This window comes from Coniosporium apollinis (genome assembly GCF_000281105.1).
Source record: "Coniosporium apollinis CBS 100218 chromosome Unknown supercont1.70, whole genome shotgun sequence".
Classification (NCBI taxonomy): domain Eukaryota; kingdom Fungi; phylum Ascomycota; class Dothideomycetes; genus Coniosporium; species Coniosporium apollinis.
In genome coordinates this window covers 5,409-75,396 of record NW_006913332.1, presented here as the reverse complement: position 1 = coordinate 75,396, position 69,988 = coordinate 5,409, and the positions used below count along the sequence as shown (strand labels likewise).

General features: G+C 48.6%; 12 protein-coding genes across 12 annotated transcripts; 7 read left to right on the top strand and 5 right to left on the bottom strand.

Annotated features, from left to right (window-relative positions):
- Positions 1–15,226: 15,226 nt before the first annotated feature.
- W97_08954 (uncharacterized protein) lies at positions 15,227–15,754 on the top strand (the record flags this gene model as incomplete). The annotated part of the gene is made up of 1 exon (XM_007786821.1): positions 15,227–15,754. One exon carries the CDS (start codon positions 15,227–15,229, stop codon positions 15,752–15,754), a length of 528 nt encoding a protein of 175 aa, XP_007785011.1.
- A 7,072-nt stretch (positions 15,755–22,826) lies between these two features.
- Positions 22,827–23,391, top strand: W97_08953 (uncharacterized protein; the record flags this gene model as incomplete). Its single annotated transcript, XM_007786820.1, has 2 exons — positions 22,827–22,883; positions 22,954–23,391. The coding sequence occupies 2 exons, from the start codon at positions 22,827–22,829 to the stop codon at positions 23,389–23,391; spliced, it is 495 nt and encodes a 164-aa protein (XP_007785010.1).
- A 1,782-nt stretch (positions 23,392–25,173) lies between these two features.
- W97_08952 (uncharacterized protein) lies at positions 25,174–26,558 on the top strand (the record flags this gene model as incomplete). Its single annotated transcript, XM_007786819.1, has 2 exons — positions 25,174–25,413; positions 25,488–26,558. The coding sequence occupies 2 exons, from the start codon at positions 25,174–25,176 to the stop codon at positions 26,556–26,558; spliced, it is 1,311 nt and encodes a 436-aa protein (XP_007785009.1).
- Positions 26,559–28,394: 1,836 nt separating this feature from the next.
- Positions 28,395–29,714, top strand: W97_08951 (uncharacterized protein; the record flags this gene model as incomplete). The annotated part of the gene is made up of 1 exon (XM_007786818.1): positions 28,395–29,714. One exon carries the CDS (start codon positions 28,395–28,397, stop codon positions 29,712–29,714), a length of 1,320 nt encoding a protein of 439 aa, XP_007785008.1.
- A 691-nt stretch (positions 29,715–30,405) lies between these two features.
- Positions 30,406–31,611, bottom strand: W97_08950 (uncharacterized protein; the record flags this gene model as incomplete). The annotated part of the gene is made up of 1 exon (XM_007786817.1): positions 30,406–31,611. One exon carries the CDS (start codon positions 31,609–31,611, stop codon positions 30,406–30,408), a length of 1,206 nt encoding a protein of 401 aa, XP_007785007.1.
- Positions 31,612–33,016: 1,405 nt separating this feature from the next.
- W97_08949 (uncharacterized protein) lies at positions 33,017–34,264 on the bottom strand (the record flags this gene model as incomplete). Its single annotated transcript, XM_007786816.1, has 1 exon — positions 33,017–34,264. The coding sequence occupies one exon, from the start codon at positions 34,262–34,264 to the stop codon at positions 33,017–33,019; it is 1,248 nt and encodes a 415-aa protein (XP_007785006.1).
- Positions 34,265–35,503: 1,239 nt separating this feature from the next.
- W97_08948 (uncharacterized protein) lies at positions 35,504–36,088 on the bottom strand (the record flags this gene model as incomplete). The annotated part of the gene is made up of 1 exon (XM_007786815.1): positions 35,504–36,088. One exon carries the CDS (start codon positions 36,086–36,088, stop codon positions 35,504–35,506), a length of 585 nt encoding a protein of 194 aa, XP_007785005.1.
- Positions 36,089–40,441: 4,353 nt separating this feature from the next.
- On the top strand, positions 40,442–42,057 carry W97_08947 (uncharacterized protein; the record flags this gene model as incomplete). The annotated part of the gene is made up of 2 exons (XM_007786814.1): positions 40,442–40,682; positions 40,733–42,057. The coding sequence occupies 2 exons, from the start codon at positions 40,442–40,444 to the stop codon at positions 42,055–42,057; spliced, it is 1,566 nt and encodes a 521-aa protein (XP_007785004.1).
- A 316-nt stretch (positions 42,058–42,373) lies between these two features.
- W97_08946 (uncharacterized protein) lies at positions 42,374–43,700 on the bottom strand (the record flags this gene model as incomplete). Its single annotated transcript, XM_007786813.1, has 7 exons — positions 42,374–42,425; positions 42,485–42,904; positions 42,983–43,117; positions 43,192–43,252; positions 43,307–43,429; positions 43,480–43,521; positions 43,583–43,700. The coding sequence occupies 7 exons, from the start codon at positions 43,698–43,700 to the stop codon at positions 42,374–42,376; spliced, it is 951 nt and encodes a 316-aa protein (XP_007785003.1).
- A 2,580-nt stretch (positions 43,701–46,280) lies between these two features.
- W97_08945 (uncharacterized protein) lies at positions 46,281–48,172 on the top strand (the record flags this gene model as incomplete). Its single annotated transcript, XM_007786812.1, has 3 exons — positions 46,281–46,699; positions 46,765–47,283; positions 47,380–48,172. 3 exons carry the CDS (start codon positions 46,281–46,283, stop codon positions 48,170–48,172), a joined length of 1,731 nt encoding a protein of 576 aa, XP_007785002.1.
- A 3,544-nt stretch (positions 48,173–51,716) lies between these two features.
- Positions 51,717–53,519, bottom strand: W97_08944 (uncharacterized protein; the record flags this gene model as incomplete). The annotated part of the gene is made up of 4 exons (XM_007786811.1): positions 51,717–51,898; positions 51,950–52,756; positions 52,806–53,335; positions 53,392–53,519. The coding sequence occupies 4 exons, from the start codon at positions 53,517–53,519 to the stop codon at positions 51,717–51,719; spliced, it is 1,647 nt and encodes a 548-aa protein (XP_007785001.1).
- Positions 53,520–54,641: 1,122 nt separating this feature from the next.
- On the top strand, positions 54,642–55,085 carry W97_08943 (uncharacterized protein; the record flags this gene model as incomplete). The annotated part of the gene is made up of 2 exons (XM_007786810.1): positions 54,642–54,683; positions 54,750–55,085. The coding sequence occupies 2 exons, from the start codon at positions 54,642–54,644 to the stop codon at positions 55,083–55,085; spliced, it is 378 nt and encodes a 125-aa protein (XP_007785000.1).
- Between the last annotated feature and the right edge of the window lie 14,903 nt (positions 55,086–69,988).

Genomic DNA, 69,988 nt, shown 5'->3' with positions numbered 1-69,988 from the left:
AATAAAGGTAAAGACGATCGCGGAAGCGTTAAGTTGCGACGCATTTTACTATAATGCGGTAGGTAAGGAGGCTATATTAGAGGACTTTAGAATGGGGAAGCGATAGGTAATTATAGTAATAAACGCGTTAGGTATAAGTATTAATATACTGGATATCCGGTGTATCGTGCACGCGGACCGGCTCCAGATGTTGTTGGATTACGCGTAGGAGAGTGGTAGGGCGGGAAGAGATAGGTGAAGGAGTGAGGCGATTATGGTAGAGGATAGGGCGGAAAGTAAGTAGTTAGAAAGGGAGTAGACGGAAGAAGAGAAGCGGTTAGTAAAGAAGTATGTCGGTAGTAGCGAGGAGGTGGTTAAGGGTTATAGGCGGGCGGTGTTAGACGAGTATTTAGACGGATGGATGGATAGGGTTGGATGCGAAGAAGGGGAGGAGAAGTGTGACGTTTGCAAGGGTGTTGAAGAAGAAGGGAAAGAAGGAGAAGAAGGAGAAGAAGAAGAGATAGAAAGAGATATAGGATAAGAAGAGGCAGCGAGAGTTGTAGAAGAAGAGGAGAGAAAGGAGTTTAGGCGGTAGGAGAAAGAGAGAATGTGGCTGAGAGAGGAGTTTGTTAGAAGAAGGTAGGAGGAGTTTAGCGAGTTTGAACGGTTAAGGTGGGGATTGTAAAGGTGGGTAGAACGTTGCGGAATATGCGAATAGAGGTAATTGGGACTAAGCAACTACGGGTTAATGGAATGTAAGAGGATGGAGAGCGTGAAGGCGAGAGAGGTAGCCGAAGAGATTAGACGGACGATATGGTACGAGAGGTATTTGGGTTGTTTCGATTGCGGGGTACCACAGGCGATTTGTAGTAAGTGGGAGGATAATGGGTAGAGTGGGTGGAGAAGGAGGGTTGACGGGAGTGAGTATTAGTATAGGAACGTTTTATTAGAAGGAATTTTAGGGATTATTTTTAGGGTTAATAGAGGGATTTGGTAGCAATAGCAGCGACGGTTAGAAGAGTTTAGAGTTAATTTAAAGGAGGAGTATAGTTTAAGTAGTTTAGTGGAATATTTAAGTAGAAAGAGACGGTTAGAGCAAGTGGAGAGTAATAATTTAGCAGGAGAGTTATATTAGTTAATAGGTTTAGTAGAGGAGTAGAACCGATAGATGGAAATAGAAGAGTAGGATTGGAATATAAATATATATAAGAAGTTATTGGAGTATAGTGTAGATAAAATGTATAAGAAAAAGTAAGTAAAGCAAAAGAGAGAAATGAAAAAGAAAAGAGAGACGGAACAAAGTAGAAGAGGAGATAGAGAGGGAAAGGAAGATAGAAAAGAAGAAATAGAGTAAAGAAGTAAAAGAAGAAATAAAGAAAGTAAAGGAAAAAAATAGGGGAAAAAAGCAGAAGGATAGAGAAAAAAGATGAGATAGAAGGGAAGAAGAAAGATAGATAGGAGAGAAAAAAGAGAGGGAATAAGAATAAAAGAAAGACAATAATAGAGAGTAGTAGTAGAGTTTAAGAAGAAAAGATTTTAAGAAGAAAAAAAGGAGGAAAGAAAAGAGAAGAAAGAAGAGAGGGAGGTATATATATTCCGAGTAGGTAAGCGGGAAGAGATGAATAGGGGGGAAAAAATTGAAATTAAGAAAGAGAAAAGAGAAAAGAGAAAAGAGAAAAGAGAAAAGAGATTAAAGAAAAAGTAGATATTAGAGCGATAGTAAGAGCATGTCTAGTGTAATAAAAGAGAGGTTAGGAGATTAAAATGAGATTTTAGGGTAAGGAATAAGGGTTAGGATAAGGGATAAAGGTTAGGGTAAGAGATAAGGATTAAGGATTAGAGTAAGAGATAAGGGATAAGAGTTAGGGTGAGAGAAAAGAATTAGGGTGAGAGAAAAGAATTAGAGTGAGAAATAAGAATTAGAATAAGAGATAAAGGTTAGAGTAAACGATAAGGAATAAGGATTAGAATAAGGGATAAGAGATAAAGAATAAGGGTTAGGGTGAGGGATAAAGGGTTAGGGTAAAGGATAAGAGTTAGGGTAAGAAATAGAAACTAGAGTGAGAAATAAGGGTTAGAGTGAGGGATAAGGATTAGAGTAAGGATTTAGGGTGAGGGTGAGGGTGAGAGTAAGGGTGAGAATAAGGATGAGAGTGAGAGTAAGAGTGAGAGTGAGAGTAAGGATAGAGATAAGTGTAGAATAGGAATAAGGAGTATAATAAAAATAAAGAATAGATAAAAGTATAAGTAAGAATTAGAATAGATTAGGGAATACATATAGGATAAGAATTATAGGATTTTTTTTAAAGGCAAAGGTTAGAGTGAGAATTATAGAAGAGAGAGAATAGAGTGAGAGTTAGAAATTTTTTAGGGTTAGTGAAGATAATAGATAGAATGTTAAGTGAATAATAGAGAGAATTTTTTTTTATAATAGTGTAGTCAAATATAGATATAGAAATGGGTAAGAAGAGAAAGAATTTTGGAGGTAAAAAAAAGGAAAACAAAGAAAAGGTTGGATTTAGAATATATTTATGGAAATATTAAGGTAAAGTAGAGATAGAGATTTAGAGTAAATAGAAAGAAAAGAAAGAAAAAAGAAGGAAATAATAAAAGAGAAAGAGAGAGAGAGAGAGGAAGAATTAGTAGTAAGAGATTATAATAGTAGAAGAGAATAGAAGTAGAATAATTAGATAGAACTAGTATAGAAAGAAGAAAGATAAGAGAGAAAGAGTATAGGAATATAAAGAAAAAGTATATATGAATTAAGAATTAGAGATTGGATAGAAGGAGTTTAGAGTTAATGAATATTATATAGAGAATTTAAGATAGTTAAAAAAGGAGAAAGAAGATGAGAAAAGAGAGAGAGTGAAAATAAGAAAGGAGATGGAAATAGAGATAAGAGAGAAAAATTTAGGAAAAAGAAAAAATAGTAGATATAAGTAGAGGAAAAAATGAAATAAAAAAGAGAGATAAGAATAGAAGAAGACGAAGAGAAAAGGATAGTAAAAATAGAATAAGCAGAGAATAATAAGAAAAATGAGAATAAAGGAAAAGAAACATTTAGATGGGTTAGAGAGAGGATAAGAATGAGAATAGGAGAGTAGGGTAGAATTAAGGGATTAGGATAAGAATAAGGATGATAGTTTAAGATAAGAGTAAGGATTTAGGATAGAGATGAGAATAAAAGTTATAGAAGAGCAAGAAATAGAGGAAGATTAAAGATAAGAAAGAATAAAGAATAGATAAGAGTATAAAGATAGGAAGTTAAGAAGCGAAGAAAAAGAGAGCAGAAATAGGATAAAAGATAGAAGAGAGAGGAAGGTTAATATTAGAATAAGGGTTAGTATAAGAGAGAGTTAGAGTTTAGGAATAGAATAAGAAATAAGGAATAGAATTAATAGGAAGATAAAGAAGATAATAGTAGGAAAAGGATAGGTTGAGAGTGATAAAAAGAAATAGAGTTAGAATGGTAGTAGAGGGTAGAAATAGGGATTAGGGATTAGGGATAGGGATTGGAGATTAGGGACAGGAATTAGGGATTAGGGATTAGGAATTAGGAATTAGAGATAGAGATTGGGGATTAGGGATAGGGATAGAGATTAGAAATAGAGATAGAAATAGGGGAGATAGATGGAGATAGAGAGAATAGAATAAGAAAGTTAGAGGTTAGAGTAGATATATACGGGAATAGTAAGGGAAAAAAAATCAGAGATTTAGAGTGGATAGAAGTGGCAAAGAAAAGAGGTAGGAATTAATAAAGGAGGGAGAGAAATAGTAGTAAGAGATTATAATGGTAGAAGAGAAGAGAAATAGATTAGTTAGATGGAATTAATATAGAGAGGAGAGGTAGAGAAGAGAGGGAGTATAAGAATATAAGGGAGAGAGTATAAGAATATAGAGGAAAGATGTATAGATTAAGAGTTAAGATTAAATAGAAAGAGAAGAGGGTTGTAGAATATAAAAATTAGAGAACCGGTTAGAATGCATCCGGGTTTAATAGGTAAGAGTTAGGGTTAGTGGACGGCGAGTAAAATAGGGAAGTATAGGCCGTCTGAGGCACACCGCCGCCGGAGGCAGTAGGGGATATAGGAAAAGGTTAAAGAGAGGGTAAAAGAGAGAGAGAGAGAGAGAGAAGAATAGAAAGAGAGTTAGAGATAGTAGTAGTAGTAGTAGTAGATAGAGATAGGAGAGGATAAGAGGAAAAGTAAAAGAGAGAGAAAGAAAGAGGGTGAGAGAGAGAGTGAGGGAGAGAGTAAGAAAGAAGATAAGAGAGAGGATAAGAAAGAAGATAAGAGAGAGAGGGTAAGAAAGAAGATAAGAGAGAGAGGATAAGGAATAGAGTAAGAGATAGAGGTAGAAATAGAGGTAGAGATAGGTATAGAGTATTAAAAATAATAAAAGAAGTAGAGAAATAGAATAGAGAAACGAAATAAGAGTAAAAGTAAGAATAGAGGAGAGGAAGAGGAAGGGTTTAAAGATTAGAGAATAAAAGTAGGTGTTACAAACTCAAGTCGAGAGGGCGGGTTAGGGAAAGGTGATTAGTGCTAAGCGTCAGGTGACTACTAATCACTCAACACCGCTAAGGCCAGAGGTGATTAGTGGAATTAGGGTGATTAGTACTAATTATACTGATTTAAGGGATCACGGTAGAAAGCTACTAGTATATAGGTAGCACTATTCTCATTTATTAGAGCGGTGTGCTTAACTTAAAATAGGAATCTATAATTCTTATAACATAATCCGATCTCACTTGTAATCTTAAGCCTCATCTTATTGAATATATCTTAGCACTACTTCCCATTCTCCTTGATCGGGATCCCAACCGCTATACTAGTGTGAGAAATCTATAAAGAATTATCCCACTAGCGTTGAAAATTTCCTACTAGCGTATTAATTAGTAATATACTAATTGTTGAGACGCTTATTAATTAGAAACTAATAAGAAGTAGCCAATTAGAAGAAATCTCTTGTATATAACTAGCTTCTATTCAAGTTTTGAAACAACAAGCAAGCAACCACCAGATCACTTAATCTACTATTTTATAACAGCTTCTACATAATCTACCAACAATAAAGTTATATTAAATTTAATATAAGTGTTGTTTGAATTTGGTGCCTTAGAATCAAATGAATGCCTTAGAAATCAAATTGGCTGAGAAGCTTGAATTCGATTTAATAGCTATCTAAACTGGCTATATACTCTAAATCTACTATCATATACTACTAAGATGAAGCTAACTAAATTCTACTTTTAATTAAATAGTGAGATTACTAGAATGCACTAAAGAAAGTACTAGCACCTAGTGAGATTATACTATACTTATAATAAAAACGCTAGTGCATACTAGATAAAATTGCGCTCTACATATGAAAAAACTCTCAGTAGAGCCTCACTTGGTGGTTTGGAGCCTATAGTGAAAATTTGGAGATTTATCTTCTAATACTTCTCTTCAAATTCCAAAGTTTTACGATTTCAAAACCATTAAGGTTTTAAAACTATAAACAAAGCAACTAATCAATCTTGCAAAATAGTGCTTCTTTCGAGTTCCAGCTTGTTAAGCAGGTGCCGAAATAAAACCCGTAACTAGCAATTAATTTACGATCGGCACTCCAGTCTGCATTACTAGTGCTTTTAATTCTTTTGAAGCGATCTAAGCTGAGTTGGTAATTTCAAATGCTCGGCTGAGTATCTTAAACCCAACGTTTTCTATAGAAGTATCTGAAATCTCGTTTGATTGCCTCAAAATGGGCTTGTCTAGGGTTACTAGCAAACTGAGATAGTTTACTAATATAAAATACTAGATCGAGCCTAGTGCCTTGTGTAAAGTATAACAGGCTAGCGATTTAGGCTTAGTATTTTCGGACTAACACTAAGTCTTAATAGCCATCGAATTTTGGTAATTCTAGACTAGGCTCCATTAGGGTGGCTATTAGATTAAGTGATTAGTAATCAAATAGTCCTAGTATTTTATCCACGAGTGCCTGCTAGAAGAGGTATATAATACACTCTTTTCAGTTGCGTATCATTCTAATGCCGAGGTAAAAATAGCATGATTCTAGATCGCTTATATTAGATCTAGCGTTGAGCTTAGATTTAATTGAATCGATATCTATATAGTTAGAGCCAAAAAGAAGAAGATCATCCACATAGAAAGTAATTACAACGGTAATTTTTATGTGAATAAAAACACTATTATCTGGATCTAGTCGTATAAAACTAGTCTGGATTAGATAAGCCTCAAGAGTCTTATTCCAGATACGTGCCGCTTGTTTCGGGCCGTATAGGGCTGAATATAGCTTGCAAACATGATTTAGTTGTTTTGAAACCTTGAATTTATGTGGTTATTCAACGTATAGTCCCTAGCTAAAAGTCTTTCCGGATCGCCGATTTCTTACTAAAACTCGTTGTTTTTAAGATCTAAAAACCCCACCCTAACACTATTACTAAGTAATAAGCTTTTATACTTAGTAAGAGCATAACTTTAGCTAACTATTAGTAGAGTTATATTAAGCTTTACTACTAATATACTTACGCTAGATATGTTTAAATTTAAGTAAAAATATAAGTAAAGTGTAACGGTTAGAGTTCTAATTAAGGAGAATAGGAAGTAGTACTAAGATATATTTAATAAGATGAGGATTGAGATTATAAGTGAGATCGGATTATATTATAAGAATCATGGATTTCTATTTTGAGTTGAGCACACTATTTTAAAGAATAAGAATAGTGCGGTCTATATACATATTAGTTCCTTCTCCTACTAGTAGTAGCTAGTAGTGCTAGCACTACTATCTCTTACTAGTTATACTATCCATCCCGGGTCACATTACGGGGACGGGCTAGCACTAGCTAGTAGTTATATAACTGCATCCTATACTAGCTATTATTTGGCCTTACACCAGCCCCGCTAATATTATCTAGTAAAGCCGTAACATAAAGCTATATTTTAAGATTTATATACTATACTATAGTATTATACTTAAGTAGTATATATATATTAGCTTATTAGCTTAAAGACTATATACTATATATAGTATCACTTAAATATAGTAGCTAGTTATCTAATAAATAGTACTTTTAATTTTACTTAGAAAACACTTAGAATTTAAATTTCTCTAGATACTTAGATACTTATAATAATTTAATAATCTCTTAAGCTTAAGATAGCTTAGGTCTCTAATAGACTATACTATAGCTTTTAGAGCTAAGCTATACTATCTAGCTAGAGATTTATTGCTTAGAAAACACCGAGTTTTAGTGAGAAAACGGCGATCCGGAAAGACTTTTGGCCAGGGACTATAGATTGTTTCAGATAATTGACCGTTCAAAAACGCTGTTTTGATGTCCATTTGGTCGATTTCCCAATCGAGGATAGCAGCTAAGCTAAACAATAGCTTATAGCTTATTGGTTTAATAATTGGGGCAAAACAATCGAAATAGTCAATGCCTCAAATCCGGTTATAACTTTTACTACCCAGCGTGCCTTATGCTTCAGGATTTCACCTTTAGAGCCACGTTTTAAAGCATATACCCAACGCCCTTTTAGAATATTTGCTGTTTCAGGGGGCTCCACTAGCGTCCAGATATTCATTTCTTGTAATGAATCAACCTCATTTAGTATAGCTTGATGCTACTCCGTTTTAAAACGTGATTTGATTGCCTGGTGAAACCGTTGAGGCTCGTCACTATTGCTATTTGGTGAAATAATGGCTTGGTAAACGCGTCGATTCAAATTGACTAGCCCAGCCAAATCATCATCGGAATCGGAGTCTAAATTCCATTTTACCCTAAATGGACTAGGAGATGGACTAGACTCGATTTGGCTAGACTGGTACCGTCCTGGTATGTCTAAAATTGTCGATTCCTGGTATCGGGCGGTACTTGGTTTTGAAACCATAGACTCGTCCTCTTCGAAAAGCATGCCATTATCAATTGAATTAATTGAACTGCGGCGTGAGCTATTACCTAATTCGGATAGGAAATTTTGTGAATGTATGCTCCGATTAGGGCTAGTCTGAGTAAAACTCGTAGTCTGATTTGACGATGTTTCGAATTTTGGTGAATTTTTCTTGGTTTTGACACGACTAAAATCTTTGATACGATATTGCTTCCAGGGTTATGTTCAAAGTTTCCTGAGCTGCCATTGGCTTCCGGCTGTAGCTCTGTGTTCAAAGTTTCCAGAGATTTCATTGGCTGGACTAGGCGAGGGCCGCCTGGAGCTGGAACACCACGATCGCTGCACCGTCGCATATGCAAAGGCTCTGCTGCAGTCTCGAGGAGCCTTGTGCGCGCCGCTTGCGGGCTACGCTGGTGTTGCAGCGCTGGCAGGCGCACGCGGCGGGCTAAAAGCCGGCACGTTCGGGACGCGCCCGAATACACACGGACGACCTTTGCTTCCACATAACTGTGTGACCACGGGCGCTACTCCAATTAAGTCGAGTGATGCGCTTTTAATACCAATTGCGGGCGAGCCGTCAGGCACTGCTGTCTGATCACGTGAATGGACTGTAAGCGGGCGTCGAGCCTCGAGGCCGGGAGTGAGGGTAGCGCCGGCCATGAAATCTACTTCTCGCAGCCTCGTCGTTATGCAAATGATATCATGGTTTGCGGTGCTCCAAGTTTGTACGAGAGTTACTATTCAGCCGCATTTTAGCCCCCTTACAAGCAGCCGGAGCTTGTCCGAGACGTGCCTCCATGTCTACCTTCACTAGTCTGTGGACGGTCAGGATTTACAGCGGGGACGGCGTGGACGATCTCAAGTTTCAAAGTAGTCAAGTCCGACAAGTTTAGTTTGCCTCAGCACCAAGCGTATGAGTTGCGGTAGGATCTTGTGGAATAGGACTGTAGTCAATCTAAAGGTTCTAATCCCCACCCTCTAACCCGTGTCAGCTCGAGCTACAACGCCTGATCCGATAGCAGCACGGGGAGCCTCCTTGCACAATGTCCCCAGCGTCGCAGATCATGAGCCGTCAATACCACCTGCGGAGCCTTCATGCTCTGTCTGTCCAAATACGCTCGAATAAATCGGTGACAGAATAAGAGTATTCGTGACCGTCACAGGTATAGCCGGGACGCTTGAACAGCCTGTGCTTTGGGCATCCGTAGAGGACCCGTCCGTCTTCCTCGACATGAGTGTTAAAGCTATGCTTCCCTACAGGAATCCGTATCCGACCGGCTTCTTCCTCGTAAGACACGACCGTAGGTGAGAAGGTTTCGCATCGAAGTCCAGGGCGCGTTGCGTGCCTTTCACTAGTCAGCATACAACAAGCACCAATCTCTGCGAGCAGAAAGCAATGGTACCCAATGCAGGAGCAGCGCCTTCGATCCAGCCTATATAGCTCCCCCAACCGCACACTCGCGTTCTGGCTGTCGACTGCAGGCAACTGAGCGTCGCTTGCAGAGTATTAATGAGACTGCGGCTTCGCCGCTAGCCTAATATCCATCGTTATACATTTCAGCATACTCATCGAACACCGTCTGGACGAGGTCGGATGACTAGCTCTTCTCCCTCTTCCGTGGAGCCGCTTTGCTTCGCCGTTCCGATCGATATGCCTTGACACTTTGCACAAGGCGATCGAAAGTCCGCGAAAAAAGTATCTTCAATGAGAATTCAGACTCGAATTGTTGTGGGCTTCGAGGTGCCATGGGGTTCAGAGCAAGGCGGTGGAGCTATGGTGACCGAAGAACTCTCCGAACGTCGCGAGACAAGACAGCCCACCCAGGGAGTGTCGAATGGAGCAAAGGAGTAAGCCTAAAGGTGTGGGAGATCGGAGAACGGTCGCGAAGTCCGCCGCACGGAACGGGGAGCCTACGTGCACTCCGTTCAATGACTCACTCGAAGATATTCTCGACCTTCCCGGCATAGACCGTGCAGGGCTTATGGCAGCCGCGGCCAAACAAGATAACAATCCAGCCGATGAGCCTAACTCCATCGTCCCCCACGAGACCCGAGGGCGGATTGATCTCACTGGAGAGGTATAGTCAACACTTCGAACTCTTTTCATGACAGCAGAACTGGCTCTAACGGATTCAGGTTACCACTGCCGTAGACGATGAAGAACCGGCGCCTGCCAACTCGGACGCTTCAGGCGTAGTGAATGAGCCGGCCAGCGATGATGGGGAGCTAGGTACTATTGGATTCCAAGGCTTTAACAGAGCGCTCATTCGCTGACGTTTTTATGCTAGACTTTAGTTAACTAAGCTGATAATGGCAGCCAAAACAACAGCAACCGCAGTAGTCGGGGCGGGATGCCCACCCGGACTTCACCAAGAGGCGGAGACGGAGAGCGGTTCAACACGGCCGACGTTTGGAAAAATGGGAGCCGACAGCGGTCAGCCGTGCTGCATGCAGTGTATGCCACTCAGGATGCAGAAAGGTATGGCCAGCCTGCAGGAACAGGTTCTGGATCTGGCTGATCAAATGGCATTTGTATAGGCATTTTTTGGAGGAGAACCGAGTCACTTTCATAAAAGATGCTCTCGTCATTTGACTAGCTGTATATTGCAAAGCATCAGCATCGAGTCTACATGGCAAACAGTGTCTTTAGGCAAGCCGTCTGTCCAACGGATCGAGACTGGGGACAGTCACGTGAAACCCGCTCGCCCTGGGCCAAATTGAAGCCGGCCGCGCATTCAACCGCGGGGTTATCGGAACGGAACCTGTTCCGGGCGCAGAACCAATGGCTGGCGGCCGTGAGCGGAGCATCGCGACTGAACACCTTGATGCGCCCAGGGGAGTGCTGCGCAGAGTCCGGCTCTCCGTCACATTATTGTCGGTACCCGATTTACTAGGCGTCGAGATCAGCTATAGACAGGATCCTCGTCTTCTCCGCCGTGACATCCATCTGTATCAGCCCGATGCGAATATATCGTTTGCAGTTGCACTCTCAGCGCACGGGCTTGCTCTAGCGAAAAAACCAGACGCCGCCGCGAAGTGCTGCCCTCTCTTTTCCGCTGGCGCACCACAAAACGGAATAGAAGGGTTTCCCAGGAAATTGTTCCCAGGAACCCATATCATTTCCCAGTATCTTTTTCCCAGGAATCCAGATTTCCCAGGAATCCAGATTTCCCAGGAACTCCAGGTTTCCCAGGAACTCCAGGTTTCCCAGGAACTCCAGATTTTCCTAGGAATAGTTTCCCAGGAATAGTTTCCCAGGAACTACAGATTTCCCAGGAACTCCAGATCTTCCTAGAAACAGTTTCCTGGGAAATCCCTTCAGATCAGCGGCTCGCACAATGAATTTGGAGGGGCATCAACAAACAGCCGTGCGACCCTTCTTTCGTGATAACGGCTTGGGGCCGAGCAAAAGCCGACGAGGCTGCTACAATAATTGCATTATCACAAGCCGACCTTTGGCCCAGTCTCGCAGCCTTGAGGCTGTTGAGGCTGTTGAGGCTGTCGAGACTGTTAAGGTTGTCAATATTGTCAATGTTGTCAAGGTCGTCAAGGTCGTCAAGGTCGTCAGGATCATACATTCAACAAAGACGTCAGAATTGCAAAAGCTGTTGGAGCTTTCGTCGCTGTCAACCTCGTTGAACTGAAACTACCAAAAAAGAATTGTCGACGTATTTATTGACCGGGAAGCAGAGAGCATGGACTGCGACGGCGGGAAGGCAGGACAACCCCATACGCTAACTAGCCCGGTGCAACGGCCACAGTTCCACCGGATGCTTCGCTCACCATCTGGCAACAAACGTACAAAATACGAAGTTTATAGGCACAGCTGCCGCATCCGGGTTCCACGCCCATCTCAAAAGGACTCCCACACACCATGCGTTGCCAAACGCAGCGGGGAATTCAGACATGTGTCGGAGGGATATTTTATCGGTTGAGGGCCAAGCAGCTATTAAACGTCTCGGCCCCTATGTTATTGGGCGGGCGTCATACGAAAGTGACCCGCCTCATATTCTAACTGAGGCGTCTTCTGTCATGAACGATAACCCGGACACGGCGATACACAGTCGAATCAGGAGCGCGTCGCCTGCACACTCAGACTGCTACGATGTCGACACAAAGGTCATGCAAGCTTGCGTCAATCAACGGACGACTCAATTTCGACACGGAATGCTGCTGGACCTCGGACTTGTTTCGTACATTCACCTCTCTATCCCCTCCGCATGGGATACCGGGCCCTGTCCCAGCACCTTACGAGCACCAGGTGAGTTGTCGTAGGCATCTGCTTTTACAAAGCCCGAGGCTTATTTCTCGTACGTGTTTGAAAAGAATACACGGCTAAGATACAGCAGAGCCAGGGAAGCTTACTCACGACGGGGATGCCGGTACAGTTGAATTCTGCCCGACCTCCATTGCTGGCTGCCATCTGTTTCTGGCTCCTCAATATTCTGGGCCCCCATTCCATCAGTACGAGTTCGTCCCTCTGCTCTTCCCACTCTCTTCGAACTAACCTCTTACGTTCAAAAGTCCTGTTATATTCATGCTTCCTCTCTCTCTGCTTGTTACACTTCCCTATGTAGTTCTCCGCTCAATCTCGTCATGGAGAGCACCCAGGTATACGCCATAACCGCAGGCGGTATCATTGCTATACTTGTTCTCATTAGCCTCCATCCCCACACAGCACGGGTCCTGGAGGCTGTCTCTCTTTTCACGTCCAAACACGTCGCTTATCCGCTGCTGCTTCGCCGCCACGCATTGCTAGGGCCATGGAGTCGAGCCGACGTCCTTCTACAGCTGATGTATATCACGGCGAACGTCTTTTGCGTCGGCTTTCAAGTGCCTTCTGCTTTGGTGGCTGGTCTTCGGGCTGGGAATCTCTTGCTAGTCAACCTGTTCCCCCTCTCTGCTGGCCCCCACCTCAGTTTCCTCGCAGACTTCCTTAGCATTCCCATAGGTACATACCGACGCGTCCATCGCTCAGCGGGGGCGATGTCATTCGCCCTTCTGGTCCTCCACGCCCTGACGGTTGTGGCTACTCGTACCCTTTTCCCCTTGAGTGTGCGCGAGCAGCGTTGATGAAACACTTGGCGTTGGCCTGAAAGGCAGAAGGTCTGCAAACCGTTGCAATCCGGAGGGGTACTGGAGAACTGAGAGGTGACCGAGGGCTGAGAACCAGACATCTGGGAGCTCGACTTGGCCGAGACCGCATGGACTGAGGGTGCAGAGTCATGTCCACCAAGCCATGAGTCAAAGCAGTGACAGTGGAACCTCCGCTTTGCATCGGTGCTCCGGTGGAGAGGAAGGGTTGGGCTCGGTGAGCCTGATCTGTAGTGCTGTATTGACCGATCATCGGACCCATTGGAGTGAAGCCATTGGCAAAGCTGCCCTGACGCTGGTCATGGAAGTTTGTCATTGCTGTAGCCTGTGACCGTGTCAGTCAGGGCCAAGCTCGGGCTGGACGAGCATGGGTGTCTGCAGACAACACCTGTCGGTATGCGGGACCGGACATGACCGTGTGTTGCTTGGGGTGTTTGAGGCAGTGCCTGAAAGGGACGTGAGGAGTGTTTTGGGAAGCTTCTGACGGAACGTACTCTGCCCGTTGATGGGTTAGGTCAAAAGACGACAAGCTATCGTAGAGGCAAGATCGACCTGTAAAAGGGAAGTCAGTCACATGCTGGTCAAGAGGTCGAAGCACAAGGAGCTCGGTCGAGGTGGGCCTCTACAAGCAAGCAGTGGCGTCTCCTCCAACGAGGACGACGCCGCTGGCTGCTGAGAGGGTGTGATATGATAGCGGAAGAGTAGCCTACCTAAAAGCAGCCTGAAGGATGCGAGTTTGTAGAGCGATTGGAGTAAAACGGAGGCAGTGAGCGTGGAGAGGACTCACTTGGCTTGGAGAGAGGTGATAGAAATGCAGAGACTGAAGAGACTTGAGCTGTTGGTCGATGGAAGGCACTGAAGCTGGCCGTGAGCGAGACGTTCATTCATGACCTGGGAACCCCTACTCGAGTTTGAGGTATGGATGTGATTCGATGCTGATGTTCCGTTGTCTCCCCAGCGGATCTAACGGTACTTTGAGCACTCTGGAACTGGGGTGTCCGCATACAGGGCTCCATCAAGACACGGGGGCTACGTGTCCTCCCACCAAGCCACAGGACGACAGGGCTACGTCGAGGTACGCCCGATTCTGTGCCAGGGGCTTCGCTGCACCAGGACCATGGTTCCCGCGTCATGATGGAGTTCTTGGTCGCACGACTTAACCCACTTTCTTTCCATCTCGGCGACGCAGCTCCTCGTGCTAAGACTGCTGGAGCTCGGTCATGGTTGTGCTTTCGGTGTAAATGCTCATGAATCCCTGTAGGCCGGCATATGAAGCATCGCCCACCTCGGCTCGTACCCGCATGACGAGCCCCTAGTGACTTGGGTGGCGGATGGTGCCCGAAATAGGACGCCGCAGCTCGTGCTTGGGGGTTCGACAGACTCGGATCCTACACGGCCCTAATGCTGCGATGGCTGGGAACGGCAGACACGGTTGGACCTAGACGTAGCACGTCAACCGTGCCGCAGCTTCACCTGCGTGGCAAGGGGTTGTCCGACTTGCTCGAGAGCCATCCAGGTCCACGGAGGAAGGGTCGTCAGCCGAGTAGTACGGCGAGTGGCCCCGCTAGGTAGACGTGCTCAGGAGGCAGCGGTCCCTCTTGCCGTGCCTCAGACTATATGATGGGCCTGCAGCCCCCTTCTCTTCTGAGAGCAACTGACCTTGCACACAACCCTTCGAATTTGTGCAGACACTGTGGCTGCTCGGCCAAGTTTTCCTCAATAATCACCACCTCAACTGCTCTCCTCTTCTCGATCTCCATCGTCACCGATCGAACGGCATCTCCGTCAAAACCTCAGCCTTGTTAAGCCCTCCAGGATCGACTCCTGCGCCGCGTCTGTTCGCCCTGCCGAAGATGAGCCAACGCCGCCGTCAGACTGGACAACAAAGTAAAGATGGAAGCGGGAGCTGGTTGTCAACATACAAACAGCTGCTCGAACCCATACACCTTCATGTTGAAGAGCAGAAAAGACTGAGCAACGACCTCAGCCAGTCCATCACACGACAGCTGGCGGGCACGACCGAACCGGACCGAGGACAGGCTGACCTCCTGCTCCGAGGTCTTGAGGATATGAGGCAACGTTCGATTCTGAGCATGCCACTTATATATGCCCTCGAGAAACAGGCGGAAAGATGGAAAATAGGGCAGTCCTACAATGCTCAAGCGGATTCAGCACAACCGGAAACTCTGCAGCCAGAAGGGCGGGACGGCCAGGAGCATCTACAACGACAGACATCTCCACCCCAGCGAACGCAAATGCCTGAGGAAAGCAGAGCCGTTCTCCCTGAAGCCACAATCGTAGAGGCCCCTAGTATGCAAACGTCAGGTGCCCATCAGTCTCCCAAAGGAACATCTACCTCACGGCAATCGTCTTCAGCCCCCTCCGCCGACAACACGACATTTCGAAGGGCGAGTCCACCACGTTCGGCGGACCAAACAGCTGAAGGAGAGCCGCCCCAGGGCGCAGTCGCGCAGCAATCTGTCCATCTCGCTAGCGTTGGCCCAGCAACTGATCAGAGTAAGAAACGCGGGCGCTTACAGGACGACCAGCCAGCGAACGATGTGGATGAGGAAGAAGAGGCGGCAGCGGTGCGGCCCCCGAAGCGGTCAAAACCGACGATCGGAGAGCACGTGGATAGCAGTTATGGAGGAAATCTTGGACAGTCTCGCTCAGAACCAGCCGAGTATGAGGGGTCCACTCAAGAATCCCCAAGCATGGCAGACTTATACGACAAGGAAATCCGCGCCCTCGGAGAAGAAGAAGGTTCTCAAGGCAAGCCATGAACCTTGAAAACCGTATCTTGGCACTATCAAAAGTTGACTTGCGATGGTGTGAGTTCGCCGTAGCCTGCAGGCTTTTCTGTTTGCCCCTTCCCATGAAGAGGACACGTAAAGCTGGGAGGTCGTTGGGGCGAATCTTGCTTCGCACGTGTTTTTTCCATGTACTTGTGTCCTGTATTCTTTGATGCTCTTGATGCAAGGTGGTTTGATGAAGGTCGGACGTATGTAAGCTGGACGCGTAAAGCAATACCAGCGAGTGGTGGAAGAACAGTAGCGCGTAGCCAAACCATCTACGTCCTCCCTCGGCAGCTGTTTGGCTTTTTCGACCTGCCAAGGCTTGTGCCGGCATGCCACGACGGCGATCTACCTCTTCTCTTCACGCATCGACGCTTCTTGCGCTTTCGAGAAGTCAAGGCGCAGAGCGAAGGGTCCTCGATGGGCCCACGACAGGTGAGAGTCAGCAAGCGATGTGTCAGGGAAGGAAGTCGGTCCAGATTCTCTCCAAGCTGGTGAGCTTGGCTCGGCCCTCGACCGTGAAGAGTGACTCCAGAACATCGACTCTGGAGACCCCATGGCTTCAAGCGCCAGATCAGCACGAGTATCGTCCGTCGAAACCTCCGCTAATCCGCTGGCGAGGTCAGCGAGGCATTTAGCCGACTCACGCGTCCAGTGGGGAAGGCACTGGTGCTGCCCGAGTTTTTCGACTTCGTAGCCCAATTGCGACTAGTGTGGGAGAGCATGCCACAACCATATGCCTGTTGGATCCCGTCACGCCGAGTTTGCCCGTATCGGAGGCTAGCTTGGAACCTGGTTTGGAGGCTCGCAGTGTGGCTTCACGTTCGGTGTGGACCTGGAGCCCCATTGGTGCGACAGAACAGAGCGGCCGATAGCTTGTGCAGCCTTGGTACAAAAGGCGCTGCTAAGCGAGACCGTGTGCTGAGAATGGGCTTGGTTGCTTGCAGCTGCGGAGGCGCCCCGCTGCGGAGACCAAGATCTTAGATATATCAGCTGCCGAGGGGATACCGCTAGTAGATTGCATGAACGACAAATACGTACTGGTCCAGCGAGTTTTTCGGCCATGCTCTCTGGTGATGCTCTGGTGCTGCTCTGGTGATGCGGGAAGCCGGAGCCAGCCAACCAGATATCAAACAGCTCTCAGTCAACAAAGATCAAGCAACTTTGATAGGGCCTTTATTTGCAGCTGGCTGTTAGACCGGAGGTTACCTCTACTGTTAACATAGCGTCTTCACGTGTATGGTCTGACCTTGAAAGGTACTCGTGCCGTGATCGAGTTTTATAACTGTTGGTATTTGTGTGTTGGTAAAAATGGGTCGGATTATGGAGGTTTCGTCTACCCGTTTTGGGAGGCACTCTCACTGAATTTGCCGGCAATCCACCTAAGATCCAGCTCGGTTGTCGCGCCGCTTTCGGTGCCGAGACTAAGCTAAATATAATTAGAGTAGTAAGGGGCCGATGAGTTATAGTGTTGGCACGTGCTTTACCCCGATAGAAGCTTGCTTAAACTATATTAATTAGATTCCCTAGCTGATCTACGGGAGCTCTAGTCCAAAGTGTAAATAATAAGAGAGTTATTAAGTAAATAACGTCGCTAGCTTTATATCACTATAGATAAGTAGCTTATAGAGCTACGTCGACAACTCGAAGAGGAAAAGTGATATTATTAAGAGACCGAAGCTAACGCAAAACAATTATAGCTAAAGATACTCGCTTAATATCTTAAAACCTATTATAATTTCTCCCTTATAATTAAGATTATCACCGATAAAACTCTAATAACGTAGGGCGACACGATAAAACTAGCTAGTTAGCTTTTTCTATAGTATATTATACTATAAAAAGACTTCCTAAATTAATAGAAGAAAACCTAGAAGTAGTTCTTAATTAGCCTATCTTTCTATTCGCGGTGCGTCTTTCCGTTGTTGCACTAACTAGACTATATTTAGAAATACCTTAACCTAATTAGCTTAGAGATAGGCCTTTAATACTACGCGTGCGAGATAGTCGAGAACCTAGTATAGATATTATTTAAGAAGGTATATAAGGATGAAGAGCTATAGAACGCACTTTAGCTTCACGGGACGGTGATATTTAAAAGCTATATGAACCTAGGGTAGCCGAGCGGGACATCGATTGATAAGAATATAGAGTATATATCAATCACCGAACCGGACGCTTTAAAGAGGGGAAGAGTAAAGGGTAAAGGAAGAAATGCAGATAATAGTTAAGAATAAGGCAAGCAGCGCACTTCTAAAAGCGTAGGCTGGAGAAGAGCTAGAAATATAGATTAATTCTATATATATAAGCTAGTAGACGGCGGATAAAGGACTCTAGTAGTCTTAATTAAATATAAGGCGCCGCATAAGTTTCCTTTAGCCGAGATTATTACTAGACTAGATAGGGAGATTTGACCGGCTAAAGAAGTAATTAATAAGGAAGGTGATAGCTTTAAGTTTCTATCTAAGTCCCTAGTAGCTGCCGTAATTACCTAGCTATTCTTTAATATAATTAGTAAAGGTGTATAATAGGACTATGTCTACACTAGAGAAGCTAATATTTTCCTATATATTCTAGATAACCCTATTATAGTCTATTACCACCTTTCAATTCTAGGTTTAGATATCTAAGAAGATAATAAGAATAGACTATATAGGACAGTAGTTATATAGGTTTCTACCTTTATACTCTATACGCTTACTTCTAAAGCGCTAGGTTAGTTATAGTATAATATAGCTATAAGCCTAGACACGTGGGCTGTTGAATACACTAATATTCTAAAGAAGATTCCTAAGACTATTTATAGAGAGCGGCCTCACTCCTTATATAAACCGGGCCGCTAGAAAGGATTTCTTTACTTACTAATCCGAATATAGTCTCGCCCTCTAGTAGCCATATACTATAAACCTAGGGACGATAGGGATAATAGCGGAGATAGTGATAGGGATAGTAATAGAGATAATTACACCCCTCTTATACTAACTTCTAGCCCAAGCGATTATCGCGGTGTAGGCTAGAGCTAGTCTATAGGAGTAAGATAGGGATAAGCAAGTAGCGGCCGTAATAAATATAGCGCTAGTAGCCTAAAATAGATAGAAGTAATATTAAAATTAAGAATTAAGAATTAGCTATACTACACTTAGCGCTATTTACTTAGATTGGTATATAGCGGCCTATTAGATAAGGAGTGCCTAAACTTCTAGGATTATAGGGGAAAGTATATCGACTTAGAAACCTTCCTTTATCTTATCCGCTATTAGCTTACTACGGACTATAGAAGAGATACTAACTATAAGTAACTATATATTAAGGGAGCGCGTAGAGCGCTTTTAAAGGTTAGGCTCTCCTTATATAGATATACTATAGTCGCGAAAGGAATAGAGAAGCCTAACTTTAGTTACTTTCGCTATAAAAGGCAAATATATAATCAAGTTAAGTCTATTTAAGGTAAGTATATCCTAGTCTACCTAGGCTTCGTGAATCTTAAGCGCCCCTATTACTATAATAGTAGCGCTTATATTAGTATAATCTTCCTTAGTTAGGCTAGATAGCTAATTATTTATTATTTTTATTTAGAGAATAAAGGTTATTTTCTTAGTAAAACGGAAAGCGCCTTATAAGCCTTATATAGACTATAGGTGCTGTATAAGAACGCTAAACTAGAGAATATCCTATAGGATAAGCAGGGCGGTACTCTTATACTTGTTAATCTTAAGTAAGCGGAAATTCAAGCTAGATAGCCTCTAGGAGCTATTATACTAAACCGGAAGAGAAAATAAGATGGGAAAAAGCAAATAATAGCTAAGAAAGATTTTAATAAGAAGATATAGTAGGTAAGAGGATGTATTTATTAGTGTACTAGATAATGTTATTAGTTCTTAGGATAGCACTTTCGATATTATTAATTAGATAGACTAGTCTAATACTAGCTCTATAATTAATTAAGCTATAGTAGGTTAAGTAAGGGCTAGAAGATTAGTATAAGCGTATATTAAAGTACCCTATCATATATTTTTAGAACCTACATTCTCACTATAGAGGTATCTAAAAGGGTTAGAACGTGCTCTATATTTTTATAAAGCCGCCTAGAACCTTATTATACGCCACTATAAGATATAAATAAGCTATAGCTATAAGAATAGTGTAGATGTGAACATTATAATAGAAGCTAGAGATAGGGAAGACACTAGCTAGAACGATTTCTATAGGCTAGGGCGAAGTTAGTAGAGTGGAAAGAGTGAATTAATAATACTAAACCCTATTTTAAGGGCTACTAGGAGAGAGCTACTTATAGAGAGTATAAGAATCTTATAACTTTTAAGTTGCTTTTTCGTCTACTCTTTATATCTTATAGTTATCGGAATTTCGGTAGTAGGTGTCTTTTCCTATATTAATTACTTCGAAAACCTCTTATTACTTAACGCTAACTTTACTTCTTAGTATTACACTAATGTGTTGAAGTGGGGGATAACAACCTGAATAGAAAAATGACGGCCCCACCCTCTTAGGAGTAGTATAAAGGAGCACTTAGGATTGAGTTGCTTATAGAGAGGCAGATACTTTATAATAAGGCGAGTCTAGCGGTAGTTATATTATATATACTTTTAATATTTATGAGATGTTGTGTTACTTTTTAACTAGGTCCCGTTAACTACACTTATTTTATAATTTCGTATAGTTGACGGGCCCGCCGTAGTACTAAGCTAGAGTGGAGCGGAAAGAATAAATTAATCTGAAAGGGAATAGAGGAATATAGGGTAAGAACACGAAGTGGTTATTTTAGTCATTTAGATATTGCTAAGATAGCCCGGAAGATAGTAGCTAAGATGGTACTATAGATAACGTATAGTGTTACTTAAAGGCTAGATGCACCTTTTATTTCTATTTAGCTCTTACTTTAAAGCTTTTCTCTACTTTAAGTGTTTTAGAGTGCTCTTATTACATCTATGTTTATAGAGACTACGAAACTTACTATTTCTTTATCTATTACTGTTTGCTGCAACGTATATAACTATTTATCGAGATGGCTTCTATAACTTAGTTATTTATAGCTATTTGTGTTTATTAAAGCCTTAATAGTACCTAGTCGGCCTTAACTACTATTTTTTAGCAGTAATCTTAGTCTATAGTTATATAGGGTAATACTAGTCGGTTATCTTTATTGACTGGTGCTAAGTGTACTATAGAGAAGCTGAGGAGTGCTCTAAGAAAGAGAGATTTTTAGGTAATATATACAGTTTAGCTATTAATAACGATGACTACAACCTCGGCTAAAACTCTAAATGGATAGTTAGTATCCTTAAGAAAGCGGTATTAAGGTAATATAAAGTTAGGTAGGTTGGCTAGGAATTTAGAGTCCTGTTACGGTGTAAAGAGGCTTAAGGTTAATAGGTTATATTCTATAGTAGAAGATATTCGTCGTAGATGGAATCTGGATAGTACTTTTATTCTAGTAGACCTAAAGAAGATAATTACGGTATAACGCTAGAGAGTTAAGTTATTTAAGATAGAAGTATTAGAGTTAAGAATATAGAGGAGGGTGTCTTTCTAGAATGTCTTAATAGAGACTAAAATTAAATCCGTGCAGGAAGTTGAGTTAGCGCTAGTGTTAGTGTTAGTGTCGGTGTCGCCTTTATCTCGTGGATCTGTTATTAATGTTCCTCTAGTTGTGGATAATAGTAGTTTAAGAGCTTTAGCGGTTTGCGATTTTAGTCTTTAATAGTTGTTTCTAGACGCGCCGGGATCTAGTAATATTTTGGTTTTAGATTTCTCGCTAATACTTGATGTTAATCTAGTATCAACGTCGATACCGATACTGATATCATTCTCTTTTCTTAATATGCCTATTCTTTCTTCTTATGTGGTGCTCGAAGTCATGTTTTCAGGCGCTTTATTACATGTGGTGTTTCCTTTAGTATTCTATTATATTTAAGCGGGAAGATGGCGCAAGCTATAGGCTGCAACCCCTGATAATAGGGTGGAGGAGCAATTAGAATGGAGTACATTTATAATAGACTTAGAGTTTCCATTTTCTGTTTAACCGATAGGTACTATATAGTGAAAGCTATCTATTAGTATTTTCATTTCGATAGAAACTTCTTAATAATAGTAGTGAATTTGGGCTTTGCACACTATAGCCCTATTAGCTGTATCTCCACGATTATATAGATGGAGCGGGTGTGATTAGTGGAGTTATGGTTGGTTGAGTCTATAAGGAAGGATATGTCGAGGAAGTGTAAAGAGGATATGTGTGACGAGTGGAAGGGAGTATTTCTAGTGTATTATGTGTATTAGAGGTTCTAGTTACTCTCTAGTCAATTTCTAGTCAATTTCTGGTCCAGTTCTGGTCCAGAGATTTTTAAGACTATGCGGACGTCACCCCGAAGCGACCGTCACCCCGAAGCGACTACCATGGTCCCCACAAAACTGCATCTATTGCATGCAACAGATATATCTGCCGCCGCTCCGCAGCTGGGAATCACGTGTATTACAAGTCTTGGCATGGTGGCGACCCGTTTCTTTAAAGCCTTGACGGTCTCGAACTAGTGCTAATGTTACGAAATCGTCAGCTGCCACGTCCACCACCGTTTTCATCGCCACCTGAAACCCCCATATATCTTCTTTCCTTCCCCCTTGGCACTTGCCGCCGTGGAATCCTCGCCGCGCCGCCGCATCGCTTCTCCGCCGTCCCACCGCCGCCGAAATCACTGTCGAGGACAATTTAGGGAAGATCTTCGGGTCCAGCCGCCAACTTCGAAGTTGCTCGCAGCTTTTGGGAGTCTTTGGGCGGCGCTGACTTGTAGAAACTCTTAAGCAGACTGGTGATGAAGCTAGCGCGTTGCCGTCATAATTCAGAACCGGCAAGCCTAGTAGCACAACATAGCCTCGTATTCCAATCAACACTAACCGCATTCGGAACCGGAATTCCAAGGGACGTCATGATTGGCTCGTCCAACCAGCCGGCAGTTTAACATTACTCGATGGGAGAGGTAATAGGTTGCTGGTCCCCGATGACAATCCAGCGTTGAGTAAGTAGATATCATTCGATCTATCGACGAGAATGGATCAGGAACTGGAAAGGTCCCTCGAGTCCGCCATTGATGAATTTGTGCTGAATGTAGGTTTGCTCATTTATCGCCTTTCTTCCAGCATGTCGGTTCTTTAATCTGAACTGACCCTTTGTTCAGTTAAACTTCGATACCTCCGTCGAGGATCCATGGGGCTTTCCGGATCATAAGCTGCCCGAATCACCTATCATGATGTCCCAAGAGCCCCAGGATATCCACTCCCAGAGGATTGTGCAAGGTCCAACCACCTTATATCCATCGATCCCAGGCGATCTGTATGATCCGCTTCAAGGTCTGGACGGAGCTGGCGGATGCCATTCTTTCCCGACTTCTCACATTGAGGATTCGACTAACGTCGTGCAATACGGCTCGTCGGCCGGCTACGATCAATATGGAGCTTTGAGCCCATCTCCAGAAGCATATGGCTTTACCAATGCTCAGTTCATGCCGCAGCCGTTTTGTCCAGCAGATGACTTCAACTTCGCGGACTTCTTTGATGACTCCGCTTACTTCGAAGGCATTGGATTAGAGAAAGGACTCCTATCTCACGGTCAATAGATAGTTCCTCACATGGCAGAGCCCAGTTCGCTTGGGTTAAATCTGTCGGATCGTGTTGACGCTCCGAGCTGGACTCAGCGCGAGCTTGAACCAAACCACGGCGTCTCCCTCAGGCCGGCCTCGCTCCCTGCAATGCAGCCGGAAATCGCCCTTAAAAAGCGAGCTATTAGTATATCAGTCTCTGAACGACCTGTAAAGATGGCTATGAAGGACATATCTCTGCCGGGATGCTCCTTCTTCCAGATAGACCCGCAGTTCTCAATACCTCAAGACACACCGGACGGCAATAATACTAAGAAACACGCAGCAAGAAGCAGAACGAGGAATCCATGTTTACGATACTCGTACATGAAAAAGGGCGTAAGTAACATTAGTGGTTCTTTCGATCGATCGATGTCATCGACTCGTTTTGCAGTGCTCTGGCGGCAGGCCATGCGACCGTTGTCGAGATGTGCAAGGAAGAGCTGCCGCCAGTGATCGAGAGCTGACCATCTCCGAATACATTAATTCAGACCCCACGGTCTTGGATGTTTTCAGCCTTAGTATGGCGCCCCTTTAACTTTATGGCGCCATTCGGAACTAACCCCATGGTGTAGTGGTGAATCGACGTTGCGGAGACATCGACCGCGCAACTCTAGAAAGGGAGGACACGATAATCTTCGGGATATCCTGGCCGGAGAGTCGTTGGTTTGCCAGAATCAGGTTTCCAGCGAAGAACATGCTCATTAATCTGGCCAATGTCGGCTCCGACTTCTACAACGACATTTACGTTTCGGTACCTATTCCATGCCCACTCTCTAAGGAGCGCAGAGCAAAAGTTCCTCCTGTTATTAGAGGGCGATTCGTGGATTGCTTCTTTAAACTTCACAACGACGTCTTTCACCCCCAATTCGATAAGGACGATCTCCAATACGAGGATACTATGCTGCTCTGGCAAGGTCTGGCTGTCTACCACACGATAGCTGTCGTGCAGAATGACAACCACATGTACGACGACTTAATGGGCTGGTCTGAGAAGGAAGCTCGCGCCTTCAGCGCTGGCATGTATGATGTGTCAATGGGCCATTTTACGGCTCGGCTCGATTCTAAAGGACAAAAAGCGTGTGGCGAACTTGTCGTTAATACAGAAGTATTTCCTCTGGGTCGATCTATCCGCGCTGAATCAACTGATATGCAAGGAAGAGCACGGGTTCTTGGAAATGCTCGCTGGCCCTGAAAAATTCTCTCGCTTGAAGAGCTTCTTGAAGTTCCATATCGAGATTCTTGACGAGACGCCTGACCGGGAGATTGGAGCGGTGCTTCGGTGGGGACCCCAGGAGGGACAAGCAGAGTTTGATATGAACGTTTGCGACAATACACTTTGGTTAGAATATGCAGTCTCGCGATGGAGGATGATACAGATTGCAAAGGCATATTGTTCTGGCGAATCAGAGGAGCTTGACGGAATGGACTTGGACTCGGAGGCCGATTGACAAGGCAGATCCTTCAGAGCGCACAATTCTTCTGCTGCGACAACTTTACGGCTATTATAACTGGTAGGATATGTGTGTCAGTGAGAATATCTCCGAAGAAAGAGGGCTCGGACCACCTGTGTTTGGAGGAGAGTTCACCTCACGTGACCGCAAAGCCTCCGGCGACCGCGTATGCGCGTCGCTGCCAAGATCTTCACTCTCCAACATGCTGCGCATGGGTGATTTCCCTCAATGCGAAAGCCCATTCTGCCACTCTACACACCCAATAAAGTCTTTCACTACGCAACCACCCGTCTACCCTCCCCCGACCATGTTACCTCCTCCAGTCCATTCACCAACTAACACGTCAGGCTCTTCTTTGTCCGGTCGGAAGCGCAAGCGACAAGAGGCTTCACCCGGTAGCAGCATCTACGCGGTATCAAGCGCGTCCTCAGAATTCTCTCTGACGGTAAAGAAGAAGGTTGCGCGCATTACTGATGACGAGACGTGCTGGCACTGTGGAGCACGTCCGACCGATCTTTGCCATGTTATTGGCAAGAAGGATCGTGAGGTAGGTGTCCTTCGTCCAGCTTCACCGTCTTCCCACTTTTCCAGCATGCATTCCAGCTCACGTCTCTATCTTAGTTTCCGCAGCTCGTGCAGCAAGGTTTGATGACCTTCGACCATCTCGGAGACATCGATAATGCTATCCCTCTCTGTCCTACCTGCCATCGGAATTTTGACGACATCAACAAACCCGGCTTGATCTTCCTTCCATCGGACCTGCGGTACTTTATCGATTTTGAGAAAGAGGACTTCAGATGTAGAGAATCACGGGCAAGGGATACCGGTTCCATTCCGAAACGAACCTGTCCTACCCCGCAAATGTATCTTGAGCATCAGATTCGGAATGGTATAGTAAAGGAGCAAGAGGGCACACTAGGCGGACTATACTTGCGATACACATTGTACGACTATTTTCCCAGGCTTGGTCAGAGCAGCGCCTGGATACCTGGATTGCGACCCTTTCAAGAACCAGAATCATGGCACGGCGCACCAATGGCTGCGATTTGGCGGGCGTCTCTAATCCTTGGAAATCCGTTATGCGGTATCCCGTTCAAGGAAGCAAGACTGCTGGGGGAGTTGCGGGATTTGTACAAGAGGAAGATATCCGTGAGCACCACGGGAACCGGTGCAGCTGTTGGAGGCGACAGGGAGGGTGGCGAACGACAGGAAGACCATCTTGGTCCCGGTACACACACGGACACCCTGAATCGAGTGGGTCAGGCTCAAGCTCGGGGCGGAGACATAACAACGCCGACTGGCGATACCCAACGGCTATCAGGCGAAGACCTCAATGCAAGAGGTGGCGCTGATGCTTGGGGTAGCACAGTCGACAGTGCCATAGATCTGGCGTCTGATTCTTCGAAGCGGCGAGGGCAAGAGCCCAAGCCAAGTAAGGACTACGCAAGTCGGCAAACCATAAAACCAAGCGGCACTCCTCCGAAGCAGCGATTCATCAAATCGTGCGATGTCACTCCGCAGCAGCAACCACAAATACGGTCGCAGACACAAGCCGAGCCTAGCTTCGACCTTCCAAGGCATCGACCTCGACCCCACTACACGCCGAAACAACTTTGGAAGTGGGGTCCCTTGTCAAGTAGTAGAGACAAGGTGTCCCATTTCACGAGAATGACGGGCTGGATAAAGGACTAAAGATACAGCCCACAACGAGAACATGAGATGCATTCTCTTGTATCCGACCCTTTCCCCGCCCGTGGGTGCTTGACATGGGAGAAGACTCGCCAGTGGGCCCCAGCGATATTCGGGAGTGGAGCAGAAACCAGCAGTTACATCCCACCTACACAGCGCGCATCTACAACGCGTCTAGAATTAAGATGCATATCATCTAGGACAGAGATACTGTACATACACTTGACAATGTAAACCATTATAATGCGTAACAACGCAAATTTGTCGCAATCCGATGTTTTGTGTTATGGAAGTGAGGAGGTCGCTCAAAATGAAGCTGCACAATATTGCAACTTCAAAGTAGTCTCAAAATAAACCTGAAACCACAATGACCGGGATCTAGCAGTAGCATCCCTTGGTTGAGTAGCCGGCGGGTGGGGACTTCAAAAGGTCCATATTGGCCGAGCGTGGCCGGAAAAGCAGAGGGAGATAAGGCATATACGCAACGTACAAAAGACTCAAAAATCGGCTTACCAACGCCTCCGAATTCGGAGAGTTCTTCGCATTACATAGATCATCGAGAGTAGGGCCTGCGTGAGGGTAGAGGGCGAGGCTATGTTGTCACCGATAGCCAGCGAGCGCTCAGCTACCTAAGCCAGGCAGGATACAGCGGCCCCGGACAGTACCTTGTCACAAGAGCAAGGAACATCATGCGGGAGGTCAAGAGCAAGGGGCTAGAAATCGAACTCGTGTGGGTCCCAGCCCACAGCGGTGTTCAAGGCAACGATGCTGCCGACAAAGCGGCCCGTAAGATGACCGAGAAAGGGCGTCGGCTCTCCATGCAGAGAGCCAAGAGACGGAGATGTCAGGCTAGTGCAGTAGGCCTGATGCGGAAGAAAGTCCAAGGAGAAGGAGAGGATGCCAGGAAGGTGGTAGGACCGTGGGACAAGTACACCTGGAAGCTGGATGGAGCCTTGCCTGGAAGGCACACATTACAGCTCTACGGAGCATTAAGCTCAGAAGAGGCGGCCATCCTTATCCAGTGCCGTACCAACCACTCCGTCCTACGCTCCTACCTGCACCGCATAGGAAAGGAAGACTCGCCAGACTGCAGCTGTGGCCTAGGCGAGGAAACAGTGCAGCATGTCCTCCTTATGTGTCCACGGTGGCAGGAAGCAAGGAGAGGACTGGCACGGACGGTGGGGGATAGAGGGGGGGATGTTTCGTTTATGCTGGGTGGATGGAGCAGAAGGGAAGATTGGCGTACTGGGAAACCAGTAGATGGGCCAAGGGAGCGCTGGAAGCCAGATATCAAGGTGGTGAAGGCTGTGGTATAATTCCTCAAGCACACCACTAGGCTATCTAGGCAAGGGACCGAGACGGAGGGGTTACAGAATACTCCTCTAGAGAACTGAAAGCTAAGGGCTAGCTGGTGAGACAAGGCAAAGCGGGATGAAAGGCAGGCAACTGGCTTAGGATGGCTCTTAAGTCTCCATAGAAGACTTTGTAGCCTGACAGAATCAATCAATCAATAAAGCCTGCATATCGCTCAGGGCGATCGGTCAGGGTAAATGAACTCAACTCAACTCATATATCCTAGGACGCTCGGTCGTTGGCTAATTTTGTTCTTGGCACTCGCGGGTGGCTTGCCGGTTCGGATTTACGGCCGAGAACGTGATACGCTGGTCCATGTTCAGATTACAAAATAACTCGTAAGACTCGCGGATAAGTAAAGTCCGGCCGCTCATGGATTTGTAATCGAAACGAGAGAAATACTTGAAGTAATGACCCCCATTAGCCAAGGTACACCACGAACTTTCCAGGAAATAGGTAGGTCTTGGTGAGTTGAACTACGCTATCATGGCTTCTACTACTTCCATTATGCGTGTGCTTTCCAAAACCGACTATGACCATCAATATTTTCTCGAAGTCGTCGAAGCAGACCTTGACTCCCTTGCCCAATCTTCTGTCCGAGTCCGTACCACCTTGGTCTCTCTCACCTCGAACAACCTCGCGTACTGCGCGCTCGGTAGGGTACTCCATTGGTGGGATACGTACCCCGTTCCAAGCTTCGCCTCAGCACCATACAACGACCGCCAAACGTACGGCATCTCACCCGCCTGGGGCTATGCAACGGTCCTGGAAAGTGACGTTTCGGAGATTGCGTCTGGCGCCCTTCTCTGGGGCTTATTTCCGCTCTCGACCTTCCCGGTAGACCTCCAACTCAAGAAAGCGCCAGGTACGCCTGGCCATTGGCTCGAGACCAGCGCACATCGTCAGACTTTGATGTCTCTGTATAACCGATATTTAGCGGTACCTGAGGGCGAGGCATCGGCCCAGTTCGACCTCACGCGGGCCTGGACATCCCTACTCCGACCCATATGGGAAGCCGGCTACCTGCTGAACCGCTTCGTGTACCAATCCTCTCCGGCCGATCCTCCTGTTCATCCTTTCTCTGAGTCTGGGCTTCCGTGGTCTGCGCAGGACGCGGACATCAGGTCTGCGATACTCATCAGTCTCGGCGCGTCGTCAAAGACTGGGCGGTCGTTCGCGCAGCAGGCTGCAACTAACCGCGCAGCCGGGAGTGGTCCAAAGCTACTTGTGGAAGTCAGCTCGGAGGGCGTGAGCGCGCTCGATGGCTTGAAGGTCCCCTTTCCGTATAGAGTCACCACGTATGCGGACATTGTATCGGAGGACAGCCTAGCTTGCTTAGCGCGCCAGCAAGTGAGGAGAATCATCATCATCGATTTCGGGAGCCGAGACAACATACTAGAGAAGCTCGCCTTAAGGCTGAAAGAGCTGAGTCTACAGAGCAATGCCCAGGTGGAAGTACTCGGGGTTGGAGGCGAAGCGAAAGTGTACTCAGCGGCTTCAATGGAAGAGAGAATGGAGAGAGCTGGACGGCTTGAGAGCATCCAATTCAACGCTTCTGGGGTCAAAGACAAGGCCATGGAGCTTGTGGGCGATGCTCGGTACTTCGCTGAGATGCTGGCCGAGTTTGAGAGGGTGGTGAACAGCGAGTTGAAGAGGAACAAGGGGACGCAGAGGGAAGGGCAAGTGTTAGGGATAGCATTGAAGCGGCAGACTGGACTGAGGGGAGATGGTGGAGTCGAAGGGACATGGATGAGACTGTGCAGGGGAGAAGTAGCGGGCGGAGAGGGATTGGTCTTCACGCTCTGACCGGAAACGATTTCGCTCTCCCCTCGCTCGCAAACTCTGATGGAGGGAGGGTGTTGCTGTAAAGAAGTGTTCATCCGACACAGAGACTAACATGCCATTCGAGACCTATGGACAGCTGTTCGCGTTCATTCCGAGATCTTATATATACAGAGAAACGAATGCCGAGAAATTGAAGCACGGTTACTTTGAAAAAAGAAAGCGGTGCAGATAGGATAGAAACTGCCGTCTAATGCTTCTGGCTGAGATCAGTGTTCTCCATTCAGTCTACGGGCCATTTCCATCAACCGGACGCATTCTTTCCCTTGAGCCAGCCACCGCCCCCCAATATTGAGGCATTCTGACTTTAACTACCTATCTAAATAGTCACAAGCGACTGCGAAAACGATCCCCGGTTTCGGGTTACTCAATGGATCTACTGACCATAAGCATGCTATGATACAATATTAGATATTAAGATGCGTATGGCACTTAATACTGGCTGAACGTGTACCAAGATTAATCATTGTCGGAAGGCTGATCGGTCAAGCGATTGAAGATGGTATGCGTGTCAATTGACTCCTGCTGACTAGTTATGCCCAATCGGTAGTTGCAAGCAATGCCAGCTGGCCGTTCTATGAAAACTTCCCCCCTCACGAACAGCTCCTCCAATGCCTCTGTAGTCACCTTCGTCCCTATCAGTCCCTCAGTCGTATTAAGCAGTAGCAGAAGGCGACGATCCCCAAGGCCGAAGTGCTGATTCCGTGAGCAAAGTGCCAAAAGTATAGTTGATGGGAGATTGGAACAGTCGCTGGTGAAGATGAACAGCTTGTTCGGCTGCCTCTGCCGTGTCAAACCAGATTCCAAGGGAGGCCGAGTGCCCTAGAGGCGAGTCTTTCTTTTTGAGCCATGTGATCTCTTCGATTTGGCTCCCTCTGCTGGGGAGGCTGTTCTCTTGTGCAATCTTCTGAACCGCCTCTTCTTTTGCTTCCATGTTAACTTCGTTGGTCGGCGTACGGTGGACTACTACCCCAAAGCGTGGCTTGACTACTCGGGTTCCCTGTCCTAGCTCCTGGGTCCATTCCGCGTTCCTTTTTGCTAGTTCCTTGGATCTTTCGTTCTTGAAGCGGATCAGATACCCAAGTCTTGTGGTGCCAGCTCCTAAGACTTCGCATTCCTTGGTTGTGGAGTGACTTTTAAGGGCTTGGGAAATGCTTTCAACTGCCTTGTCTGTTTGCATGTATCTTGTAAATGCTCCGGCTGCAGTCGTTGGAGTATTGGGCAGTAGCGAGGTGTTGATCCGTAGCGTGTTCGGTCCATTTCCAGACTGCGTGTTGTATGTCTGTGGCTGGGGTTGTGTGGTAGATCCTCTTGCAGCCACCGCGGCCCAGCTGATCCTCGAGGGCGTGGACCCAGGGGGTCTTGCTGCTGCTAATGCTCCTGGGGTGTGAGTAAGCTCCCGGACCAGCTCTGTAAGCTCTGTGACCTGTTGCTGGAGGGTTTTGTTTTGGTTGATCAAAACCTCACGCTCTTTCTTAGCAGTCTCCTGACCCTGCTTGAGTGTCTCAATGCTCTGTTTCTGTTGGAGGATCTCGTCTCTTAACTGGCTGATGAGGTAGGGGATTTCGGCAGCAGTGGTGATAGTGTTATTGGCGTTCACAGGTAGGGGTTGAGTGGCTTTTGTTCCAAGGGGTTGGGTGGACTGAGTTCCCCGTAAGGACGCGTCTTCTTGTGTAGCAGCTCTAACTTCGTTGGGTATTCCGTCAGCAGCTTGCTGTGCTCGGCGGCGGGCGCGCGTGGTAGCTGCTAGTGGAATCCTCTCTTTGTCGGTTGCTCGTATTCGAGTGACTGTTGGTGCCTGAGGCGACGCCGGGCTGGAATTGCGTCGGGCCCGGGGTGTTAGGGGTTCCGTGTCTGTCATCCTGCACGGGCCAAAGCGATGCACGAGCCAAGAGGTTGAAAATCGGTTTAAAGGGGATGACGGAAAGTGGTGATTTTAGGGCCGTCCCTGATGGTCCCGCTGAGGCGCTGCACGCCTTGAGATTGAAGTTGAATGCTCTCCTCGATGTGCGCTTTCTTTTGCTGGTAGTTTGGCCCTGGCGGCAGTCCTGGTTCTACTCTTCGATTCGGTCGGATTCCCCTCGATTCGATTCGGCTGATTGATTGATTGATTGATTGATTCCTACACCTCCTGAGACCGGAAGGTCTCCCTCCTTGACTTGACTGATTGATTTGACTTCGGAGGCAGTTAATGATTGATTGAATTATTTTATCTACTGCGTAGGTTGTCGCATGGCTTGCAACAGTTGCAGTTTTGGTGGCGACCGGCTGGTCGCTTCCTGGTGACATCGAGTATCTAATTTATATTCTCACTCGGATATTAAAGCGCTGCATCTGTTCTATCACTTTGTAGAATAACTCTGCGAATGCACATGTTGAGTGGGTGATCACAGCCGTCAAGGATTGAGTTCTCGGTGGTTTTAGTGTCCCGGGAATCACGCGGGGAGTGGGGCGTGCGCCTCCATCAAGACCGCATAAGATACCCCATCCACCCTACCTTCCGGTCGACATGGCTCGCACCCGTAAAGCCACTAAAATCTCCACCATCCATTGCCACGGGATGTTCAGCGCCTACACGTACCACATGCGTATCGAAAATTGCGGCTTTATCATGGGACTGCTAGCCACGACAGTCGCACCAATTGTTGGAAAGAGGTCACCAAACAGCATAGGATCACAAAGTCAAGATACGGAGGCGTGTGGAGGTAGGGCGCACCCTTTTCTTGCATCCTGCACCATGTCATCGCTCTGAGGCGGATGCCAGCTAGGTGGCATGCAGCCGATGGAAGACTCTTCAAAATGTTCTGCCGCTTTATATGCTTGCGCAGATCGCTGATCTCGTTAGACGGAGTGAGCATCGCAGCTCATCCACTTTCAGCATCTGATGGAAGCTCTACGCTACGCTATCGCTGCCAATTTTCTCTGTTGTTTCGAGAGACTCGGCTGATGCTTGTGTATAATACTCTGGTGATGGAAAAGCTATGCAAGGCATCATCACGCCCTTATGACCCCAAAAAATGTCGTGGCGCTCATTGCCCATCAAAAAGCTCGTCGAACTCATTCATCAAAGTAGTAGACGTCAAAACCGAAGACGAAAGAGAACCCGTCGCTAACCTCGAAGTTCATCGGGGGAAAGCCGGAGCTCGACCAACTCATACGCCATGCAGCGCCATCCAGTAATATTGACAAGCAGGGTGGGATATTATAAAAGCCATCCCCACACCCATATCCTCTTGAAACACCCGAACATCAGTGACCGGCGCAGATCAGCGCCACGGGAAGACCGAGGTCATCAAAAACTCCTTCATATGCTCTCCGCTGCTCCAGAACAGCTCCTTCCCTTTGTTTGCCGCTACAGCCGAACGGCCCTTGGACAGCCAGCGACTCATAGCCAGCTGCGTTCCGGAGCACTCAGCTCTCTGCTGGTCCTGAAGGATGGACTCCATGACGCGCGGCTCGAGGTTGGCGGGGCTGAGGACGACAGGCACGTCCATGACCTGCTGTTGCTTCTGCTTCCGGCTGTCGTTCCCGGCGATGCGCGACAGTGGAGCGAGGGCATCACCCCAGGTGCCAGTGCGCAGCGTGACGTCTTCGAAGTTGAACTCTGAGAACGCGCGCCGGTGGCGAGAGATGAATGCGCTAACTTGGGTCGAGTCCATGGTTGCGTTCTCGAGCTCCATGTAGCGCAGTCGGGCAAAGTTCAGTGGACGGAGACCCGGTTTCTCGGACGGGGAGTCAGATGGCTGCAGGCATGGTTCCTGGTCGAGGGTGAAGGGCGAAGGGCCCTTGTCGCCTTCCCAGCGGAAGCGAAGACGGGTCAGATGTGGCGAGAAGTACCCAAGGTATGAATGGAGGATTTTCAGATGTTCGGACCGGTTTGACTGCTCGAAAGGAAAGCCATCCATTTGGATGATTAATCTCCGGATCTGCGCCCATCGGCGGGATGCGCGCGGTGAATTGCCGAAGCCGAGCAGTGGCTGGAGATAAAGGAGGGCCCCAGGGTGGATAGGTAGAAGGGAAATCGTGTCGAGGACCTCCAACGGCGCCGTTTCGACGGCGATCCGGAGGGATCTCAAGGCGTAGTCGATGGCGCTGCGTCGATATCGTTGACAATCGTCTTGTCCTGGGCAGCTAACTTTGAAATGTGCCAGGCATGGTAACAGTGAGAAAGCGTGGATGAACGAGGGGATGTTGGTTGCAGCATGGAACAGTGGTGGATACTGTTTGATCAGTAGATCTGTCATCTCCCACGAGCCATACTTGGGTTCCTTTACCTGGCCGATAAGAGTCGATGGTCTGTGTGCTTGCGGGCTATACACGAAAGCCTGCTCCGCGCCGGTCATAGGATCGACCAGAGGAGGCAGGAAGGTCTCCGGTGTGTGAAGCATGTTGAACGAGACGGTCCGCACGTGATGCCCTATCCGGTCCAGCGCAGCCATACGAGCCGGTTTGGTGAAGGTGCTGGGCTTGAAGGTGATGCTGATCTCCTCGAACATTGACGGAGTTGCGCGCATCGCAAAGTCATGGCAAACGAGATGGAGGTTCCGGAGGTCTTCTTTCTCAATAGATGACAAGAAAGCGTCGCGACTGTCCTCGGACAGCCAGAACCTCAAGAACGCCGAGCTTGTGGAGTGGATGAGGCTGCATACTGAGCCCTGTGAGCGAGACGGTGCTGCAATGGCATTGTCAGATTGGTATCCTGCGAATGCGCTCCTCGTTCGCTCGAGAAGATTTCAACGCTCTGCATCTTACATGGACGGCCGGTCGTAATGGGACTTGGGATCTCTCCAGACAGCAACCTTGACGACTGGCTCGCCTGGCTCGACTGACTCGCATGGCTACCGCCAGAGGGCGCACGTCTCAACGCTGGATGTGGACTGCCCACCATTCGTGATGTTTTATCATGAATTGCATAGAAAACAGATGGAGTGCAGACTAGGACCCGATCGCGGTGAGGAAAAGAAAAGCTCAGGTAAATCAGGCATCGTGCCGGCCTTCTGCGAATATTTACAGGACCTACACTGTCACTGGGTATCACAGACACGTGAGATCCAGGTATGCGTCAAGAGACGCCTGAAGAGAACGATCGCAGCTCGACAAAACACGACCATGAGAGAAAGCGGACGGATTTTCGAAGGAAACACGACTATCGCGCGACCGTGAGACTAGGTATCTGGCGTGCCGGGCGCGATGACTGGCTGTCCTCGGGCTTCTTTCGAGCGCCGATCCCTAAAGTTTCGTGTTTCGACCTCCGAGCGAGTGGCTGTGGAGTGTTTTGTAGCGGTCAGCCCCAGTTTGCAGTGTGGGTTGCATGAGGAAAGCGGGGCCGGCTTCTCGCATCTGTGTTCAGCGCGTTCGTCGGGTCGATCGAGCGCGTATAACGTGTTTGAGTCTGTTGTTTCTGTGTTTCGCAGCCCCAAAGGGAAGTGAGCGGTGTTGTGATGCGCGTTAGGCTGTTTGAATGCCGCGTGTCTGCATTTTCGGTATCGTTCGCCGCGGATATAGATGGATTTAACTAGTAATATGATGCTAACCTCAGCCCTGCTGCGTTATAGTGACAGCACGCATTGTGGCTGCTACGCTGGTTGGAGAACCGAGGAAGCTGGAGAGAGCTTTGTGTCGGCTTTGGCTATCCGCATGCTTCGAGAGGCTGTGGCTATCGCTGGCTAAGGCAATGTGTGCGCTCCTGGGAGTTTCCGGACTCGCCTCAGCACCTCCTTTAGACGGAGGGTGTATATGTGCCACCTCCCGAATTATCGACCATAGCTGGAGCGAGTATCGCTAGCGACGGCCAACCAGGGCGAGTCACTGACTAGAAGAGAGGAAACGGAGACATACAGTTGGGGTCTGTCCGGGCCGCAGATCTCAATGCTGAGCACGTCCCGGGAGAATGCTTTTGTGCTTCCCGTGGTGGCTCCATCCAAGCCCATCAGCCTAGCGGCCTCCAGTATCAAGCTGGGCACTTCGCTGAAATCTTCGATCGACGCATTGAACTTCTCCAGCTCGTCCTGTTCGTGTGTGGGTCTGCGGCTGTCAGGTGTTATCTTCGTCTTTACCGATGTCGTGTTCCCACGTCGCAGGACGATTTCGGTTGCGAAGCGTGTGCATAGGTTCTCTTTTCGTGGGAACGGAATCTGCGTGATGGCCTCAAGCACAGAGCTCTTTCCTGACGATTGATCTCCACATACGATCAGTTGCGGAAGCTGCAGAACACTAGTGAGTCCGATTCGCCTTAGCTTGCCAACAGTGTCCATAATCTTCCGTTGATCCGCATCTTGAAGTGCCTCCAAGGAAGACGTGTTAAGAGAGCGGCCAGTGGAGGGAGGTTCGACAGCCATAAGTGAAGGACACAAGTCTGAAAACCCTCCCAGAACTCGAGAGGGTCTCTGAGCACCGAGAGATCCGAGTAGTGGGAAATTACACGCTTATCGTGGTGATGTTCAAAGAGCCGTGGGGACCACAACCCGCTGGATTGTAAATCGTACCTTGCATTGCAGCTACGCCATGCGCATTCACGAAGCTCCTCTGCAATATCACCACCAATCGATAGACACGAGTCCCGCTGACCGCAAGTCTGCAGCGGATCATGTTGAAGTCAAAGCCTTGTTTCCAGCGGCGCCAGTCAGAGCTGCAACTGCGGGTGAAGATGCACCAGCTTTCGCAGCATGTACTTCCAGACACCCTGAGTTACGGGACGAAGAGATTCGCTGAGATTGGAGAAAGGAAGAAGTTTCAGCGGGATTTTTTGTGCTTCATGCACCATACTCAAAACTGCAACTGCGGGGTCAGACTTCACAGATCGCCAGCTTGCGGGCGGCCATGCAGGACTCCATCCTTCAGCAGCCAAAAGCTACTCCCCCGCTCCCGCCAGATTGTATTGCTCAGAGGCGGCAAACGTGGCAGTGGCAACGCACAGTTGAATTAACCAAATGCGGCCGCTACGGCATGACAGGGGAAGGGCGGCAGGCGGGTGACCGGACTAGCGCCGATCTAAGGTTTCCCGCTTACCGCCCGCTGATTGTCGAGCGGAAAGTCTGGCTGACTTGTTGGCATGCAGTAGAACTGCTTGCGGCCGTCTGTCGCTTCGTTGTGAAGCACTCTTCGTCTCCCTAGAACAATCTCAGACACACGAGGCTTTCTTTCATCAAAACACTAACCGCTCGGGTTCAAACAGTATTCGCTCTTACACGGCACACAATGTCAGCCATGAACAAAGAGTAGGTGTCGCTACCCCCTTCATGATCCGCACTAGACTAATGTAGTGACCATTCAAGAGTGTTTTGCTCTGATATCTTCCGCTTCAAAGTTGACCACGGGAAAACACAGTTTTCACTGCATACCAGACTCGTCTCTCGCCATTCCGATGCCCTTCATGCCTTGATGGTTGGAGGAATGCGGGAATCAGAAGATCGGTCGGCTTTCCTGGGACATCTGGACGAGGACACTTTCGCTCGATTTGTAGAGTACATCTACTCGGGCAATTACACTGCGGCAGATCCGCAAATGAATGGTAAACCGTGTTCGACGGCTCGCCAAATGTGGATGAAACACCGGTAGCGGGAGTTATGACGCCAACAGCCGACGCTCTGCCTGTTTCTCAAAAAGCTGATGAGGACATATTTGGGGGGCTTTGGCGTCGCAAAGAAAAAAGCGAAGCTCGAGGCGCCAGCGCTTCCTGCCCTAAGGTTCTCTGTTCCCAAGGTGGTGCCATTCCACACGGACTCAGAAGCTAAGCGCAACGTTCGGCCAAACGAAGATTATACGCGTGTGTTTCTCTGTCATGCCCAGTTGTACGTGTTTTCGGAGCAGTACCACATTCAAAGGTTGAAATCGATGGCAGCCCGTAATCTTTACGACGCTTTACGCCAGTTCAGATGCTACCCACAACGTATCGGGGACATCGTGCACCTAGTACGATACACGTATGAGAATACGCCAGAACTGCAACAGAATGAGGAAGCACTACGCGAGGTCGTCGCACATTACGCAGCTGGCAATTTGAAGTGTTTGATGCAATTCACAGAATTTGGAGGTTTTGTGGCACAATGCGGGCCTTTCGCGAAAGACCTTTGTAAGAAGGTTAGTCAACGGCTGTAGCTACTTGACACGGCGAGAAGTCAAAGAAGTCAGACTACGTGAATGAGTGGAATATTGAAAGGATGGAACGGCGCGGAAAGGGTTCAGTTGTTTTGAACAACATGCCTTTGATTGTTCCATGCTGGATGGTCAGATTACACGAAGCCCTGCCAGTAAATCCACCAACTCTTCATCCAACGTGATCTGGCGCTGGTGAGCGTTCCGTCGTATGTCATAGTAGTCGCATGCTCCCGACCTGCACACATAGTGCAATCCTCTTGCAACCTGTCTGCCTAGCCCTGAAACCTGCATCCTACAGGATTCTCCGCAGTAGCACGGTGGATTTCTCCTATCGTTGCCACGAGTGTCGTCAAAGCGTAGAAACTTGTCGCAAGGAATGCATTTGTAGTAAGGACGCCCGGCATTCCCATTGCGGTTCGAGCTTCGTGTAGTCAGCGAGCTGCCGGGCCTGTGACACCTGCGGCAGTCGGGGACCGTGGTAGGAGTTGAAGCAAGATGTATCCCTTGGAGGGCGGCCATATCGTAATATGTAAGAAGTGACTAGTCTCGGTAACTTAGCATATTAAAATGTCAATCATAAGAATTCATACACTTGGACTTTTCGATGTATTTCAGATATCGGCGAGTAATGGCGGTATGCTGCACGAAACACATTGACCCTAGCGGCATCAGCTCGACTCATATATGCGAAGGCAGCCTTCCTCCGGTTCTCCTGCAAGCAACACACTTCGACACGATCCATGGGTATGGGGTACACTATCCCCATGCATTAGACACTCGCTAGCATGCCAATGGGTTTCGTCGGTGGCTGAGAGAAGCCAATGCTACATTCGTGCAATAGCGACCTTATCCTTCCTAGCTCTTCGCTTCCACTGGCTCGCTGCCACCTGCGCGACTTGGCCTTATGTGATCTTTTGAGTGCAGAGTCATTGGCGATCCTTTCACATCATAGTGGGACGTGGAGCGTTTTGATACTTCTAAATCTATAGCGGCACGACACGCTGGAAGCGGAGAAGACATATTGCAGCTGTAGAGCTAGGGGCTGTTGGAAAAATCTTGCAAAAGCTGGCTTGTGGTTAGCTGCCCGTAGACCGACGCCCCCATGCACCGTCTTCCGAAGACCTCTTACTTTTGCTTCCAATGTAAGAGATGAAACGGACCCCGCCGCATGGGACTTTCAATACCCACCCTAAGCTGCGTAGTGAGAAAACAGAAGCGAACTCGAGAACAGAAGGCAGACGAGTTTTGGGCTTGATGACGGTCAAATCAATCTACTGGCTCCGCATGTTCATTGACATTTGGGGCACGCTATGACCTGCAAGCCAGAACCAAAACATGAGTTGGTTTCCGGCGGGGGAAGTCAAGCACTTCCCCGGTGCAGAACCGCACCTGCGGCACGTGGCCGCAACTCCTCGGCACCAGGTTGGTGATCTGACCTTGGCGGTCATTCATGCATGGAAAGCAAACTGGATCCAGCTACTTTGACCGCCGCTACGGTGACTGTAAGCGCCCCACACGCCTATGCTGTTCTTGCATTTTGCGTGGCCGAGGCAGCTAATCACGCCCTATCTCGCTTTCCACTCGGTGTACTACCTAAGGCCTAGCATCGGACGGCCTTGACATGATAGTTTAGAAGCCGCTAAAGCATGAATAGCTAGACGAACAAGTGACTAAACTGACTAAGGGCAGACCACTGAACAACCAAAAGCTGACCAAAGGCTGACCAAAATTCTACCAAAAACTGATCAGGAAATGACCAGAGATTGACCAGAGTATGACCAGAAACGGAGTCAAATTCGTCGGACCACAAATTGTTGGACTCTCCAGTCATTTTAGCCAAATCAATCGATCACAACTTGTAGCGCGGGTGCACTCTGATCTTGGAAATTCAGTGTGGGAAGTCCAACCCATGCAACCACTAGTCGGATGATGACGAACTGCGAACTTGGCGGCCAGCATAGCACCCGACCTCTTCCTGTCCTCAGTAAAGTTGGGTGGCTAAGAGCTTCAATGATGGCTATTCCGTGAGCAGAGGCTGGCTATATACTGGATGCCACCCACCACCTTTCTGGTTGATGATTCTCAACAATCCCAAACGACAACAAGCCATTTTGGATTGTGCAGAGGCCAGCCTTGGCTACAAGAGCTCAAAGACAACTCGACACAAGCATTTCAGGAGCAGCGAAACACGAAGCAAGCATTTCAGGGGCAGCGAAACACGAAACATGAGAGCTGGCATGCTTTGTTTGCCGTCTTAGCGGGCGGACTAGGTTCGGGAAACCTCGGCTAGCAACACAACGTGTCCCGCTGACGGAAAGGCAAGAAGTCGAGCCTCCTGGAGGATTTTGATTTTGGATAAGGCCGTTCTCACACACACACGCACACTCTCTGCAAGGCTATTCTATCCATCCGCGGAAGCGGAAGTCTATTGTGCATCGGTTTTCAAGCTTGCTGCCACGGACTTACACGTCCTTCTGCAAAGGACTGGTAAGTTGCGGCTAAGTTTATTCACCTTGCGCTGCATTACTTGGTTTCCTGTGGCCGGGTACGCATCAAGGGCCTATGTGCTGATATTCAGGGATCAGTCGTCAACGATGAGCGTCAAATCGCTCAGAGACTTTCCATCTCCCTCTCCAGGCCACGTCATCCTTGCCGCCGGCGTCTGCCTTCTTTCTTACATGCTGCTTGTCTTGTTCTATCGCTTGCATCTCAGCCCACTTGCAGCATATCCCGGCCCGAAGCTCGCTGCAGCAACGCATTTGTGCGAGTTTTATTACGACGTGGTGAGAAGGGGCCAGTTTGTGTTCAAGCTCCGGGAATGGCACTCACGATACGGTGACTACATTCAAATCTATCAGGCTTTGCTGCTGCTCATTCCAACCAAGGTCCAATAGTCCGAATCAATCCCGATGAGATCCACATTTATGACAGCGACCACCTCCTGTCGTCGGTATTCACGACCAGCAGTGGCAAGCGCCGCGAAAAGTATGAGGTTGCCACGAGGGTCTTCGGAGCGCCGCAAGCCGCCATTGCAACGGTGGATCATGATATGCATCGGATGCGGCGCGGAGCGATGGGTCGGTTCTTCTCAAAGGAGAACGTACGACGAGTCGAACCAATCATTCAGACCATGCTGCAGCAAATGTTCGCGCGGATGCGCGAGTACCAGCAGACGGGGCGTCCTCTGACCGTCTCATTGCTATACAGCGCGTTTACCGCCGACATCATCACCGAGTATGCCTTTGCCAAGCCGAACCACTACCTGGACATGCCAGACCTAAACAAGAAGTTCTTCAACATGATGGTTGGAGTGCACGAGATGGGAGCGATGGCGCGATACTTCAAGCGGCTGTTACCAGTCCTGAACTCAGTGCCGCCTTGGCTTGTCACTAAGCTGAACCCCGGCATGCGCGAGTTCTTCGTCTTCCAGGAGGAAATGAAAGAGCGTATCCGGGAGGTGAAGGGGAAGAGCGATTTCTACGAGAAACTCGCACACAGGACCGTTTTCCACGAGATCCTCAACAGCAACATCCCCGTGTCGGAGAAGACGGTCGATCGGCTGTGGCAGGAGGCGGAGATTGTAAGCGTTGCAGGCACTGAGACTACAGCGTGGACGCTCGCGGTCATCACATTTTACCTACTGGCCAACCCCGAAATACTGAGAACCTTAAGAACCGAGCTTTTCACCATCACCGAGAAGTCCGTGGCGTGGAAGCAGCTGGAAAAGCTACCCTACTTGACCGCCGTCATCCAGGAAGGCCTCCGGCTGTCCTTCGGCGTCACGTCTCGTTTGGTGCGCACCTGTCCCGATGAAACCGTCAGATACGAAACAGATGGTAAGGTGTGGGAGATTCCCTCGGGGACACCTATCTCGACAACCGGGCCGCTCTATCATCTCGACCCTTCAATCTTCCCCGACCCGCTCCGGTTCCACCCGGAACGTTGGTTGGAGGACGGTCAGAGTCTTGACAGATATCTGTGGTCGTTTTCGAAAGGGTCGCGGCAGTGCTTGGGTATGAATCTCGCGTACGCGGAGCTGTACCTGTGCCTCTTTGCCGTATTTCGGAAATATGCGGGCCCCGGAAATCAAGGTTCAAGGATGGAGTTGTTTGACACATCAACCGAGGACGTGGAGTTCAAGTATGATCTATTCGTTCCATATCCAAAGATTGAATCAGAGGGCATAAGGGTTGTGTTGAAGGATGATTGAAGCGTGGGTCATGGTTCGTCGGCAAGGAGGGTGAAGTTTGTCGTAGTTGCGGTTTGATGTACGAATATGATGGTATAGTAGATGGAAATTCCAGGTCCTTCTAATTTTCGCCAGGTATGAACAGTGATATCAGAGTGGTCTCCACACTGCCTTGCAGAACACCCTGCAGCTTTGCTTTTCAACCTATGAACCGAAAGAGATGACGCTGTCGTGATCACCGCAATTGCCAACACTCTAATCATTTCGTGTATCCTCTTGCTCATGATGCTCGTGGGGGAAGACCGCAAGAGCAGCAGCAGTGATTGGCAGCACCTGCTCAGGCTTCAGAGTCGGCGGAAGCCTTCGGCTTCTGGCCGTAGACGATATAGCTGCATCATTCATTATTTCCTTACGCTCATGCCATTTAAAGCAGCAACAAACGACTCACACGGGCCACCACGCATGCATGTTCTTACTCTTGATGTCCTTTCTGACAGCTGCAAGGAACACTTCCACCTCCTCTGGGCTCCATCCATACACCCGGGTAAAGAGGCCCACAGTGAAGCCTTGCAGCCCATCCAGATGGTTCGTCATCATCCACAGGCCGCGGGTTTTCTCTGTCTTGTCCTGTGGCCAGTTGTTCCCGGGCCACTTGTACATTGTCGCATGGACATCCTCAAAGCCCGCTTCCTTCATCCATTCTTCATAATGGGAGGCGTTATCGAGGTCCTGGCCCGGGATGCGCGAGGCCTTGAGCATGAGATCCGACCATTTGAAAAGAGCTGAATTGGGGAGCACAGTGCCGTCGTCGCAGCCGATCGGGAAGGCGAGTTCTTGCATTTCGAGCCAGCCGCCAGGTTGAAGGAATCTATTTTGAGCCGTTTGCGGCCCCGACGGGTTAGTCCCGAGAGAGCCACTAAGGATTGGTCTTTGTATCTTCGCTTACTCCATTGCCTGCACGAACATGGGCTTCTCGTTGATAGCGCAGTGATGCTGGCGGCAGTGTATAAAGTCGAACTTGTGAGAGTATGTCCATGGCTCGTTCGCGTCGTCGACTTCGAACGACAGGTTTGGGGGGACGCTAGAGTCTTGTCAGTTGTTTACCAACACGTGCGGGCGGCGCAGAGAGGGGCCTTCTGCTGAAACTTAGCGGACTCGGTGGGCTGAATCGGGCTGAGGTCGGTGCCTAGGACCCGCGCAGAAGGGTGTTCGTCGGCTGTGTTTGAGTCATTCGAGGCTCGATAGAACCAATGCATGTGATGCGACCCACCGAAGTCTATGGCCCAAAGCCCAGTTCCAGTGCCAATGTCAAGCACATCCTGGGGTTGCTCTGTGATGGGCGCAAGGTACAGCTTGCCGTTCATCGATATGAGAAACAGGTGATGTTGCAGATCTAGTGTTCGTTAATCCACCTCCACGTGGAAATGCTGGGCCTGTTTGTACCTAAGCGGTCTTGCTCCCGGTCGTCGTTCGGATATGGATATTCTGTGACACAAGGTTCGGATTAGAAAGTAGGCGATATTGGATCCACGCAGAACCTACATACGTCCGTCCTTGTGTGCATGATAAGTACGTCCGTTCTCTGCCCGATATTGATATATCGACGAGGTGATCGAAGCCGTTAGGGACTGGTTACTGTTTTGCATTTGTTCGCAGTTAGCCATCCTGCGTCGTAAGCCAAGTCAGTCTGCTGAACGCCAGCTTACGAGTCATCCTCTCCGTAGGCGGAATCGTGGCTATCGGAGGTCTATCACCAATCCATCAATTTTGGAAGAACAGTCGAGAGGGAAGAGTGCCGGACATCCACCTCTACATCCATGTCGGACTTGAAAGGTGCTTTGCGAGACGAGCCTTGTAGTAATTCGTTTCGAGGACTCGTAGAGGCGTCCTTCTAGATAAATAATCCAAGAAGTAGTTCGACCTGCAACAAGACGAAGGGACGATGGAAAGCTTGCGCTCGTTTGCCGTCTGTAAACAAACAATGGTAGCGGAACAACAAGCAGTCAGAACTTTTGGTGGTCTATCAAGGCAAATCGCTTGCTGCTCAAGGCTTCTTTAGTGAACCCTTAGGATGGGACGGGACGGTGCGGCAATGGAAGTTAACCCGTAATGGGCAAGACGTGCGCGGACGGAGGCATGGGAGGTCGCGCCGTGCAATCACTATCGCTTGAGGTGTAACGGAGGGCGGTGACAGGGGCTAGACCAGGGCACATGCGACATCTTTGTGCACCATGCTCAAAACCGCAACTGCGGGGTCGGACTCCGGAGGTTGTTAGTCTGTGGGCGGAAACCTGCCGAAACAGCCCGATACGCTCTTTGGCACAGGCTGCAGGTGCTGGGTCCTAACTAATGCACAAGCACCGGGAACTTGCTACCCTGTTTCCCGTCCTGCAGGTGAAACTGTGCACTGAAGCAGGGCTGGAACAAAGGTATCCCTGCCTTTGGTCGCTTTCATTGCACCATCAGCCTTTGCATTTCTTGGCAGACCCGCAGCATGCAAGAATAGTGCGGTTCCTGCTAAGAGTTAGCGATGGCCACATTAGAGTAAGAAAAAAAGGAACTTTTCGCAGACACACCTTCGTTGCCTCTTGTAGGCGCTAGTAGGTCGACGGTTAATAATCGTGGCTCTTGTCCCGCTCGTCTACAGTTTGGATAACTCTACTCCCGTTATATCTCCGACCATACCCAACCTAGCTCAGAATCCTTCAGATCCACTCTCACTCATCTATCATCCTCGGCCTCGCACCTTTTAAGCCACTAAAAAAACACTCAAATTTGCGTCCGTCGAACTTCGTTCCCTATCTATTCTCAAAGCATACACTCCAATCGGAGACGTGCTAGCTCTCCGTTCTCTTCTAGAGAGTGCAATTACCACTACAAGAAGCATTTCCGAGTGCGATCACACCGATAGTTTAGGTCTCATGAGTCAGACGTGGACTTTCGGTATCAGACAACACGACGGCCCGGAGTTACCAGCCTTACACGGTGTTCGATAATGCCTTCTCATCATCGAGCTCGCCCCAGGTTGATCATCGTCCAAACGCAAGCTTCGCGTACAATAGCAGACACGTGGGATGCTATACAGACGACACGCTCCAGATCGACTCGCTTTACCCGAAGCTCCAGCCCACCGTCGATAACCTTGCTGTCTCGCCCGATCCTGCGCTTTTGCCTTCGTTTCACACGGCATTTCTTAGCCAGCATCCGCCCTCATCTAGTGAACGCGCCGCTTCACGGATAGAAGATCAGCGAGGCCAGCAAGGCCAGCGCGGATGCAGACACAGAAGAGCCGCGAAGCGCGAGAAACCCCTCGAAAGAAACAGGATGGCTTTAAGCCGATTTAGACGGAGAAAGAAACAGCAAGACGACGAGCTGTGCGACCAGGTGAGGGAGGAGGGGGCTAAAAGGCATTTCCTGATTGCGACAGTATTTCAATTAAGGGAAGAAGGAGATGCTCTGGTGCTTCGGTTGGCGCTGCACGAGGGTCATCAATGCTCGACGATTCACGGGTATGCATCGTTGTTGGAGCAAAGTCCTTGTAAGGTCAAACTATCCTGTACCTGAGAGAACCAATTCGGAGGAATCGAGCTTTTTCGGTTGTGCATCATGTAGCAATATTCCTCCGCGAAGTAAACCGCACTTCCTGATTCTCCCTCTTCTATTGACCTAAGCTCCTCGGCTAGATCAACTTACGTAATGGTCCCTGTCGCCCTATCGAAAATCGCGACGCTCTTTTTTTCGGATTGGACACTGTTATAAATCCACACTTGCCGCTCGACGGACTTCATACTTCTCCGGCCATTCCAGAGCCAAACGGCCTAGCCAGTGTCGTTGCCAACAGCAGGCCCTGCGAGCTGCGGAATGCTTGGACTACCCAGCAGCGCAACATGCAGCAAACGGCTCAGCCTGATCGGAGAACGCAAGCTAGCCATCCGATGCTGCATGGGGGGCTGTGAGTAGATCGCCATGCACCGCCACTTGTTCTGCGCGTCTAGCTGGCGCTTCAGCTGACAGCCTCGCGACGGCTTCACTATGCCCCACTTGTTAACCGTGATGGCATCTGTCGCATACATGACATCCGGACGCTATAATTTTGAAAAGCCATCAAAATTGATCAGGACCGTGCTCTTACTCTAAAAATAAGGTGTTCGAAGTGATCGAGGGTATCGGTAGCCCCGCTCCCCAGCAGTCCCCGCCGATCGCCGCCGGTTCCCCGCCGCGCTCTCGCGTAAGGTCGCGCGAGGATGGAGCCACTCGGAGTAACAGCGAACATTATCGCTATCGTCGACCTGTCTGCGAAGATCGCTTCGCTCTGCGTCCAGTACCCCCTCGCCGTCAAGGATGCTAAAAACGATATCGAACGCCTCCGAGGGGAGGTTAACAGCGTCACCGATGTGCTTCGAGGAGTCGAGCGGCTGCTCTATAGGCCGGACAGCGCGCAGCTCTCGGCTTCCCAGAAGTTGCGCGACGCGCTTAAGGATTGCTTCACACAGCTGACAGAGCTGAAGAAGGGACTGGATCCGGGGAAGACACGCAAGGCTATGAGCCGGTTCGGCGTTCGAGCTTTGAAGTGGCCCTTCGAGAGCAAGGAGGTGGATAAGGTCGTGAGAAATCTCGAAAGATGCAAGCAGACGGTCTCTCTAGCTCTGCAAGTCGACCAAACGTGGGTTCATAAATCCGCATCCGCTTGCTGTGGACCAAGACAGCTGACGGATCTGTTCAGCGTAGCGCGCTCATTCTCGGCATCAACCAGAAGATCGACTTAGCCAAACTACCTTCTGCCAAGGGGGCATCTTTCGACTCGCACCTAGATGAGCACGACGCAAGATGTCTTCCTAACACTAGAGTTAACCTGCGTCGCCAGATTGCGGAGTGGGTTGAGGACAGGCAAGGCAGATGCATATTCTGGCTGAACGGTATGGCTGGCACGGGGAAGTCTACCTTCTCTCGGACTATTGCCCAATCTTTCGCCGACAAAGGTCAGCTAGGAGCTAGCTTCTTCTTTAAGAGAGGCGAAGGCGACCATGGTAATGCCGCCAGATTTTTCACCACCATCGCAGCTCAACTAGTAATTAAGGTGCCTGGTTTGATACCATGTATTAGGGAAGCGATCGACGCCGACCCTGCCATTTCCGAAAAGACTCTGAAAGAGCAGTTTGAGAAGCTTATCCTCCAGCCTCTGTCTGAGATGAAGCGCGTTCCTCCGCAGGCTTCGAAACTAGTTATAGTGGTTGACGCATTGGACGAGTGCGAGCGAGAAAGAGACATAAGAACCATCCTTCGTCTTTTGCCGTAGACCAAGGATGTGAGATCGGTATGTTTGCGGATCTTTGTGACCAGCAGACCAGAGCTGCCGATTCGCCTCGGCTTCAAGGATATGTCAGGAGGCACGTATCAGGATCTGGTTCTCCACGAGATACCTAAGGCAACGATCGAGCATGATATATCCGCTTTTCTGAAACACGAATTCACGGAGATAAGAGCGGAGCATTCGAAGATAAGACCTCAGCATCTGCTGTCCCCAGATTGGCCCGGGGAAAGCAACATCCAAGCTCTGGTTGAGATGGCGATTCCCCTGTTTATCTTCGCCGCCACCGTATGTCGTTTCGTTGGAGATCAAAGAGGGAACCCGAAAAAGCGCCTGGCCAGTATACTTGAGTATCAAACCGCAAGCTGGGCGTCCAAGCTCGACAGAACGTATCTCCCAATCCTGGAACAGCTACTTCTTGATCAAGACGAGGCAGAGAAAGAGAGCCGGGCCAGAGAGTTCCGAGAGGTAGTTGGGGCAGTCGTCCTCCTTGCCGATCCGCTCTCCATTATTTCACTTGCGAGCCTCCTTAACATCCCAGAGGAGGACGTCAATTGCAGCCTAGACTCATTGCATTCCGTTCTCAGCATTCCTACCAACCGAGACGCTCCCGTAAGACTTCTACATCTTTCTTTCCGCGACTTCCTCCTCGATCCTCAGAAACGTGGAAAGAGCCCATTCTGGATAGATGAGGCCAAGACGCACGAGAGAATAGCCAGCAAATGCCTTCAACTACTGTCTAGACCCAACTGCCTAAAGGAGAACGTTGCTGAATCACGTGATTTTGTTAGCGCGCCTCCCACGCGTGGGCTTCAAATGCTAGCGTGAGAGTCCGTTGGACGCTTGGACGTCGCGGCTTCGTCCGTAGTCGCAGCTACTGTTCATGATGGTCTTCTTTGCCTGCGGCAGATCGCACGTCGGGTGAGAACAAGCGAGCTAGTCGAGGTCAAAGAGAACAGGACGTGAGCTGACACGCATGCGCGTACATTATAGAAGTCAGGAACTGTTCATCAACCAAGTGGAGTCGTGATTTAAAGAGCAGGGTTGATTTTGTCTACAAGCAAGCAGGCGACCCATTGCAGAAGAGAATCTTGGGTAGGGAGTCCGATTGTTGCGGTTGCCACGGAAAGTGCTAGGAGCAAGTGCTAGGAGCTCTGACTTCGAGGTTTGAAGGTCGCGTTAGCTTTTAAAAGAACTGATTCAGGGTAGAATTATTGATGGCTGAAGCTGCTCTGCCGGCCAAATGGCTCGCACAGACCGGGCACGACGAGTGAGGCCTGTAGAACCCACACAGTGGGAGCACGAGTAACAACGCACCAGCTATGATTTTTCCAGTGACACGTCTGAACATTCAGCAGGCACAGCTAAGTGATTGGCTCTTATCCAAAGGGTACAGCTCCTTCGCTAAAGCAGAATTTAACGGCGTCATTGGATACATATAGAATCATTAACAACCCTAAGCCTATCTATCTGACTGGAAGAAATAGGAAAGTCAGAATGCTGCACCCCTGTCATCTCCAATAGCTTTCGCCTCGCGAGCTTTGATGTCTTCTCCTCTTCAACAACTGCTCCAAAACCCTCCATCTGCGTGATCTTGCGGTCGGTGAACGTCTGGAACATCATGTCCTTGAGCAACAGGGAGACACGGACATTGTCTACTCCGCTGCAGCTGCATGCGGCCACATGGAGATAATATTGCTCGAGCTCGCCTCAAGTATGTTACCATGTCGTGTTTAGCCACGTCGGTAGGTAGGTATGGAATCAGCGCGTGAGAACAGAACGACGGCTACACCGGCGAGGGCAGTGGGAGGCTGGCTAGCGAACATATAAGATTCGAGCGGCGTGCCACCATTATAGTAGCCGCTATAGGCTCCAACTATACTTTGGAAAAAGGCGTTTCGACGGCAGTGGGTTTTGGAAGCAAGGCGGCTACCTTGAGACCCGCAACCACCTCTTCCTGCAATAATTCTTCCTCCTCCTCCTCCATCTTTTCCTTTGAAGTTTCCTCAGCCCTCACTCTCCGTGGCGATGAAGTCCTTGCTGCATAGTTCCACATTTTGACCTCCTTCCACACCCTCCCCCACTCCTTCCTGTTCTCTCCTTCCGTGTTCCCGCCGCTCTCCACCGACTTTTGCATGATCCTTCTGAGGGATCGTGCCTCGGTCCATCAACACGACAAGATTTATGGCATATTAGGGCTCTTTCCAGCTTCTATCAGAAGGACTGTCCCAGTTGACTACAAACTCCCCTTATCCACCGTCTTCGTCATTTTTGTTTACCTCCGTATCCAATCCGGCGACTTGATTGCGCTTCTGGACGTGCGCGCTCCGGATCATCCTCCACATGGCATTCCAAACGCCCCGTCCTGGCTTCCTACAGGTTATGGCTTTAATTACAGCGACGTTCTCGATCTAGAGCCCAACTCGACGTTGGATTTTCGGAGAGAAGGCGCAGAAAAGATATATCTTCGCATGCCCTTCATTCGCATTGCGGACTGCTACCGTCTTGATGATAGTGTGTTCGGTGTCGAACCTGGCGCGATGCACGGCAACATCCTCCTTCGTTTTATGGACAGCCATAACGTCCTCCTTCCCCAAATTTGCCGTGCCGCCGTTGAGCCTGTCGATCCGGACTACAGCCTCGCATCAGACGAACTCTTCGGCGCTGTTGGTGCGCATGTGTTGCGACCACCTCTGCAACCCACGCAGATCTCTGCTTCCGAAGCAGTAAAAGTTGCAGAAGAGCGAGAACGGAGAAGATTGCGGATCCAAGCCGCCGCCAGAGAAGACAGGGCTGTTGTGGCACTACTCGGAACGGAAAGGAGAGGAAATGGCGCATTGGATTCCCTGTTGGACACGGTTTGGTTGGTCTTATGTGCGGAACACGGTAGCGGGTTGTGGCGAAGGGAAGGAATAATGGTTATGAAAAAACTCGGCGTGGAGAAAATGGCTAAATTGAACGTGCAAGAGGTTCAAGAGTTTTGTATTGTATAAGCATGAGAAGTCTGATGCTTGTAGAGCTCAAGTGATAGTACCACCCCGTATAAGAATTAGCTCGGGTGTTAAATCCACGCATGAGCTTTCGATAACAGATACCTTTGGTCACATTGATATTATATTATCATTTTCGTAAGGTTTCAACAGCGTGCCATCTTCTTCGGTTCAGAGTGTCCAACTGTCCAGTCAGATTAGTGGGACGCTCTGGTCCAGTCTGCAGACCGCACCTGTCCAGACCATCTAGTCTATTAGACTAGGGGGTCGCAGACCAGACCAGACCAGACCGTCGACAATATCCTATTAGACGGTTCACCAAGGGTAATCAACCTCGTCCACTGACAGTTGGACACTCTGCTTCCGTCTCTACTCCCCTCACTCTGGGCCTGAGAATTTTTCTGCCTATGAGGCTGTGCTTTAGCCTGGGCGCACCTCGCGGAACCTGCGCCAAGCCCATAACGGTTCTATGACATTCTCTCGGAAGTATTGTTGTGTTGAGGAAAGCGATGGGGTGGTAAGATTACATGTCGGCAGCGACGGCAAACATCGTGCCGGATACCATTAGAAGAAATTCCAGATGAAAACCGCCGTAGAGATAGATGACTCAGATGGTTATATCTTAGCAACTAATTGTCGCTAAATTGAGAAGCTCAAGCCCTGCCTTAGGAGTTTCGATTGTGTCGCGGGGCGACGAGAACTCTAGAGAGAATTGTAGGCTCTAAAGCTTGGAACCGCGAGGCGCCAGGCAATTATCCAAGCTGGGAGATACGTAACTAATCTAAAGAACGGAAAAAGAAGGTAGAATAGACTTAAACAACGTTAAGGTGGCGGGAAAGCTATACCTTTGTTATGAGTCTTTACATACAGAGTTAAACAGATATATAGAGGCCTTATCTTATACTAGATAAGGTCAAAAAAACTAAGCTTTAAGATCCGAGCGCCCGCGGCCTTTAGAGTTCAATGAGAAATAAGGGAAGGCCCGTTTCTAAACCAATACCCAGGGATGGTTTGCTTTAAACATCATCATAGCCTTGATTTATATATACGGAATTATGCTCCCAGTCGCAAGACTAAAAGCCTTGTGCATATCTAATCGTCGCGTCTGTTTGATCATAGGTGACACCTTTGTCGATATATACCAACCCAAACCATAGGCAAATTGCAGTGGATCAACCATCAGTGCTAAGAACTTCTGTTTCAGCGTGGGTAGAGAGGCAATCCTTGATGAGAAATTCCGTTTGTGATTGTTTAGGCTGGTGGATTAACTCTACAACAGTGTTATGCGAGTGTCGTTCTTACCTTCCTCCCCGCAGGCCAGGTCAGCACTGACATCTGACGAGTCCAGCCTGGAAAAGTCCCTTGCGTTCTGACTGCCCTATCTAAAAGACCGAACCTCTACGTTCGACATCTTCAACAATTTCCCCTTTCAGAACACCCGACCCATCGATGCCCATTTCGCGGGCAAATGTCTTAGTTGGGACCCATTTGGCAGATTTTCGTGGGGTTGATTCCTCGAGAAGGGCATCAACCTGCTCCAGTGAGAGACCTGTTCCGCGGTTAGCTCCTGCCCGCATTGCCGCTGATCTTGATACGAACCTTTGATCTCGAAGACCAAGAAGTAAGCCCACAAGAGGCAAACCGATGCAAAGTGCGCCCCAGACGAAGAATACTTTGGCCCCGAGATTTCCTTGGTCTGGGTTAACCATGTAGGGAGTAATGATAGCGATGACGCAGTTCCACAGCCAGTTAGACGCAACCGAGAGAGCCACACCCCGAGACCGAATGGACAGTGGGAACGTTTCACCAACGACCACCCAAGCTCCTGGGCCCCAGGTCGATGCGAAGAAGAAAATATAGACGCATATAAAAGAGATTTCCGCTTTCACTGTAGCTGGACTTGCACCATCAACTGTTCTGGCTATCGCAATGATGAATTGGCAAACAACCATCCCTAGGGCTCCCCAGATTAGGAGTGGACGACGGCCGAAGCGTTCTACAGTCCAAAAGGAGAGAGGTGTTGAGAACACGTTGACTAACGTCGTTACAAGCGAAATAAGGAACGGATTGTTGATAGAACCTAGTTTTTGGAAGAATGTTGTGCCGAAATAAAAGATAAAGTTAATTCCGGTCCACTGTTGCATCATCTGCGCCGAGGTCCCGAGAATAGTACGACGCAAGTTTGACTTCGGGTCGAAGATAGATCCTTTGAAGCAGTTGAGCCAAGTCTGGAGATAACCTCCTTCGCCAGTGGCACGAAGTTCGTATTCATGATTAGCCACGATCTCGGCGAGTTCTTGTTGAATATATTCTGAGTCGTCAGGCTGTCCACGGAGTCTCGCCAACGCTTTTGTTGCTTTCTGGAGCTCTCCACGCTTGACAAAGTAGCGGGGTGACTCAGGAAGGCATGCTAGGCCAACAGCTGTGCCGATGTCAGATTTAACCTTTGTTCAAACCGGAAATGGGTAGACATTTACCAAGGAGGAGGGCCCAGACCCATTGAATCGCAATGGGAATCCGGTACGAGCCCGAGTCGGTATAGTTCTGAGTTCCGTAGACGACACAACTTGCAAGCATGATGCCAACAGTGATGCAGAACTGATAACCTGACACGATAGCGCCGCGGACTCTCTTCGGGGCAATCTCAGACATATAAAGAATGATTATAGCTGATACAAAGCCCACTCCAAGGCCTGCGATGAGACGACCAGCAACAAGGAGATCATACGCTGTAGCTGCGACTTGCACAATAACTCCCGCGGAGAAGATCCCACGTCCCGCGATAATAGTCGTTCGGCGGCCAAGGAAGTCTGCAACGTCACCTGCGACAATGGATCCGATAAATGTGCCAGCGGACAGGATAGAAACAATCAAGGACTGCCTCCATGCTGGAATCACAAAGGCAGCCTTTTCTGCCTCAGTAGCGTCTGCCGCTGGATATGGGAGGTCGGTGAATTCATGAACGAAGTACCGCATACCCATTACGCCGTTGATATAGCCACTGTGCACAGTCAGCGCGTTTTTCGTTGGTGTATTATTTGGAATTGATGTAAGTACGAATCGTAGCCGAAGAAGATACCGCCGAAGGCAGCAAAGGCGCACATCAAGTACGCCTTCCTGATCACTGGAGCCTCAATGCGGTTGACATCGGTCGTAGCCGCGAGTACAACGCCTCCACCAGGCATGTCGGGCGATGGGTTTGGGACGTTCCGAAGAGATAGACGAACTCAGATTGAACACTATGAAAATGATTGACAAAGTCTCTGTGTGATGTCGAGAGAAAGTCGAGGAAACTGGGGCGCATCCGTGCCTTAAATGCAACAAAGTGTAGGCCAAAAGTTCCCTGGGGCGGGGATACAGATTGAGGCTACCGCCTCCGCAGCTGTCCTCCGCTTCAAGGCGGTTGCAACTAACAAAGATGGGACTGAATCGAAAAGCAAGTGTCGGTCTAGAACAAGCCCAGCTATGTCCTTCTGGGAAGACGCAGGCTTCATTAGAGTACCATACCTTAGCTAGTACTTGATACATCGCTTAACCAACGAATGACTGGAAATACACATCTCGGCACTTCTCTAGCATGTCGAAAGAAGGCGAGGTCCAGACACCCTGAATCCGCCCACCGCTGCGGAGCCTTCAACCGGCGGAGCGTCCAGGTACCTATTGGGATATCCACCCGCTTGAGCCTGCCGAAGGTCCTTGTGCAAAAGAGGTGTGTAGCGGACGGATTTCCAAATCAGGAACTCCGCATGGGTAAGTGGAAGTCGGAGACCTTCAATCCTGGCAGCGTTGCCAAGGAGTGGCTTGCAGGTGGCTGCAAGGTCCGCGACATCTTTCGAGGGGCTCCAGGCGGGGTTACCTTAAGGAGTTGAAAACAAGCTTTTAGTCCACGCTCATGGCCCTTGGGCTTATTGGCAAGCCTTCGAATCTCAGAGCCCTACACGGCCGCTAATTGTCGCCAGCTTACCCCGCAAACTTGTTCTAGGGCAATGCCGTCTAATTGATCCATGGTCTCGCCTGCAGAGTTAACGCTGCGGTCTTGCCGATCAGCCATGCGTTCTGTGCTAATGCCCTTCGTTTATATGGACGGCTCTCACTAAGTACGGCGGAAACCATCCATAGTCGTATCCCTTGGTCCGCTTCTCGCACTACTTCGGCCATGAATCCGCTTGCTCGCTCGGCCCACCATGTCGTCCTCGTCGAGCGCGACGGGGGAAAACCTACGAACTTGCAAACGCCGCACTTGAATCATGGTCAGAGGGCTATATGGTTGATCGCTCATCATCATGATATGTATCGCATTGGCCAATATGAGAAAGGGCGTCCTCTTGCACAAATTGATTCTTCTCGAGGTCAGTTCGCCACCACAGTCATCTCAATAACTTTCGTAATTGATACTAATTCTGCCGTTCGCATAGTTGCTTCTCGGTATATGGCAGGGCTTCTCGATGTTATTCAGCGACCCCATCTACTCTTGGTGGCTCTCTGTCGGCGGTATCTTCCTCAATGCGTCCTGGTCCCTCCACAATGTCATCGCATGGATGAAAATCAGGCTCTTCCTCTCAAAGGTGCCCAGTGCCATATTTGTTGGCACTGTTATACTTGTGCAGCCATACTGGGTCGTTGAGATCTATGCCACCTTCTCCTTCTACATCAACATAAACGACTTGTTCCTGCGAACCAGGCCTTGGGAGGCCCTCTGTCGGTTAGGGTGCCCTACTTTTCCCCTTCATATCAATTTGAACTCACATTAGAATAGTGGTCCATGGTCGGTCTTCACGACGATCTCGCTATTTTACAATATCAAAACACGCTATGAGCTCCGGATATCCGAAATTCTTCGCATCTCTCCTCGTTTTGGCGTTATGCTAGGAGCAGTATTCGTCAGCCTAGTTTTTACCGTCCTTGATGCCCTTTCCGTTACAACGGCTCTCAAATTGTCCTTGCCTGTCGGTATAAATCCATTCTGGAAACTGAGCTTTGTCTTCAAATGCCTTACCGACTCGGTTATATTGGATGATTTCAAAACTGCTCTGGAAAAACTTCGGGCTTTCAAAATCAGTCAGTTGGGTAGTCTTACTCTGGACGACAGTGGTCATCGCTCGGAGCCACGGCAGAGGCCCTGGATCGCGCGTAGGAGGTAGTGGGCGTTGACAGGCTTTTGCATTCCAGGCCCAGCTCCAATACACATTGTGTCAGTCGGCAATGGGAGGAAGTCAAACCAAGAGTACGCCATGTGGAAGCTGCGCATCTGCCAGACAGACAACAAGCATCACAGGGCGGGAGCCGCGATATTGATTCAGACAAAGCTCCTTTAGCTGGCAACAAAGAAATGGCTGCATGCAGTGCTGGCATTTTTGGCTCACAACCCGACGGTAACAGTTGTGAGAATCCACCGGCTCTACAAGTGTGAGCGTTCGACGTGGAGATCCTCGGGCAAGCAGTCCTTGAGCTTGACGACCACTTCTTCGCCTTCTCGGCACTTCGGCGTGGTGATGTCCGGGCAAACCGGAGGGAAGGCGTCGACCACCTCATAGACGAGAGCGTGCGGGTCGATGATGTCGTCTCGGTACAGCAGGTTCGCACGTCTGGCTTGGACAAGGAACTCCCGCACTGGCGACGCGGGTACCGGCGGCTGTAGGGCTGCCGCAGACTTCTCCGTCTGCTCCTGGCCTGGTCCATCCTTCGAGGCCGGCGCGAGTGTGACCAGGTCGGGGCAGGAGCCGGCGAGAGGCCGGTCGAACGCGCGGATCAGTCCCCAACATTCAAGCCATAGGTCGTCGGCCCCGGACAGCTTGTAGAGATAGTCGCCAGGGTTAAGGGGCGCTTGATTGATAAATGTGAATGCTTCGGCGATGCCAGTGGTCTGCTGGTTGCGGATAATGGAATCAGTCTGCTCGCGGAAGCGCAGCCAGCGCAGTGCGTGAGACTGGAAGCTAAATTTCAAATTATTAATTCTGTAAGTATCTCTTATAATTGCTTTTGATTTAGTGTTTTATATAGTAGGAACTTCTTTATTTTGAAGAAATCATAGTAGAGTCAGAAGTTTGTATATAATCATATCAAAGCTTTATTTATAGCGCTAATTATACTATATAATAGCAACTCACGGGACAGGCTGCCTTTGCAGTATAGTTAGATAGCAGAAGTTACACTTAGTACAACTATCGAGTTGAAGCGGGTCTGCCTTTCTTCTAGGTGCCCTCGAGCGATAGTACGTAGAAACTGGGCGGCTTAGCGGACCGACGTAACAACTTCTTCTCTCTCTATTCTAGGAAGAGCTCAATCTGCATGCATGCAGCCTTGCCGATCGTGTCGTCAGATTCACATAGTCGAGTCCAACTCGAGCGGGACAGAAGGCTCGGTCATTCTATAATTAGCGGCGGCAGTATCAGGCTACGCTAGCGCCAGCCTCACCCTCCACAAGGCTGCGGCAAATCTCTGTCTTCTTTATTCTTTCTCGACACTTGTCTCCATCTCATCCAGCTTCCAGCTAATAAATGCCATCAGCTTTGGAGGTTGCACATGCCTAGGTGCTGCACGAGCCATCTTCCACGCAGTCGGAAGCTGCAAGGGCTACACTGTTGGGCGACCGATGAATTCGAACGGAATTAGGCTGATACCTCATTTGCAGCCTTGAAGCTCATAACTCTACTAACACTTCGTTCTCTTCTGCTCTTAAGACAGCCCTCCAGAGTATGCAAAGATGCCTCATATGGATCACTTAATACAAACTATCATTCTTCCCTCTTTCCCGAACTTGGCAGTACGAATGGGGCTTCCAACACAGGCGCCAACGAACAATCAAAGGGGGACAAAACATGGCAGGCTTCACAGTACCGCAAGGCCCGTTAATCAATTTCGATCGCTCCAGTCCGCATCCTCAGCTCATAGTTTGCTCGTCCACCATGCTCGACTAAGACTCGCAGGACTGAATCTCCCCTTATCAGCTCATACCTTTTGGACTTCTTCTGGGATGTTGACATACCATCATAGGGCTCACGTTTAACCGTTTGTCAATGCGTCCAAACACTGCTGCAACTGTTCTCGATGCGCATCCACTCTGTCCATATTTGCTTGAATATTTTGCCATTGCTTTTCAAATTCATCATGTTCGTGCGTGAGGTGAGCGATATGCTCATCGAGCCTCCTAGCATCTAAGCAGGATTACATTAGTGTGCTCGATTTTCTTTCTTCTGACCGACGCACGGGAAACTACTTACCTGAGGAATCCTGGTTTCTTAGCCTAGCCTTCCGGTTTCTTAACTGGTTAAGCTCGTTGGTACGTCTCGCTGCTCTTCCACCCAGTTCGGTCTTCTTGGTTCTTAGTTGTCCATGAAGACTCCATGCTTCTTGGATCATCCGCCTCAGCGCACTGCGATGTTGCGCTAACATAGACGAGGTTGAAGACGAATGTGCGGGCATCGTTAGGACTTAAGTCAATTTGTGTTGAGAATTTGTGCAGCTGTAGACGAATACAAGCTCCAGACGCGAGGTCGCAGACTATAAGAGTTCCTCAGTTGCACATAAGGCTGAGTTGTCCCCGATATTTTGGGGGCGGTTTTGCCAGTAATAGCCTATGTTGTAAGGCGACAAGCTATTTGGTAGGATGGAATGTAGAGGAAGAATCCAATGAAACGGTTTCAGAATGCGAGGGATACGGCGAATCACTTCACAATGATATAGAAGGCGCTTCGCGCGGCAAGACAACCGTCTCAGGTGATTGAAGCTGATTCCCAATCATCGATGCTTTGTGCATACATGATCGTGTTCTAGCAGCTTGAAACAACTGCTGTGTTCATTGGATGTCAGAATTGTGCATGGCGAGCTGTTAGATAACGGTGTTGCTACCGCACACTTGGTGGAACCTATTTAGGCCAATGGTATCAGCTGTTGGTGTAAGCGCCATCATACTTGCGGGCGCTTCAATATAAGCACGCTACTGTTAATGCCAGTCCAGCCTGTCCAGTAACGGATTTCACCACCAGCTCGGACACACCACGAGCTCGGACACGATCACCACCGAGATCGCGATCTTTACCACGATCGATCCACCACCACGCTTTGGTGTTTTAGCTTAATATTATAGTGCATAGCAATAGGAAGCTTGCGCATTAATTGCAGCATATAATAATTAAAAAAAGTGAAGCCGTTGTGCTGCTATCTAACGTGTATACCCCAATCCTCCCCCGCGGCGCTACCCACTGCTGGAAGCTTAGTTTCGCAGGCTGATAATCACATCTAAAAACGTGACAATAAGCAGCATACTCTTGATATTATTCAGCTAGGTTTAGGATAGCAGCTTGGTGGTTAGCAGTATTAACCTCTGGCTGCCAGCTACCCTCAAGATAGGCCTTCTTTTTAGCCTTGCGATTAAGCTCCTGCTGCTTATCCTCAGCCTCTGCTACTAGCCGGTTAATATCCTGCTCCGTGAGGACCCTCCCCTTACTTAAGAGACGTTTATCCTCTGTCTTCGGCTTGCGATAGGCCTGAAACTCAGTGTTCAGCCGCCGTTGGATAGTAGCATCAGTATAGGCGTGCGCACCAGCCTTAAATAGGCGGTCAACCTTGCGGCGAGTAGGCGATTCAAGCAAGGGGTCGCCGGAGCGGAGGGAGGACCATAAGCGCGTGAATTCGTGATAGGTGGTTGGCGTCCTTTGTGGCGTTTTAGGCTCTAGCGGTGGTGTTTGAGGTCGTGGAGGCAGCTTTTTAAGTACTGCACGCGGATATATTGAACAAAGGCCAGTAGATCTGAATGCGCGCTGGATAATAGATAAGGTAAAGGCTTTATCACGTGCTCTAGGATAGATATTGAGGAATTGATCTTTATCTATACCCATAACACCGGCGCGTGAGAGGTTATCTACCTCTATCCCATAGAAATGGTCAAGCTGGCTGAAAAGACCGACATCAAGCGGCTGAAGCAGGTGAGTTGAATGAGGCGGAAGGCTGATGATACATATCCGGTGATCCTTTGAGTATTTAATAAACTGCCAAGTAAGGTGAGAGTCGTGGTTATCCAATAGGAGCATGCGCCAGGCGTCTCCTTGAACCTTATCACGAGTATCTTGATCAAAACCCTTCAACCAAGCGAAACCAAGCTCTTGATCGGTCCATCCATTTGGTGAGGTTGCATATCGCCATCCAGATCGATTGTGGTGGTCAGTATACCAGCCAAATTGGTGCTGGGCAGCCTTCCAGATCAATAGAGGCTTTAGTATTGTCCCATCAGCACATGCGCATTCGATGATTGATACTGAATCTCGATTGCCTGGTTGCCGGACAGATCTAGAGCCTCCCTTGCAGCTTATAATCACTCGGGTAGTAGCTGAAAAGCCGAGGATTATACCCTTCTCATCCATATTATAGAAATTGGCCGGTATAATGCTATACTCATAGTATTTGCTGCTGAAGAAATCGAACCAAGCAGTGACAATATCCGGATCGTTGTTCCACGCGCGTTGATGATCAATTTGACGTGAGAATACCGTTCTGAGGCTATGCCGATTAGTGAAGCGTGAGAGCCAGTTTCGACCAGGCTTGCGACCACCAAGTTCTTCAGCTATTGCAACCGCGTGATAGGCCCTACAAGCCATACCCCATTGTTCCATCTCTTGGAGCCATTGAACCAGCTGTCTCTCTTGTTCTGGATCTAGAAACTGCAGTTTTTGGTGCGATTCGACAATAGACGGTTTACCCGAAGCACGATCGTGGAAAGTTGACTTTGCCACCCCAACTGACCGGGCTGTGGAGCGCATGGATGGATAATGGCCTTGATAATAGCCAGTAAGACCTTTTCGCAACCTTGTCTCAGGCGATTTAATGCGTCTAGGAGCCATAGCGTGGTGGTGGTGTTGTGATAGAGCCGTGGATTGGGTTGGTTGTTAGTGTCCGAGCTCGTGGGGTATCCGAGCTCGTGGTGAAATCCGTTATTGCTGCAGCATCAGACATTGGCTTGATCCAGGTCCGATGGTGTGAGGTTGAGCGGCAGCTGCTGCATCTGCAAGTACATCAAGATCATGTGGAATTTGCGGAAGCGTCTGTGACATCGAAACGGGGGAACTGGCGCAGCTTGCTTTTATTGCGCAAAGTAATATTGGTCGAATTGGAGGTCTCGCTGTGCTGCAGACTGAGCTTGTCTCTGGATCCGTTTCCTTTCTGCATCCGCCAGCTTTCGCGCGTCATTAGAAGCATGTTTGGTCGGCCGACCTCTCTTTTCGGGTACTCTATAGGCAATTGGTGACATGATAATGGGGTGTCGACCCAAGTGCGAGATCAAATCGGATCACAAACACTGAGACAGAAAATTGCACACGGTATACATGTTGATACTCTAAGGAGTACATACGGGGGATGACCCATGGCGTGATTTGCACGCGATGCTCTGAAATAGGTTTAGATTCGTCCAGGAAATCCAGAAAAAGCTTAGATCGGTCCGGGAAATCTATCCCATCGCCTGCTAGAGCACCCAAAATTTGAGCCAATCAGAACGTAGTACTTTGAAGGGGTCTTGGCACCACCATCACCAATGGTTGCGATACAGTAGATAGACTAAATAAAGATAACTTCGAGGAGCTTAATACTCGGTTTGAGTCCTCATCCGGTTCTCCTTACGCAGCTTACAATAGGAGGATTGAGATGGCGGTGGAGGGAGCGAACCCGACGCGTCGGTCGAACCGAGAACGCGTCCGGACGCCCAAGGCAGCCGAACTGGACAGGAAGAGAAGAGAAACACGGAACCAGAATGGAAGCAGCGATAATAAGATAGAAGATACGATCGAGGTAGTTGAGACGGCGCCGGCCGCCCTATAACCAAAACGAATGGAGATCAGCTCGCACCTCAAGGACCGCGTTGTGGCGACGAAGATTCGAGTATTCTCTATGAAGGTAGGAGAACGGCTAGCAACAACGGCGCTAGCTCCCAACCATTTGGTAAATGAAAAGGTAACTGTAGCTGCGAATATGCAGATCAAGATGTTCACCGACCTAGCTAAGTCGCTGCTGAGGGCTATGGAGGAATAGAAGGAGGAGCACGCGAATTAAATCAAAACACTAATGAAGATCTTCACCAGACAGAAGGAAGAGCACGCGAATTAGATTGAAATACTAACAAAGACCTTCACCGAACAGATCGAATCGCTAAAGGCCGAAGTGGCAGAATTAATCCAAGGCTAACTATCTAACATTTAAACACCACTAAGTGTAACCCTATTATACGCGGATGTCGCCCGTACCCCGCCGAGCAGCCGACTAAGCAATGTACGGACTGTTACTTCGATAGGTGCGACGCTATTAACGATGACCGATACGCTGTATTATACAGTTGATATGTCTAGAGTGGGGGAGGAAGACAGGATTAAGGCACAACTAGGGACAATCAGGCAAGCCATTAAGAAGGAGATGCGTGCAATAGAGGGTCATGAGGGCTGGCGCTGCGCTGCGGTGATTAGGGATGCTAAGAACATGGAACGCATTAGGGTAGCATGCAGAGACGAAGCCGAACTCTAAAGGATTAAGGAAGCAGCCTAGAAGACCGCAGTAGCCGGTGCCTGAGTGCTCCGAGACCAACTCTACCTAGTGAAAGTGGATAATGCTAACCGAACAGCCATTCTTAATTAGGAGGGGAAGGTTCTACCGGGGGCTGCTGAAATCCTTGGGAAGGAGAATAACGTCCGTATAGTAAAGCTTACATGGCTTAGTAAGAAGGATATAGGAAAGGCATATGGATTGATGGTTGTCTATGTTACTAAAGGTAGTGAGGCAGCACGACTGCTTTAGGACTAATACTTCCACATCGCGGGGGAGTCAGCCTACACCTAGGTCTTCGAACCATAGTACGGTCTAAAGTAATGCTATAGATGTTAGGAACTGGGACATAAGGCGTTCTTATGCATGAAGCCACAAGTCTGCGCTAAATATACCTAATAAGGACACCATCACAGCGAGTGTTAAGTGGTGACTCTAAGGTGCGTACTATGCGGAGGGCTATATGAATCGTTTAGTAGGAACTGCCGAGTGCTCTATCCTACTCGTTATAAGTAGGACACTCCGGGTGCTTTAATTAAATATCTGAAAGCAGCGGATGGTACAGCACAGCTTAATGAATGACCTATAACTAAAAGACTTTGGAGTGCTCGCGATATCGGAACCATATGCGTGGATAACCGATAACGCAGTGGTCACAGTCCCTATAGGACACCCAAATTGGACTAAGATAATACCGACAGTCTAGTGGGGGGAAAGGTGGGTGTTCTGGAGTATACTCTAGATCCGGAAGGACATCGAAGCGGAACAAGTGTTGGTGTAGTCGCTAGACCTCACTGCGGCGGTATTGCAACTCCCAGACCGGTCGACACTTATTGTATTGGTATATATTAAGCCGCATCACACGGAAGCACTCCTGGACGCGAGGAGCAAATTGCACCATCTAATCCAGGGAACACGGGATAGGATCGGCACACGAGTGGATGTAATACTGGTAGGGGACTTCAACTAGCATGACCAGCTATAGGGAGGCGATGAGACCTCGCAGGATAGGTAAGGAGAAGCTAATCCGATTATCGATCTCATAAGTGATTATGCCCTGCGAACCCTTCTGCCTAGGGGTACGACGATATGGCAACGCGGTAACCAAAAATCAACAATCGATCTAATACTAGCCTCGGAGGAGCTGGTAACATCGGTGGTAAAATATACAATACACACGACTGAGCACGGATCTGACTATAGAGTAATTGAAACAACGTTTGACGTCGCGACCCCTGAACAAGTCGCTAAAGAAAGACTGCTCTTCAAGAATGCTCCGTGGTCCGAGATAAGAGCTAGGACTGCTGCCGCTCTCCACGTAATCCTAGTAGGGGGGAGTATACAACAGCAAACAGACCGATTGATGATAGTAGTGCTAGAAGCAGTTTATGCACTCACTCTAAAAGCCAAACCCTCACCGTATACGAAGAGATGGTGGACCAAGGACCTCACACAGCTCCGGCGAGTCTACACATACTGGAGGAATCAGGCAAGAACGCAATAGCGAAGGGGTCACACGCTTCCCGAACTGGAACAGCAGGCGGATAACGCTGCCAAGGAATATCATGATGCATTTCGGAGGTAGAAGAAGGCGCATTAGAATGATTTCCTAGCAGACGATACCAATATTTGGCAAGCGGTAAAATACTTGGACCCTAATGGCAGCTTAGCATTTGATAAGATACCGCTGTTGATGAAGAGGGACGGATCTTGCATAAAAGATATAATGGAATAAGCGGAGGAGTTGTTGTCCGCGTTCTTCCTGCCACTACTAGTGGGAATAGAGGATGAAGGTCCACGACCGCAGCGAACCGCGGTACTATTGCCCCGCCTGATAATGGAAGAGGTGGAGCGGAGAACTTGTGCAGCAAAATCATGGAGAGCACCAGGAGATGATGGGTTACTAGCTATGGTGTGGAAGCAACTTTGGCCGGTGGTGAAAGAGAGGGTACTGGTTCTTTTTCAGACATTGTTGGATGACGGTGAACTCCCTGCATAATGGAGGAATGCTAAGATCATACTACTAAAGAAGCCGGATAAAGGTGATTATATGGTTGCGAAGGCGTGGAGGCCGATCTCGCTGCTCTCCACACTAGGGAAGGCACTCGAGTCTGTAGTTGCTGAGAGAATATCCCACGTAGCAGAGACCTTTGGTCTGCTCCCCACGAATCATTTTGGAGCTAGGAAGCAGCGCTCCGTGGAGCAGGCACTCCTCCTATTGTAGGAGTACATCTACAACGCGTGGAGATCCAGAAAGGTACTCAGCTTGGTCAGCTTCGACGTGAAAGGCGCATATAATGGGATATATAAGGACAGATTATTACAGAGACTCGCAGTAAGGGGCATCCCGCTGGTCGTAGTGCGGTGGATTGGCGCCTTCTGTTCTGGACGCACGGCAACCATACTCGTCAACGGTTATACCTCTGAACAACAACCACTGCTATAAGCAGGCTTACCACAAGGATCACCGCTCTTACCGATACTGTTCCTCTTCTTTAATGCCGATCTGGTCCAGCACAAACTGAGTGCGAATGGAGGGTTAATGGCGTTTGTGGATGATTATAGCACGTGGGTCATAGGGCTATTAGCAGAAGCGAACCGAGATGGGATTCAAGCCATAATCGACAGAGCTATAGATTGGGAGAGGCGGAGCGGAGCCACGTTCGAAGGCGAGAAGACAGTAATAATTCACTTTACCAGGCAGTCGGACCAAGCCAGCACTAGATCGTTTATGATTAAAGGGGAAGCAATTGTACCAAGGGACACCGTAAAGATCTTAGGAGTGATTATGGACTCGCGACTTCGGTATAAGCAGTATATTGTAAAGGTAACAACTAAGGGCCTCCTGGCCGCTATGGCATTAAAACGACTGCGACTAGTTTCTCCCTTGACGGCAAGACAGTTGTTTGGAGCAACGGTAGCGCCAGTAGTGGATTACGCTTCAGACGTTTGGATGCACGCTTGTGGATGTAAGGGCATGGCCTTAATGAACAAAGTACAAAGAGTGGGGGCACAGACAATCACGGGGGCTTTTCGGACAGTGGCGACCGCGGTGGCAGAAGCCGAAGCTAGTATACGCATAGTAGGTGAGCGGCATGCAGAGAGGGCCACGACGTTGTGGGTTAACCTCCGTGTGTTACCTGGGACAAACCCGCTCTCGAAGCTGGGCACCAGAGAACGCCGGAGGTTCACCTCACCACTGCAGAAGATAGCCCGCGCGCACTAACGCACGCTAATAGATAGGATGGAGGTCATTTAACCCTATGTGGTAGCCCCGTGGGAGGAACGGCTTCCCGCTATGATCGACTCCGAGAAGGAGAAGGCTATAGGGACCGCCAACGCCACTCACGGTATATGGATTGCGACAAGCTCGTCTGAGAGGAAGGGGATGGTGGGGATGGGGGGAGCCATCCATGACATCCTCGGCATCGTGATAAATAGAGAACCGATCACGTACTTAATTACATTGGGAATGAGAACGGAACAGAACCTATATACAGCGGAACTCGCAGCGATGGCCATGGTAATGAAGCGCCTGCCACTACATGTGGTGGGAAGGCGAATCACTATTTTCACGAGCAATCAGGGGGCCCTACTGGCGGTGAGCCAGCCAAAACTTCAATCAGGACAAGCTAGCATTGGAGAGATCTACGAGGCCGCTTGCACGCTGAGAAGAGGAGGCAATTCTATCTCCATGGTATGGGTCCCATCCCAAGGGGACTTCCATCTAGGTAAGAGAGCAAGGGAAGCAGCATGACAGGCGACCGAGCATGGCCGGTTATTAGAAGGGCAATGCCGCCAAGCCAAGTCTACAATTATAAAGATTGCAAGGGCAAAGCAGGGACAGAAGAAAACACTACTGGAAGGAGTGGGGAAGTATTTAAGAGACATGGACACAGCACTGCTAGGTAAGCACACTCGAATCCTGTACGACGCCTTTAAAAGGAGAGAAGCGAGCGTATTGGCACAGCTCTAAATAGGAATGGCACGACTTAATGGATACCTCTACCGAATCGGAGTAGCGGAATTGGACTAATGTGCCTGCGGATAGGCAACAGAAACCGTTAAACACTTCCTCTTTAGATGCACGAGATGGGAGGCATACCGAATACAAATGCTAGAGTAGACAGATATAAGAAGAGGCAACCTCTCCTTCTATTTAGGGGGAAAAACATTATCTGATCCAGACTGATGGATCCCTGACATGAACGCGGTTCGAGTAACAGTCGAATATGCAATAGCCACCAGACGACTCGATAGGGAGATAGAAACCCCGATAAACAATAGAGGCGAACTCCCAACCCCCTAACCCCTCTCATTCCCCAACTAACCCCCACGCATCCTCGTGTCCCTAGCAGGCCTCGCTTTAATCGCCGAATATAGGATATTGAACACTTGGAGGAGTTTGCTCCAAGCTTACTTGCTACTAATCACACACGAGACCTCTTAGACAAAGGCATAATTGGCATTAGATAGCATTGGAGGAGGTAAATGTATGGGCTTTTAGGAGATTATGGCGGAATCGAAGGAAGCGAATCATGTGACAATAGAACTAGTGCCCTTTAGGCTTAGAGCCGGGCGGAATAAATCCTACTACTACTAGACTAAATAAATCAATTGCTCAACACTATGGGTAGAACTCGCACTTCTAATGATCCAGATTATGTTCTTGACACCCAAGGATTACCCTCACAGCGCAAGAAGCGTAGAATCGCGCCGCCTGTATGGCCGCTTCCTGAGTTCGACCCGATACATATTCAACCCATGAGCAACTGGCACGAAGTCTCAAACCTTCCTGAGCACGTCAATCCAGCTCGCCCGTGGCAGATATTCAATCTCTTCCTTACGGATGAGCTTCTTGAGACTCTCGCACGGCATACCAATGAGTACGCAGCACTACACCGCCCGCTACCTCAAAAGCAGCACGCCAGGCCATGGAAAGACACCACACTAAGGGAAACCTTGGCGTATATCGCGACGTATATGTACATGGGAATCCATAAAGAACCTGAGATTGCTATGTACTGGAACACAGACCCAAGTAATGGGCCTCTTCACCCGCTTGTTCGCAGGAATATTAGTCTCAATCGATGGTAGCAGTTAGATCGATTCTTCCATATTTCCAAGCCAAAACCGGGCGAGTAGGAGTCTCCTTTCGCCAAAGTAGAGCCTCTCAATTAGTGCACACGAGAAGTAGCGAGGAAATACTAGAGTCCCACTATAGATGTAGCGATAGATGAGTGTATCGAACGATTTCAAGGCTGTGCTAAAGAGACGGTTAGGATCCCTTCCAAACCGACCCCCGAAGGCTTCAAGATCTGGGCCCTGGCGAATAACACATATATATTGGACTGGCTATTCCATGCGAAGTCTACAGGGCCTGTAGGATTGAGTAGCTACTGGATTGAAGAACGTGGGTTTTCAGCTACATAAGCAGTTGTGCTGGATCTGCTACTCCAGGCGGGCCTTAACAGAGACAACAAGCATATAGTTTAGCTAGACAATCTCTTCACCTCCGCACGCCTGCTATCTACTCTCCGTGAGTAAGGATTCGGTGCTGCTGGGACCGTGCGATCGTCCAAATTAAAGGCTGAGTTGCTAACGGAAGATCCAGTCTTAGCTACACATAGATCACAAGCAGGCGAGCAGTATTAACTATCGCAGTCTCAATCATCGTAGTCACAGAAGCCACGACGATCACTACAGAAGGAGTAGAATCGAGGGTTGGATTCATCACTTCTGGAACTTAAGAACGACTACGGAGGCCAAATCCCCTGGGGCAAGCTATACGGCTGCCTTTCTGCAGATAGAAAAGTCCTATAATTCGCCTAGAAGGATCAGAACGTTGTGTTGTTCATGAGTACGGTCTTAAAAGGTGATCCTGATTTCATCAAGAACCTACAGCTACTGATGGCTCATAGGCAATCCTGACTTTATCAAGAAGCTACGAAAGAGGCCTCCTACTACAGCTACCAACGCGAGGACCACACGAGCTGTATTTGGTGATGATGTCTTGAAAGAGCTGGAAATCCCTGAGTTTATTAAGCTCTACAACCACTTTATGAACGGTGTCGACAGAGTAGATCAGCTGCGGGTGTACTACAATACACAGCGAGTTCACTTGAAGTCCTGAAAGCCTCTCTGGCACTAGCTGCTTGACGTTGCAATCGTCAACAGCTATAAGCTGTCCTACCACGCCAAGCACTACGATGATCCAGATCTTCCGTGCGAACGCTACACCAAGCAACTAGCCTTCCGCAGAGACCTCGTGGCTAACCTCTTCGGTCTTTTAGAACGCCTTATAACGCCTATCTATGAAACCTTAGTCTCGCTCGCCGATCTCGTGTACCCAGCGGAGGAGGAAGAGCATACACCGTTCGTAAAGGGGAAGAGTAGCTATTGCAAGGCCTGTCAGTACGCAGGGCGGAAGGTGAAGGCGAATATACAACAACGGAAGCCTTTAAAGGAGTTATCTAGCAATAGTATTCGAAAGGGAAGGCGTTAAGGCAGTACTCGGGCACCAAGGACGCGTGCTAGCTGTGCGCTATGCTATGTGCCTCTCTGCCGTACACTAGAGTGCTGGCAGCAGCATCTGCAACTCGTTCAAGTAGCGATTGAGACGGTAGATGGATAAACCACGTCATACATCCACGGACTCAGTGCTGGAGAGTCTCAAAAATAGCCACGCTACGTTATATATTATCAACTCGGCGTTCTACAGCCTAAAATCGATCTCAGTTTGGTGCGGAGATCCCAGCCAAATAGCGCGTTCTGATTGGTTCAAATTCTGGGTGCTCAGCGCAGCAGCCCAAGGGATAACAGCATATTAAGCGAGGGCCCCGGCTCTATCTCCACAACGGGTTCCAAATTCGACCCAGCACAAGGCAATAACTATAAAAGATATGAAGATTTAGTTCTGAGCGCGTGAAATAGCAGCACTAAAAGTATACTGCTCCCGAATTCTAAGGGCTTGATTCCGGCGTTGTGTGCTGAAGGCTAGTCGTGTATCTAGCTATGTAGACACCCGCCCTGACCTCTTCACTCTTCATCGCTAGTGCCGGCACAGCGCTGAACGTGCTCGCCGAGGGTGTCTTCGGCGACCCATACCCGCCATCGGGGTTCGCGAGGACCGCGGTCGTCTGCGCCGGATCGCTGGATATCATCAGTGAGTGTACGCGCGTTGATGGTTATGGAGTCCTACGGTATGCGGTACGTTGTAAAAGTACCGTCCGGTGAGATTGTTGTTTCCAAAGCAGCGATTATAACCGCTACCAAAGCGAGAGTTATTATTAATAGGTTCAATACCTTATACCACCTTGAATTCATGCAAGGTATCGCAGTGTTTGCGGCGTGTCCCTTAAGAACGTAGAATACCATAATACAGAGGTTGCTGAACAGCAGGACGCCAAAGAGCGCCTTGAAAGCCAACCCGGTTAACTGTGTAACAATTATACCGGGCCCTAGTCCACTAAATCCTAATATGTATATGCCGAGTCCGCCGGTTCCTACCACGGAGAAAAGCCAGAAAAAGCACCAGAGATGTGCTCGGGTTGTATTGACAGGGATTAAGCGCGAACCCCCCTCTTTGATAGTATGCGTTGTCTCGTTTCGGAAGGAAAGCCCACGCGCATGGGCTGATCTTTGACCGGGACCTGGCAACTCAACGAAGACAGCAGAAGAAGTAGCAGTCAATGGCGCTTCTTCCTCTCCTGCATCATTCGGGGTTCCATAGCCGTACTCATTCGACAGCCAGATTGCGGCCGGAAGGCGTGTTAGAGATAAGGTGGCGACGGGATAGAACAGCGTTGGCAACGAAACGGTTGAATCACGCCAGTCGGCCCGAGTAGCAATCACGACTCGGTGAACAGCGTCGATACCTTGGAGGGTCATCGCAATGGTAGCTAAGGATGATCCTGAAACGATATCCACGTGAGTTTTGCTTGGAAGCTTTGTAATCCAGTCGCGGCTGCGCAGCATCATTGCCTCTGATCCATCCCATCCATGGTTAGTCCAGAAGATAGCGTTAGAGGCTGCCATGTCGGCTCTGTCCCAGCTCTTGGCTCGAATGCGGCGATAGGCGATGGCATACCAGCGCCAAATGATTGTTATAGGATTAAACTGAGTGAGCTTA